The sequence below is a fragment of the Mesoplodon densirostris genome, chromosome 15 (assembly GCF_025265405.1).
Source record: "Mesoplodon densirostris isolate mMesDen1 chromosome 15, mMesDen1 primary haplotype, whole genome shotgun sequence".
Classification (NCBI taxonomy): Eukaryota; Metazoa; Chordata; class Mammalia; order Artiodactyla; family Ziphiidae; genus Mesoplodon; species Mesoplodon densirostris.
The window spans coordinates 15063651-15127256 of NC_082675.1; the positions used below are offsets into that span (position 1 = coordinate 15063651).

General features: G+C 53.3%; 3 protein-coding genes and 1 non-coding gene across 5 annotated transcripts; 3 read left to right on the forward strand and 1 right to left on the reverse strand.

Annotated features, from left to right (window-relative positions):
- Positions 1–4321: 4321 nt before the first annotated feature.
- Positions 4322–12703, forward strand: LHX5 (LIM homeobox 5). Its single transcript, XM_060119346.1, has 5 exons — positions 4322–4494; positions 6473–6696; positions 7396–7673; positions 8367–8532; positions 12336–12703. Exons 1-5 carry the CDS (start codon positions 4322–4324, stop codon positions 12701–12703), a joined length of 1209 nt encoding a protein of 402 aa, XP_059975329.1.
- Positions 12704–27358: 14655 nt separating this feature from the next.
- SDSL (serine dehydratase like) lies at positions 27359–39174 on the reverse strand. Of its 2 annotated transcripts, XM_060119046.1 has the most exons (9): positions 39092–39174; positions 35757–35840; positions 35211–35405; positions 35001–35040; positions 33782–33921; positions 32510–32598; positions 31548–31775; positions 29276–29400; positions 27359–28251 (listed from the first exon to the last, which is right to left on the reverse strand). In XM_060119046.1, the coding sequence occupies exons 3-9, from the start codon at positions 35382–35384 to the stop codon at positions 28058–28060; spliced, it is 990 nt and encodes a 329-aa protein (XP_059975029.1). In that variant the 5' UTR covers positions 35385–35405; positions 35757–35840; positions 39092–39174; the 3' UTR covers positions 27359–28057. The 2 variants fall into 2 exon arrangements, with proteins under 2 accessions (XP_059975029.1, XP_059975030.1); XM_060119047.1 differs by lacking the exon at positions 35757–35840 and having other exon boundaries at positions 39092–39150.
- Positions 39175–40990: 1816 nt separating this feature from the next.
- Positions 40991–41122, forward strand: LOC132503368 (small nucleolar RNA SNORA70). The gene has a single exon (XR_009534608.1). It is a non-coding gene; the product is annotated as a small nucleolar RNA SNORA70 (small nucleolar RNA).
- Positions 41123–57047: 15925 nt separating this feature from the next.
- SDS (serine dehydratase) lies at positions 57048–60924 on the forward strand. The gene is made up of 7 exons (XM_060119404.1): positions 57048–57200; positions 57497–57536; positions 57754–57893; positions 57996–58087; positions 58837–59064; positions 59865–59989; positions 60716–60924. Exons 1-7 carry the CDS (start codon positions 57048–57050, stop codon positions 60922–60924), a joined length of 987 nt encoding a protein of 328 aa, XP_059975387.1.
- The last annotated feature ends 2682 nt before the right edge of the window (positions 60925–63606 follow it).

Sequence of the window (63606 nt, forward strand, 5' to 3'; positions counted from 1 at the left end):
GTGTGTGTTGGGTGGGGGACGGTAATGATGGAAGTCTCGGGAGAGGACGGGCTGAGTCGCCCAAGAGACCACGGGGAGACGTGGACGAGGGGCGCGCTTCCCGGGTCCCCCCAACGCGCGCGCTCCCCGAGAAAGCAGGCCACTCCAGCCCATTCAAAGGGAGGGGCTGTCTTCAGATGGGGCGAAGGGAGATACTCTGGCCGCCAGAAAAGCCCTCGTTTCTGCTCGGCTGCAGAATCTCCCCAGGCTGGAGAGTTTCCGTGAGAAGCAGGGAGGTGTTCTACGACCTGCGGAAAGGTCGGCTCCAAACGCGCAGAAGAGTCCCCATTCCGGCCGCTGCCCCGTGTCCCAGGCTGCAGAAGTCGGGAAAGGCGCACCCCGCCCCAATCCCCAGCTCAGCGCGCCTCGAAACTCCCACCCCGAGCGGCTGTGTGCCTCCGCGCCGGTAATTAATTACCGAACTCAAGGGGGAATATGCAAACCGCATATTACTAACTCTACAGGGCTTAAGTGATTGGAAACAGATTATTATCTTGTTTGTCTTTTGTCTGTTTTACTTATCCCGCTGCCGTCTGTCGAGTTGTAATGTTGATACTCTTTACTCTAGGAGGAAGGTTTTTATATAGTAAATTCCATCAACATCTTGTATAAGTGACATTGCGTCTCCATGCATTACCCTGTTAAGACACAAGCGGTTTATTAGTTACATATAGGAGGGGATTTCGCTGCCTGGTTGCCATCTGTTAGCGCTGTCAGGGCGGGATAATTCGTTTAATAGTTGGTCTGCTGGCGTTTTTCGGAGGCTGTGCGCCCTGGAAGGTGGAGGGCTGACAAGGGCCAAGCAGGATCCCCTGCGACTGGGCTGGAGCGAGGGGGTTCTGGACTGAGGGTGGGCTGTGCTGAGGCTCCCAGGGTGATTCCAAGGGGCTGTGAGCTGGACAGGATGGGTAAGCTCAGCCACTGGAGGGAGAAGGCCAGGCAGGGGCTTCTGGAAGCAGAGCCCTCATCTCCTGCCACCGGGCATCCAGCCCCGGGTGACTCGCCCGCATCCAGGGGGTGGAGGGGCCAGAGCTGCTCTCTGAGGCTGCCCACATTCCTCCTACCTCCCCGGCCTGGCACTGCAGCTAATGGGGCCAGGCTGTGCACTGGCATTTAAGCACATCCAGGAGGTGAGGGTGGGTGGATTTGTCCTAGATGGAGCCTGGCACACAGGCGCCCAGCAGCCAGCGTGGTGTGCAGAGATGGGGCTAGAAAGACACAGCAGACCCGGCTCTTCAGGTACCTACTTGGGGGTGGAGGTGGCGGCTAGGCTCAGCGCACCTAGTCCAGGGCAAGGGAGAAGGCTCCCATCTAGATGGCGGCTTTTAATGACTGTAGAGTAGTTCCCCACACACACCCCAAAATCCACATGGAACACAATGAGAATCCTTCATCGCAGCCTTTGAGCCAGATGCTGGATTTGGTTGCCCAGCAGAGAGGCAGAGGCAGAGAAATAAAAACAGAGAAACCGAAAAAAAAAGTGATGGGGCAACAGAGGGAAAGGGAAACAGAAAAACAGAGGCTGAACATAAGAAAGAGAGACAGAAAGGAAATGAAGTGAAGAGAACTCAGGAGAGAGGGAGAAACCCCAGTGAGACAAAGACCAAGTAGGCAGCGGGATTCGCCTCCACTTGGAGCCCGGGTGCCTCTCTCAGGTTCTGGCTTCTCTGTCCCTGCCCTGTCTGAGCTCAAGGACCCTTCATACCCCAGGAGGGCAGGGCCAGGCACTGCCAGAAACTGCAATTTCATTTGGGGCTCCCGGAGCTCTCCCAGCCAGGCCTGGGAGACCAGGCAAGATCCGGCCTGCTTGTTCCTGGCTGAGCCGAGCTCCGTCCAGCCACACCTGTCCCTTGCTCGGCAAGCTGGAGGATGGAGTAACAGCAGAAGCTGTCCAGTCTGGGGACTCTTTTTCAGAAGCCCAGCTTCTGGGTCAATGCCCCACCCAGTGACCAGCACCTGTCAATTCCTTGTCGGAAGCCAGATCACTTCACACAGAAACTGTGCACTGTGGGGCGAAGCTGGAGGTCTGGACAGGAACCAGGGGGGAAAGTGAACATCTCTGTGCCTCCACCAACTGCCCCAATACAGGCATTCACAAATCCTGCTCCCATTCAAATCCACAAAGGCACGCACACTAGAAGTGCCCACACGAACATACACCTTCCCCCCAAAATAAACACTACAGGAGTCACATAATCAAAAATACGCTATCTGCAGAAATACATACACGCAGACACACACACGTAATGACTGGCCCACAGACACAGATCCAAAAAATTCTGAACTCACAAACACAGCCAGCCCAGCTCAGTCAGTCACATACATGCACACCCACCTGCACGCGATTCAGATGTTTCAAAGTCCACTTTCACATCAGTGTTACCACACATCTATACAAACAATCTTACACAGATGCACACTCACACAGGCAAACACCATCACATTCATGTGACTGCAGATACGTATGCACATATATATATATATACACACACTGACCAACAAAAACAGGGGCACACAGACTAATACACACAAATATTAGCAGAACTATGCACAGATATAAACACACAAAAATACACGTGCCAAAATGTATTCACATGATTGATTCATGAGTAACTCTAAAGAGAGGCAAAAACAAGATTCTCAAACAGCAAATGTTTACTAACAAACTCAGCCAATGCACCCAAACACACATCCACAGGCAAGCCTTAGCGCACACACATGCTCCTCTGGCCCCCAGCCTGTGGGCCCAGGACCTACAGACCCTATTAGCCCTCTTTCCTAGAACGGGAAGGGAAAATCCCCACTTTGCCTGCCTGCCCTCCCTAACTTAGAGCACCCCGGTCAGTCGCTGGGTTGGCACCTTGGGAAAGGAGGCATGGCCCTCTCCCTCCCCCCACCAGAGTCACATTCCCCCTCCACACACCTGCGAACGCCCCCCACACCCTCCGAGCCCCGTGGAATGGCATTTCCTGCCTCCTATGATGGATCGAACTTGCACACTCCGCCCGGACGCCCAGCGTGTGCAAACAGCGCCCCGCGCACTCTCCAGCGTACCCTCCTCGGCCGCGCTACCCACACCGCGGCGCCCCGACTGGCTGACCCGGGATCCGGAAGGTGCAGCGCGGAAAGCGGAGACGCGGTGAACGTCACTTCGGAGCTGGCTTCGGGGAGACCGGTGCGTCCTGGATCTCCCCCTCCCCACATCTCCCCCGAGCCCCGTGGCCAGCGCGCTCTGGCTGGAAACAACTCCGCGGTCTGAGACCGGGCCAGAGGACATCCCCCGCCAACCTGGGTCTGGGCTTGCTCGGCCTTTCTCTCTCTCTCTCTCTCTCTCTCTCTCTCTCTCTCTCTCTCTCTCCCCCCCACCCGAGAAAGGCCGGGCTGGACCCCAGCCCCCGCATATGACAAAGGAAGCCGGTGCCGCCTCCGGGAGTCCCGAGAACCTCGCCGCCGCAGCTCCAGGGCGCTGACCCCGGGGGTGCGCGGATGGGGGAGTCCAAAACGACGGGCTGGACTGGGGAAAAGGAGGCAGGCGTAGAGCGCGATCCCGGCCTCGGGCAACTTCTGCAAGTTCCGTGGATTGTGAAGGGGGCAGAGGTCCCCCTCCCACTAGGCCTTCGACCCCCAGCCCCCCAAATATGTGCGAAGAGAGAGAAGAGAGACGCAGTTTTCAGATCGCGCGGCCCCCAGCCCCAAGCCCCAAACTGGAAGGTAAATACTTACTTAGCCTCCGAACCAGGTACAAGCTAATACTCAACAATACTGATGCCTTGTTTTTTTTGCTCTGTCCGGACCGCAACGCTGTAGCCAATTTAGATATGCTATAAATTTAAGAGGTTGCCATGGCCACCGCGTACCCATTGGCCGCCGGGCCCCCTACGTGCCTCGCCACGTCACCAAATCTGAATAAGGATGCGCGAATTAGGCGGCGGCCAGACAAAGATGAGGATCGGGACCGCTTGAAAGTGGGGGAAAGTGCCGGCGCCTCCGCCACCGGGGAAAGCCGCTCGGCAGAGGCGAAGCCAGCGGCCACCCAAGATACACTGGGGCGCGCGGCCCGGGGCATGAGGCTGTGAACGCCACCACTCCCCACCCCGCCCAGGGCAGCCCAGCGCCAGGCCAGGAATCACCCAAGGACTTGACCGGCTGAGTCTTGGTTCGGACCGGACTCGCCCGGCAGCGGCCAAGAGAAGAGGCGGAGAGCAGCGGCGGGGCCAGGGGGCCCGAGGGCCGGGGGCCCAAAGGGAGGGCGAGGCGGCCCGAGCCGCCGGGGCGCGGGGCTATGATGGTGCACTGTGCTGGCTGCGAGCGGCCCATCCTCGACCGCTTTCTGCTGAACGTGCTGGACCGCGCGTGGCACATCAAATGCGTTCAGTGCTGCGAGTGTAAGACCAACCTCTCGGAGAAGTGCTTCTCGCGCGAGGGCAAGCTCTACTGCAAAAATGACTTCTTCAGGTAAGAGGCCGCGCCGCCCTGCTGCCCGAGCGCCCGCCCTGCAGGTGCTCCGCTGGGGCGCCGGGGAAGGGGACACCACGAAACCCATCCCAGCCTCCCAGGCCCCCCAGATTCAATGGGGAGCCGGGGAGCCCAGCACTCTCCTCCTGTCCTCGGTCCAACAAGGGCCTGAACCCAGGCAGAGTGAGAAGCACGCTGCTTGGCTGCTTGTAGCTGGCTTTTCCAGGCCGGCTTGGATCGGTGGTGGGCCAGGGGGAGGAAGCCTGACCAACTTGCTGCCCATCCGGCTCTGCCATTTCTAGCTGAGGCCACCCCAAGGCTGGAAGCTTCCAGCCAGGCTCGGAGAGACTAAGGATTTTTGCGAAGTTAGGGGCAGGCAGAGTGCGGAGTCCTGAAGCTGGTCTCCAGGCAGGTGGGACCCCCAGAGTGCTTCTGGACAAACAGAAACTTCCCAGCTCCTGAGGGGACTCACTCAGAAAGGCCTCCCCTGGTGATGGGGCAGGGAATCTTCTCCTCACTCCCCGCCATCAACTCCTTAAACATTTTCTCCTCTGTAGAAAGTACAAATGAAATGGAAGCTGGAATCAGGACCTCCAGAGTCCAGCCTTGCTGCCCACAGGCGCCCTCAGGCAGGTCACAGCAGATCACTTCTCTGAGCCTCACTTTCCCAGCTGAGAAACGCCGAAGGTTGGCCTGGAAGGCTGTGGGGTTTTTGGCAGCTCAGCCCTGCCTGCTTCCCCCAGCTTTGTGAGTGCCAACTGCGTGGAGGGAAGGGGGGGCGTGATTAACGCCCTGGAGAAAGGCTGCTCGCCGGCCCCAGTACCTGGCACTAGGGAACTTGAATAGGAGAAAAGGTCAGACGCGCCTTTACACGTGTAAACTCCTCGGCCCCAGAGGCCCAAGGCCCCTAATGTGGTGGTGCTTGCAAAGCACCTAATGATTTTTGATAAGGTGCATATGGCCAATTATGCTGCTGGATAAGGCCAAAAGTGACTTATGGCTTCTAATGCCCTCACTACATCAACGTCACCCAAATTCGCCCTGTTTAGAGACGTGGGTACGAGAAGACGTGGGGCCCCAGAGTCCTGGGCCCTCACCCTCCCCCTCCCCCTCCACCGGCACCTCACCCCTCCCAGTGCTGGTCTGCACCATCCATTTCGGGGGAGGCCAGCCTTCTCCCAGCACTCGAGGAAGAAAGAGAAGGATTTAGACCAGGAACACAGAAAAGGTGGCATTGGCGAGAGCCCTGTGTTCTGGCCGTGCAGGTTTTGGATTGCCTTCTGGTCACATTTTCCCACTGCCTGCCAGGGCCTGAGATTTGGGGACCTGGAGATTCAGTCCCTGTCCTTCAGAGTCCACAGGCCCCTGACTTGCTCAAGCGGGGCCCAGAGCAGTGACTGAAAAGTGTCCAGTGCTGGTGGTGCTGAGGACCAGCAAAAGGCTCCCTCCTTCCTGCTAAGGTTCAGCTCAGAAGAGGGGCTCCCCACCAGCTCCATCGCTAGGACCCGACAACCAGGCTCATTGGCCCTACCTGGACCCCAGCAGACTGTTCAGGATCCAGGAGGCAAAGCCGAGAAATGATCCAGACCCGGCCTGCCTGGCTTAAAATGCTTCACGACCTCCAGAGCAGAATTTGCCAGGAGCAGCCCAGGCCCATCTGGTAGGGATGTGGGTGGGGGAGGGGCGCGACTTGAGGTGCTCTGGGCTTTCTGCTGGGCTGAAGGCTGCGCCCATTGCTGGAAACCCAGCAGAGTCCAAATAAACCTGACCGAGGCATGACAGTCCCAGTCCCAAGAACAGACCTGGATATTTGTCTCATGACTTGCATTCTGGCCAGAGAGGGCAGGATTGGGATCTCATTTGACAGATGTGGAAACGGAGGCTTTTCAGAAGCTGGGGCAGGGTGGCAAGAGGTCAGGGCTTCAGGAGGATGGGACACTGGGCTGGCCCTGGGTGACAGGCCGTGTTGTGTCTGCAGGCGCTTCGGCACTAAGTGTGCAGGCTGCGCGCAAGGCATCTCGCCCAGTGACCTGGTGCGCAAGGCCCGCAGCAAAGTCTTCCACCTCAGCTGCTTCACCTGCATGGTCTGCAATAAGCAGCTGTCCACGGGCGAGGAGCTCTACGTCATCGACGAGAACAAGTTCGTGTGCAAGGACGACTACCTGAGCTCGTCCAGCCTCAAGGAGGGTAGCCTCAACTCAGGTAGGAGGCCCCCTGCCCCTCCCCAGGCCAGGCCCCAGCGCCCTCCAGCCAAGGCCTGCCTGCGCTCCCTCCTTTGCCCCCTGCGTTCCTGCGGTGCACGGCTCACAGCTCTCCACTCGCGCCGGGCAGGTCAGGGTGCGAGTGAGGTGCGGGGGCTGGGAAAGAGAGTCAGCGTTTGCAGCCAGCCTTCCACGATGTCTACACTGCCAGCTCTTCCCCGCCCTCCTCCAGTTCAGGAGGCTTTTCCAAGCTGCCCTCCTCCCCCAGTTTGGAACCGCACAATTTCCCCTTTCCGAGTCTTTTCAGCTCCTGGTAATTTCTAGCCGCACTGGGAGGACACTCATTGGGGTCTCGAGGAAGGAGAGAAGGGAGAGGAAGATCCCAGGCCCGGAGGGCATCTGTACCCTCCTCCCGTCCCCTGTCCTAGAAGGCCGGGCTCTCCAGAGAGCGCGACTCCCCCTTTCCCAAGCACTAGCTGAAAAGTGCTGAGAGGGCTTGAGAAGGGCGCTTCCAAAGGCCCAGCCCCGCCTGGAGGGAGTGGGCGGGCGCCGGGCCCCTGGGGGAGGGGCTGTCGCCGGCTTTGGGAGGGAACCCGCCGGGGTTGGTGGTGGCCTGAGCCTGCAGGAACCGGCTACCCGACTGGAGAGGTCTCGGGCCGCCTCTGACGCCCTGTCCCCTTCCCGCTCCGTCCTCTCGCAGTGTCGTCCTGTACGGACCGCAGCTTGTCCCCGGACCTCCAGGACCCACTCCAGGACGATCCCAAGGAGACGGACAACTCGACGTCGTCGGACAAGGAGACGGCCAACAACGAGAACGAGGAGCAGAACTCGGGCACGAAGCGGCGCGGCCCGCGCACCACCATCAAAGCCAAGCAGCTGGAGACGCTCAAGGCCGCCTTCGCCGCCACGCCCAAGCCCACGCGCCACATCCGCGAGCAGTTGGCCCAGGAGACCGGCCTCAACATGCGCGTCATCCAGGTGCGGCCCAGGTCGGCTCTGGCCGGGTCACCCCTCCGCAGCCCCGCTGCGCCCTCGAGCTGCGAAGCTCGGAGGAGCCCCCTTGGCTAGGAGCACTCCGAGCCCGCTCTAGGGGCAGACGGTGCGCCGGAGATCGGGGCCGGCTGGTCAAACTCCGAGCCAAAAGATTCAGCCTAGCCCTGCTGGCTTCCGGCGGCGTCATCTTGGGCGGGTCACTTCACATCTCAGAATCCCACCCCCGCCCCTTTCAGGGAAGGTTCTAAGCTTCGCTTAAAGGACAGGACCTTTCCTGTCCTCCCATCCTCTGAGCAGAGAAAGAGGCGATGCTCTTCACGTGCTCCTTCCCAGCGCCCGACGCGCGGGCAGACAGACAAACGGCCAGAGCCCGGCTGGGGAGTCGCAGGGCCGAGACCAGAGCCGTGCCGGGCGGCAGGCCTTTATAAAGCCGTCAGGCCGCGGATGGGCCGAGGACCAGGAAGCCCAAGTCTTTATGAGTCGCCCCACGGGTGCGCGAAATCCTTCATCCTTGGCTGGTTCGCAGAGGCCCCTCTCCACCCCTTTGGTCTAATCCGGCCCGGCCCCCGGCTCAGGGCATTCTTGGTGCGGAGGAGGCGCTAGGACCCAGCGGGGGTGGCCCGGGCAGGGAGAGAAGGGGACCCGGAACAGAGTTCACATCCCCTTCCTCTGTCCCAGGTGTGGTTCCAGAACCGACGGTCCAAAGAACGCCGGATGAAACAGCTGAGCGCCCTCGGCGCCCGGAGACACGCCTTCTTCCGGAGTCCGAGGCGCATGCGCCCGTTGGGCGGCCGCTTGGACGAGTCTGAGATGTTGGGGTCCACTCCGTACACCTACTACGGAGGTAAGCAACCTCCTTGGACGCGGTGCCCCACACCTAGGTCAATGCTGCTTGAGGGTGCAGGGCCGGATAGCCGTGATCTCAGGCTGCGCCGGGACCCCTCCCTCCCTTCTACCCATGCAAGACGTACACGATCATGAGCACACCTTAAGAGACTCGCATCAACACAGGTACACTCACCCGCAGATACTTCCTGGACAGAAAATCAGACACATGGCTTCACTCAACCATGCAGTGGTACCAACAGATAATAAACACAAGAGAAAAGCAGTGACACACTCACCCATGCAGGACCATACGAGTTCAGAGACCTCGGGGACACGCATCTGGACACATGATCACCCGCAACCAACACAGGTACAGGTATACCCCACCCCCTAGATATACTGGCACTCTCACGCATCATACCAAGTCAGGCACTTCTGCATGCACCGCATCCCAACCTGACACACAGCCTTTGCCGCCCTGGCCCACGACCTGGTGTATTTGACACCAGCAGGAAAGCAGGCACTGGAGGACAGCACGGGCAGTAGGGATGGAGGGGTCAGGATTCATCTGCCGCCTTGCTATCTTCCAAGTCTGCATCTCCTGTTGAGCTACGGGGACTGTGTACACAGCATCTGGCCCGGTTAGCCCAGATGCTGGCAGTTGCTCTGGACTAGGACCCCCGCCCACCCTCCAGCTTCAAGCGCACCAGGGTTCATCAGGGATGGGGTGGGCAAGGAATGAGCCAACCCAGCTATGCACTCTCTGTTTTTGGGGCTGCAGAGGGCCAGGAGCCCGCTTTGCACAGAGGAATTTCATGGTTAGTGTTAGGAGGCTCAGGCCTGGTGAACTCTCCTCTTAGGTCACCCCTTCCCTTCCTCCTTCCCTCCTCTCTCGTCCCTTCACCCCACTGTGTTACCTTACTTCACTCTCCTTCCTGGATGACCTCTTCTGACTCCCTCACCTCCGTTTTTCATTTTTTGTTTTTGTTGTTGGTAGTGGTGGTTTTTTGGTTTTTGGTTTTTTTGAGACCCAGTTGTTTTGGGGCACTACTGCACATTTCAGACTTGTGGACTCCAGGAAGGCACCTTCCCCTTCTATTCCTGAGCCTCTGGATTTGGGGAGCCCCCAGGAATGTCTCTGCCTGAGGGGAATCTGTGCTCAGTGCCACCCAGCCTGGGAGAGGAGGGGCAGAGGCTAGTAGCCCAGTTTGGGGAGAGGTGGCAATGTGGAGGGCCAGGAGCCAGGTGCCCAGGAAGACGCAGAAGGGAAAATAAGAGAACCCTATAACTAGCCTTGGTACATCCGCAGGCCTGGGAAGTTAGATCTTCTGGCCTGGCCAGGGGCCCCAGAAACTGTGGATGAAATGTGGTGGTGTGCTTTTTCGGGAGAGACTGAGATGGCAGGGCCCAGGTTGGGGGGACTACAGACACCAGAGGCAGCCGGGTTGGTGGACTTGTCCTGGGGCCTCTACTCACCAACTCTCTTCACCTATCTTTGGTTCCTTGAGCGCAAAATCTCCGCATGGCGCAGGGAGGCTGGCGGGGCGGTACCAGTCCGGAATTTTTCCCCGCCTGGGTAATTAACCAAGGTTTCCCCCAGGACCAGTGTGCCTCTCACCAATCCCACCGCCTCCTCTACCCGCGTGGCTGCTGGATGGGGTGGCGGCCTGGACTCGCGGGCCCCTCTTTCCCCGGAATGGGGGGGCGGACCCCCCAATCCCAGGGAGGCAGCCCCGCCTAATCCGTGCTGGGAGATCCCGGCGTCGGCGGCCGGCAGCGGGCGAGAAAGGGGCCGGGCGGCGGGGCCGGCGGCTCCCCGTGGGAGCGCGGACAAAGCCCCAGCTGCGGCTTTTGTGCCCTTTTCAGACGGCGTTTGTTCCAATTACCTCCGGCCCGGCCGCCATATGGGCGGAGGCGGCGCGCTCCGCGCGGGGGCCGAGGCCCTCCCTGGCTAGCCGGCTCGCTACGCGCCTTGGCCGTCCCCCGTCCCCGTCCCTTAGGGGCCCCAAATTCGCCGCTTCCAACCTTTCTCTTCACTTACGGGGAGAATGGAATGAGTGGCTTTAAAAAAGTAATTGGCGACCGTTTTAGCTGTTGCCTAAACCGTCTCCAAGCCCGCCTCCAGACACTCCCCATTTGGACTGATGTCAGGGGTGGGTTGGAGAGGGAAGGGGACGGCAGGGGGCGTCCAGAACTCGCCCCGGTGACAGACCCCCAACACTAAGCAGGAGGCGTGGGTTTGCACAGGAGACCCCGGCTTCCAGGCGCGCCGGTTTTCCCGCCGTACAAAGCGGGTTATTGTCACGAGTGCCGGCTACACGGTGCTCCTTTCCTGGCTTCCCACACCCCACTCCTTCGGGGCCGACCCGGGGGAGGGGAAGAGGCTGTGCGGAAGGACTTTAGGAAAGGGGGCTCTAGGAGGAGGTCACACGGTCGATGCAGAAACACTTTGTTGAGAATGGGCGAGCGTGTCATCTGGAGCCCCTGCGCTCCCTGAATTTGTGGGCAAAATTCGCGTTTGTGCATTTTTCCGGAGAGAGAGCCCATAGCTCTCATCAGTTTATCAAAAGAGCTCAATGTCCCCAAATACTCCAAAACCTTGCGGTCCTGGCAAACCCGCCCGGGGTCCGCCTGGAGGACCCCAGGCGCACGGAACTCTAGACGTGGCCCGGCGAGTGTTCTCATCCTCCTCCCCCTCTCCCGAGTCTCTGGGCCTCAACTTTCTCCGTTCCAGGCCAGGTTAGGCCGGGGCAAATGGTCGGAGTCACACGTTCACCGGGACGGACGCGGGGCACGGGGCCGCGCCGGGTCGGCGGGGCGCAGGGGGCGAAGGAGAGGGTGCTGAGGGCGCCTTGCGCGCTCCGAGTCCAGGGTTCCGCGGCCGGGGCCCGACTCGCCAGCCCCTCGGCGCTCCGGCCGCGCTTCTCCCCGGCGGGGTCTCGGGCCGATCTCAGTCCCTTCGTGTTCCGGTATCCGTCCGCCGCCCCTGCATCCCCGCCCTACTCCTCTCGCCGGCCTCTCAGCCCCAGCGTCTCTGGCCGTCTGTCTGACTCATCTCGCGCGTCTCTGGGCGCCTCTGTCTCTCCCGACCTTCCGTCTCGTTCCTGGGTCTCTTGCCGGGTTTTTCCCGTGTCTCTAACCACACGGCCGTCTCATCTTTCTCTTTGCGTCCCCTAGACTGTCTCTGCCTTACTCGAATAAAGCCGGGTCTCCGTCTCAGCCGTGGGTTCGGTGACTGAGGCTCTTTTCTTGCCTTGACACCGACTCTGAGTCTGGGGGCTCCCTGCTGCATCCCCTCTCCGCCCCCCTTTCACCCTGTCCTCTGCCGATCTCTCCCGGTCTCCTTATCTGGCAGTCGCCGTGACTCTCCCTCTCTGTGTATCTCTCACCAACTCTAAGACACTGTCAGGAATCGTCACTGTGTTGCGCCTCCCGCCACCGCTGTCTCCCCTCCGTCTCTCTTTGTCAAGGAACCTTTCTGTGTTCCTCAGCGTCTCTGAGCCTCTCCCGGCCCCTCAGTGTAGCCTTTCCGTACTTCTGGTCGTCTCTCTGCCCAGCACGAGCTCCGGGGCTGGTCCTCCGCCCCTCCGGCCTCCCTTGGTCTCCGCAGGCCTCTCCACGGGTCTTTCTCTAACCTCGAGTCAGTGTCGCGCGGTCCCCCGTTAACGTCCTGTCCCGGTGGCCCCCACCACGTCCCACGTCTCTGGCCTTCGTCTCCCCGGGTTCGCTCCCCCGGGTCTCTTCCGCCGGGTCCCTCGAGTCCCTCGGCGACCTCGCATCTCTCACACTCTCGCCTCTCCCGCCCCGTCCCCTCCGCAGACTACCAGGGCGACTACTACGCTCCGGGAGGCAGCTACGACTTCTTCGCGCACGGCCCGCCGTCGCAGGCGCAGTCCCCGGCCGACTCGAGCTTCCTGGCCGCCTCGGGGCCCGGCTCGACGCCGCTGGGCGCGCTGGAGCCGCCGCTCGCCGGCCCGCACGCCGCCGACAACCCCAGGTTCACCGACATGATCTCGCACCCGGACACGCCGAGCCCCGAGCCGGGCCTGCCGGGCGCGCTGCACCCCATGCCCGGCGAGGTGTTCAGCGGCGGCCCCAGCCCACCCTTCCCCATGAGCGGCACCAGCGGCTACAGCGGACCCCTGTCGCACCCCAACCCCGAGCTCAACGAGGCCGCCGTGTGGTAAGGCCGTCGGGCCGGGCCGCCCCCCGCCCCCCGCGCTCGGCCCTGGGGCCCCGCCCGGCCGTCCCCACCTCCCCCCACCCCTCCCCCCACCCCTCCCCCCACCCCCGCGCCCGGGACGCAGCCTCCCGAAACCAAAGCGCCCGACGCGGCCGCGGCGCGGGGCGCCCTCGGGGGCTCTCTCTTGAGTCCGAACTCAACCGGCAGCTGCTTCTCGGCTGGGCGCGGAGGGGTACCGACCCCCGCATCTGCATCCACCCCTGGGACTCTCCGGGAACCCCCTGCCCTCCGCCAGCGCTCCCCGGCAGCCGCGAGCAATTTCTTGGGACCAAAGTGAATACTCCGGAGGGTCAAGAGATTTCAAGCACGCTCTAGACGTCTCCCGACCCGCCACCACCACCCCGCACCTCTTTGGACCAAGAGAGGGCTGAAGCCAAGGGACAGAGACAATTTTTTTTCCCCTCCTTGCAATCCGAGTGGCATTTTGTAATCTTATTTCTCACTCTGCTTAACCGTCTTTAAAAAAAAAAGATAAGAAAAAGAGAGATCGAAGAGAAGAAAGGGAGCAAAATGAGTTAGAGAGAAGATGGAGAGAGCGCCAGCCAGAGAGAGAAAAGATGGAGAGAGAGTGAGAAACAACGCTTGGATGGGGGTGTCACTGGGAGGAAGACAGATCCACCTGCGCGTTGGCGCCCCCTGGTGGCCAATCTTGAGGATCACGGTCAGCTTCTCTAGGAAGGGGCGGGGGGCGGTCCGGACATCGGCGGCCCAGGGCCAGACCCCCACCTCTTCCTTCCTTTGACATTTATTCTGACCCTGGGGGTCCAGGCCAGACTCAAACACTCGCCCACCCTGCGCTCCCCCTGGGCAAGGCGCCAAGATTTCTTGGGCTCTGACCCACAGACCACCACCCTCTGTGCCCGAGTCCTGGAGGCTGGGTGGTCAGGATGTACAGTATTATACTTTTTTGGAAGTTGAACGCTTCTAGTTTCCTTATTTTGTATAAAGAAGAAACAAATAAAGTATGTTTTTGTGTTTACTGTTTATTTATTGTACACTAGTTACCTGGGGTTGGACATTTTATATTTTTAAGAGGAGGGTGTGCAGAGTGAGGGAGGGGAGGCAGAAAGAGGTTTACCTAAAAAAAAAAACACAAAAAACCACAAAAAACACACAAAAAATCAACTTTTTTAAAAAGAAAGATTAATAAAAAAATTCTTTTTCCCTCCGTGCTGTGTGGTTTTCTTTCTTTCTTGCCTTGTTTCGTTTGTTTGTTTGTTTGTTGTGCCCCTGTCCTCAGTCACTCAGAGTGAATGGAACTGTTCTGGTTCTTGTTTCTGACATAACACAGACTTGATGGGTGCAAAGACCTCTCCTCATCTAGAGAGGTGGCAGGGGGGTCTTTTGGCAAACCAGGTAAGGAAGGTGCCTGTCATGTTTTTTCTTTTCTTTTTTTTTGGACTGCTACTATGCACCAATAGTATCTCCCCCTGCTTTACGTAATACCCTGGTCTAACACAAGCCAGCCTGGCACATAGTAGGCCTTCAAAATATTTGATGACTGAATGGATGTGTGATTTGTTTGTCTCCAGAAGAATTCTAGCTTCACTCCTAATTATGCCCCCATGTAATTCCAGGTGGCAGAAACAAAAAAAAAAAAAAACAGGCTGGTAGGCCCAGTGCTAGTTATCTGCAAGGCTGTATTAGGACAGAAAGTGCCCCCAGGGAGAGCAAGGCTGTTTGCCCTGCAGTTCTTATGCAGTGTCGGCTTGTGCCCTTCTATAAACCAGCATGATGGAAGGGAGTCCTCCAGGAGACTTAATGGGCCTGAGGCCACTCCCTAAAGACAAGTCCCTCCCTCTCTCTGCCTCAGTTTCCCTACTTTCAAAAGTGGAGACTGGAGGGAGGGCTTCCTATGCCTCATCTCCTTTCTGCTCAAACACTGTAAGATGAGAAAAGCAGATGAGGAGAGAAAAATATATGGAAGAGGGTCCCGCGTTTGGATGCCTTTTCCCCCAAGCTTAGGGTGGGGGGAGCTTGCCCATTTTAGCAGTGGCAGGAAAAGTAGGGGGACAAGGAGCCGGTGGGTAGTGAACCACCAATGGGCACATGCTAAGAGTTCTCCTCATCTGTCCTTTTGTGTGGACATCACAAGAATTAATTCGAGGTGACCTAGCTTTTTCTTTTCTTTCCTTTTAGCACATCTACCTTTATCAGACAAACGCTACTTGCTCATTGTGGAAAATCTACAAATTTCAGATAAACAAGAGGAAGAAAAGGCAGTCACCCAGAATCTCAAGTAAAGTAGTGGATGCATTTCCTTCCAGTCTTTTTTTTCTTTTTCTTTTTGAGACTAGAGATTGTGCACACATAGACACAGAGCATAGACTTGCCCTTGGCATGCTCACAACTCTGGGAGCACCAGGCGTGGGAGAGGCCCACTCTTGTGTCAGGGGTTCCTTGAATAACCCTGGGGTGGCCCCATCAAGATCTCAGAGGGTGGCTTCGGAAACCAGAGTCCAGGAGGGATGTGATCTCTGGCGTCACGATCTGGGCTTGAGACTAATTCCCCGGGGGCTCTTCCTCTGAGTGTTTGTTACTTAGGAGGGTTGGGAGCAGAGGTCACCTAGGAGTGGGATGAGGGAAGAACAGAACAAGGGCCCTGGGGTCTGGGAGACTATCTGGCTGGTCACTGCATCACCTTTTTGAGCCTCAGTTTGCTCCACCGTGAAATGGGCTCACAATGGCATTTCATCCACATTGGGGAGATGCAATTTAACCCGTGGCCAAGGTTTAGGAAATATAGGTCTTGGATTCAATCGTCATCCCCATCCTCTGCCAAACACACACACACACACACACACACACACACACGCCAGCTTCCTTGGACGATGACAAGGGGAGAGAGAAGGGGACGCTTGTCAAAATCAGCTCAAATCCACCCCCACTCCTGTGAGCTCATTTCAGCTCCCCTAGTGCCTGCTGGGCCCAGGGGCTCTGGGAGGAGAAATCCCACCCCCACTCCACCCTGCAGCATTGACCCTGCAGGTGTCACTGTCATGGTCTTTGGTGCACTTAATTAGGGAGGCAGTTCCTAAGGAAGGCTGAGTGGAGAAGGAAGAGAGTTGGAAAGGGACATTTGTCCCTACACACCCACAACCATTTTCTCAAAGTGTGGTCAGAAGACGAAGCTTGCTAAAAATACATATCCCTGGGCCCCCTGGCTCATGGCTGGAATTGCTCTCTGGCATGGTGCCCAAGATGCTTCACATTTGTCAAGCTCCCCCGTTGCTTCTGAAGTCTCCCAAACTTGCAGGACCTCTGCCTAAAATAGTCTTGTCCAGAGTCTAATATGATCCTCATAACGCCCCTTCAGGATGAGCATTGTTATCCCCATTTTACAGATGAGGAGACTGAGACTCATGAGCTGCCTGGGGTCACACAGACATGGAGTAGTTTTGAATCAAGAGCTTCTGCTTCCAGAGGCCACATTGTCCCTGGACCCAGGACGTTGCCCGGCACAGGTAGGTAAGACCTCATTCTGTGTCTAACAACTACATCAATGAATGAATGAATGAATGAACGAATGAATGAAATGAATGTGCTCCAGCTGCCGTAAAAAGAGCTTCAAGAAAGACTCTAATGAACGCTAATTCTTACTGGTAGCAACCTCACTGGATTTTGTTTAAAAGCCCTTCCGGGGTTAATCAAAGCCAGCCAGAAGGGAAAAGGGCTCAGTGAAAATTGCCAAGGTCAAAAGACAGAGGACTTCCAGCTTCTCCACGTTTGTCCTTGTTTCTTTCTCTCTCCCCAGTCCTCGTCCCTTTCCTCCTACATTAATGTATCTGTTCATCTCCTCTATCTCCTCATCGCCTGTATTTATTATCATTTAAAAATAAAAGATCTCCAAGAGGACAAAAAATACTGTGAGCTGTGCAGGTAAGGAGGTTAGCCAGCCCCTGGCTGCGCCTCCCAGCTCTGGGAAAAGGGGGACATCGCCTCTCCCTTGCTGCCCCAAGGCTGTAATGCTGGCCAGCACTGGACAGTGAAGCCACGTGTATTCCGGCCCCCGGCATGCATGCTCTGCCCCGCCCCCACCTCTGTCCTCCTGCCCTGAAATGAACACCCCACGGAGCCCGAGCCTGAGATCTGACCCACTGTGCTTAGGACTAATATTTAAAATGCAGAATGGCTGTGGAGGGTTCCTGCTCCCAAGCCTTGTCATGCAGTAAAAAGATATAAACAGAATAAATTACCTCTCTAGCTCGGATTATGAGAATACCCATCTCCTGACCGGAATTTTAAGTCCTGTCTCCCTCATAGCGCTGCATCCGGCTGATTTATGGAAACCCGAGCACTTCTCTGCATATTTCTTCTGTTCAGCCAAGTGACCGAGTTTACCCTTCCTATGCCATTAGCGTTATTAACACCTGGGCAACCGATCATTGCAAATGGGCCATTTCTGTGATGAACGGAAACCTCTCCCACTGCTTCTCTGGGGCCTTGCCGCCTCTGGCCTCCTCTTTCTGCACTTTGTGCCGGGGCTCAGGACCACCCCCAGCACCTGCTGATGGGCTCCAGGGGGTCTGGGAGGAAACCTCTCACCCCAGCAGGTGTCCATGCTTTCAGGCAAGCACGCAGAAAGTGATAATACCACTCATTTTTTTATGCCTCAGAGAATGTTCCAGATGGAGGGCAATGCCCCCATTGACCAGGGAAAGAAACTGAGGCTCAGAGATGGCAAAAGACTAGCCTAAGTTCCCAGAGAAAGTTTACAGCAAAAGTTGGGATCTGAATTCAAATCTTCCAGCCCCTTCATACTCAAAGTATGGTCCGTGGATCAATAGCAGCGAAATGCAGAATCTCAGGCCCCACCCCAGAACTTCAGAGCCAAAGAGTGCACAAGCCCCAGGAGATGAGGGTGCACATTCGGTTTTTCGAAGCATTAGCTTAGAAACACACGCAGGTTCTCAATAAACCCTTTTTCACTGGAGGAAAACATTATGGTGTAAATTCTCCTTGCTCAGAAGCAGCGGGGACCCCGCTTCCACGGTCATACCAAGTGAAGGTGAAGCAGCTGGCCAAACCAGTGTCACCCACCTAGGCACCTGTAGCACTGTGTCCACTACTTCTTCCATTATAACACCTCAAACCCACACTGTGTCTGTGTCCTGATCCCCAGGCTGTGAGCTACTTGAGACCAGGAAATGTATGTGACTTGATTTTGGGCACTCAACGTCTCTGAGCCTCAGCTTTGCCATCTATAAAAAGGGCACAATAAGATCTAACTTCAAGAGTCATCACAAGGGTTGGAACTTCCCTGGTGGTCCAGTGGCTAAAGCTCCGTGCTCCGAATGCAGGGGGGCCTGGGTTCGATCCCTGGTCAGGGAACTAGATCCCACATGCCACAACTAAGAGTTCACATGCTGCAACTAAGATCTCACATGCCGCAACTAAGACCCAGCACGGCCATATAAACAAATATTTTTAAAAAGAAACAAAAAAGAGTCATCACAAGGGTTAAATAAGTCTTCATATGTTATGGTCTAAACACAGTGCTTGGCACGGAGCATACCACTGACAAATAAACACTGAATGAAATAATCATAATACAGGGATAATAACAATGGCTGTGTATCAGATGCTGTAGCTACTGTTATCATTATCCCATTTTCTTCTTTGAAGAAATGCTTAAAACGTATTCTAAAACCAGGACTAACTTCACAGCCTATTTGGACAGAGGTGCAATTTATTACTTTCCACAACATACTTCAAGATATCAATGTTATCTAATGGAAAATGATAGGGCTTGTAAAGATAAGAATAGTAAGAGATCAAGGTCTAATGAAGAATAATCTGGCAATCTGTTTCTTTTTATTTTTTGGCCACACTGCGTGGCTTGTGGGATATGGGATCTTAGTTCCCCGACCAAAGATTGAACCTGGGCCCTCGTCAGTGAGAGCGTGGAGTCCTAACCACTGGACCACCAGGGAATTCCCTGGCAATCTCTTTAAAAAGAAATGCACCACCAATGGATGAAAAGAGAAAAGGTGGCATGTCCCTACATGGAATATTATTCAGCCATAAAAAGGAAGGAAGTACTGGTACAGGTTAAGACGTGGGTGAACCTTGAAAACATGATGCTAAGTGAAAGAAGCCAGTTGCAAAAGGACCATATATTATATGATTCCATTTATATGAAATGTCCAGAACAGATAAATCCATAGAGACAGAAAGCAGATTGGTGGTTGCCAGGGGTTGGGGGGAAGGGAGGCATGGTGATGGCTTAATGCGTGCAGGGTGTCCTTCTGGGTGACGAAGATATCTTGGAACTGGATAGAGGAGGTGGTTTCACAACACTGTGAATGTAACAAATGTCTCCGTATTGTTCACTTTTAAAGGATTAGTTTTATGTTATGGTTCAGCTCATTTTAAAAATATGGGGGGAAAAGGAATACAATTTTACTATATTCAGGGACCTACAGGACATCCAAACCTGGCTTAAAAAGAAATCCTGGTACCTAACGGAGAGCGTGGGAACCTCTGCTCGTACCTGCTGCAGGCTCTCGGGCTGTTGCTGCTTCTCAATGGCAGAAATTGCTGGAGGAAGAGTTTGCCTCACATGACTTTGCGGGTCCCTGAGATCAAAATCAGTATCACTGTGCAATGCTGCCACACTATTATTTAACCAACAGTGTGGGACACGGACCCACGGGAGGAACCAGGCATTTTCACAGGCGCCCGATGCCTCATGAACAAGTCACTGTCTTTTCAGTTCTTTGTCAGCTTTTCTGATCGTTTTAGGGAGAGTCTCTTGTGCTAGCTTGCTAACCCTGGCTTACGCCGGCAGGCTTGGAGTCTCCGCAGGACAGAAGCTAGCTACATGCAACAGCATCGTTTTGTTTATCCTTTTATATATTGCTACATGTATTGTTTATCCTTTTCTATATTGCTACATGTATCTAATTCTGGGAAGTGATACTGTTTCTCCATTTAGAGTGGTGATAACTGTTCCCTTTCTAAACAGCATTTAAGGTTTCAAGAAATGTGTGAATTAGGTAATAGTAAAGATGATGCATGGATCTGGCACAACCCTAGGCGGCAAGGTGGGTCTGGGGACGATATTTCAGGAATGTGTGCACTCAGAGAGAGCTGGCCCCTAAAGGCCCACTCCAGGTCACTGGAGACTTCTCCCTAATGACCTCACAGTCCCATGGAATTTTCAGTTTAGGACCAGCTTTGATGTGGCTGTGCTGTGTGACTATGATTAGGTTACTCACCCTCTCTGGACCTCAGCCTCCTCGTCTGAAAAATGGGAGGTGGAATGAAGACCCTGCAATCAAGTTGTCCAGACCTCTACCTGCCTTCCTGAATCTGCTCTTCATTCATTCATTCATTCACTTGGTCATTCAGCAAATATTTGTTGAAATAATATGCACTGGGCGCTCTTCTTGGCTCTGGGGTACAGATGTGAATAGGACAGACTTGATCCCAGCCCTCACTGAGCTGATATTTTAGTGGGGGAGACAGACAGTAACCAAGGGAGAAAATAATTGGTCATTCCAAATAGTGGTAAGAAAAGAAGGTGGTGAGATTGGGAATAACTGGGTGTTAAAACAGGCAGTCAGGGGCTTCCCTGGTGGCGCAGCGGTTGAGAGTCCACCTGCCGATGCAGGGGACACAGGTTCGTGTCCCGGTCCGGGAAGATCCCATATGCCGCAGAGCGGCTGGGCCCATGAGCCATGGCCGCTGGGCCTGCGCGTCCGGAGCCTGTGCTCCGCAACGGGAGAGGCCACAACAGTGAGAGGCCCGCGTACCGCAAAAAAAAAAAAAAAAAAACAGGCAGTCAGCCAGGCTGGGCTAGGGTGAGGCAACTGGAGTACTCATGTTGGGTGCAAAATTTAAAGGGGGTGCACACCAAAAACTTTAGGAGTCAGGATAAATAGTACTTTTATATAATATTTTAAAAACTCAAAATTAACGCAAAATAATCCGTAATCAACAAAACGGCAACATTTTAACTAAAGACAGAGTGGGGAGGGAGGGAATCAAAAAATAAATAAATCCATAAAGACAGGATCTGACAGATCTACCATTCAGGGGAGATGAGATATCCAAGTGTAAGGTGAGATCCTATCTTTATGTAAAATGTCCCTGTTTTTCACCATGAGTTTCTGGTGCATTCATTTTCATTGTAAAGTTGTTTTATTACAATCTTTTTCTTGATTTCTGAGGTTTTTTTCTTTCTTTTTTTAAATCGATTTCGAGTTTTGTGGCACCCCTTACATTTTCCTCCCAAAGTGAGTACCTCGCTCGCTTCACCCTAGTCCTGGCCCTGAGTGGCAGGCAGTGCGTCAGGAGGGCCTCTCTGAGGAGGTGATACTTGAGCCGAGTCCTGAATGAGAAGTTGCCGACTTTGCTGAGCTCTGGAAGGGTGTGGCAGGCAAAGGGAACAGCACTGACAATGGCCCTGAGACAGGATCAAGCTTGGTGAGTTCTAGGAAGAGAAAAACGCTGGTGTGGCTGCAATTCAGGGATTCTGGGGCTGGGGGAAAGAAGGAGGGGCTGAGACCCCAAAGGTCCTCAAAAGCCAGATGACACGGGGCCCTGTGGGCCTAGGTGAGGGGTCAGACCTTTATCTGAAATGCAGCCAGGGGCACGGGAGGGTTTCAGCAGAAGGGGTGACGCTCTGCCTTGGGCTTGTTTAAGACTATTCTGGTGGTCCAGTGGTTAGGACTCTGAGCTTCCACTGCAGAGGGCATGTGTTCGATCCCTGGTCGGGGAACGAAGATCCCACATGCTGCACGGTGTGGCTGAAAAAAACCCGAAAAAACAAACCAAAAAATCTATTCTGGCTGCTGAGTGCGACATAGATTGGGGATGGGAGTGAGGACAGCCTCAAAACTGGTGACAGGAAGGCCAGGGGGGAGGTTGCTAGTCACCCGGGCAAGGGACATGCACAGCTTCTGCCCTCTGTGTTTGCTGTCGCATGTCTTCTCCCTGGAAGCCTTCCCGGGGTGCTTTTATTCCTCATTTTGCAGGAGAAGAATTTTGAGGCTGAGAGAGGTTAATTCATCTGCTCAGGGTCCTAGCTAGTAAGAAGCGGAGGTAGGCTTTGAACCCAGGTCTTCAAATACCCAGCCTGGCCCATTCTCTGCCCACCTTACCACCTCAGAAGAAAGGGTTAGCATGTAACTTCAGGCAAGCCTCAGTTTCCCTCATCTGTAACATGGGTTGAATTACAGCACCCACTTCCTGGGGTGGAGGAGTCCAGAAAATTGAATGTGTCCTGCACAGGCTGAGTGCTCAATAACTTTTACCTTAAAAGGAAGAAAAAGGACCCTTTCCCACCACTTTCTCTCTCTCTCTCTCTCTCTGTCTCTCTGCTGGTTCTCCCCTAAAAGGAGAAACTTTGGTATTTATTCTTCAAACATTTATTTTATTCTTTAGGGTTTTTTTGGAAGGGGAAGGATTGGTGAAGGCCATCAGTTTTCGGACTTAAGATAAAAAATCACAGCAAAGGGTCGACTTGACTCTTTATAATTAATGGGGCGGCTTGTAATAGGATTCTCCTGCCCGTGGCACTCCCAGGAAACACCTTTTTACATAAGATATTGCCCACGCCGGAATGGCAGCAGGGTGATTTATGGGGTTCCTTGCTCCAGAAAACCTCTCCTGGGGTTGCCCAGCCAGTGGAATTTATCAGGGAGTTTGGAAACCAGGCAAGAAATCTGCCCGTGACATTTTTGGTGGAGTTTAAAAAGCACAAACACTGGGGAAGGGAGAAGCCAGTGGGATGGGGACGGGGGAGAGGGTCCATTTAGGTTGGGTTTTCCACCAGCAGAGCCTGAGATGGGGGTTCTTGGCATGTGATTTATCAAGAGTAGAAGGGGATGGCAGGTGAACAGGAGGAGGGGAGGGCTCAGGCGGAATCGGGTCTCAGCCTCATCCCATGGGGAGCTCCGCTCTGTGAATGGGACCACAGAGCTGCCCCCACCTTGAGGTTGCAGGAGAGGCTGCATCTCTAAACACAGTGGCTCCCACTGGCTGTCCTCTGGAGAAGCGGGCAGCTGTGGGCCGTCAGCAGCCAACACTCTCAGCAGCTGGGGGGCATGGCTGCACCCACCTGATCCAGGAGATTTGAGTCGGTGGTGGGGTGAGCACCAATCGTACGCAAAGGTTTCTCAGGACAGGAGATGAAGATCGGGGCTGGGGACAGAGCGGAGGGAGACGGGAGGCAGGGATATGGTCTCATGCTCCACTCTCCTAGGGCTCTTCATCGTCCTCAGAGTACAAACCAAAGCACTGACCACAGCCTGCAAGGCTCTTCGTGACCTGGTGCCCCTTCCCTCCACCCATGCACACTCCTTACCTCTCTGTCCATCTTCCACCATCATCTACTTTCTCTCCCTTGCCCTTCCCTCTGCAGTCACAGTGGCCTCCTCACAGGTTCCCACCTCAGGACCTTTGCACATGCTGTTCCCTCTGTTCTTCCCCCATACACCCCCACATACTCCTTCATTTCCTTCAGTCCTCAGCTCAAATGTCACCTTTTCAAAGAAGCTTTCTTAACCATCCTATCTCAACTAACCAAAAGATTAAGACACTTGGGAAACAGATCAACCCGCTGTGTGACTGGAGGCTCCTGGTGCTGTTTCTCTAAGCCTGTTTCTTCTGCTATAAACTAGGATCAATAACCCCAACTTCATATAAAGGGCTTCTGTAAATGGATTCCGTAAATTTAGCCACTATCCTGGTGAGGTGTTGGTGAGATCATTTAAATTTTCCAGAAGTTTCTTCCTCAAAGCAGTCCAGGGCTTCCCTGCTGGCGCAGTGGTTGAGAGTCTGCCTGCCGATGCAGGGAACACGGGTTCGTGCCCCGGTCTGGGAAGATCCCACATGCCGCGGAGCGGCTAGGCCCGTGAGCCATGGCCGCTGAGCCTGCGCGTCCAGATCCTGTGCTCCACAGCAGGAGAGGCCACAATAGTGAGAGGCCGGTGTACCGCAAAAAAAAAAAAAAAAAAAAAAGACTCCACGCTCCCAGTGCAGGGGGCCCGGGTTCAATCCCTGGTCAGGGAAGTAGATCCCACTTGCCGCAACTAAGCGTTCGCATGCCACAGTTAAGGAGCCCGCCTGCCACAACTAAGGAGCTGGCAAGCCGCAGCTAAGACCCGGCTTGCCAAATAAATAAATAAACAAATAAATTTTTTTTTTTTAAAGCAGTCCAGTGGGTTTAGGGACTTGGTGAGATGCGTTGCCTCATTGGGTTCACTACCTGCCCGTCATCACAGCTCAGCGAACCAGGTCCTACAGGGGGCGGACCGTGGGTCCACCTGCCTCCTTTCCTCCACTGTGGAGCCCCTGGCTACTCTGGCTGTTATGGTAATTAGGGTCCTTGACTCTGGAGTGGGCCTGGGCTCTACCTCTCTCCCAGCATCCCTTTCTTCATGTGTAAGACAGGGAATCCTCCCAGGCACTGAGTAGTTGCTTGATAAAGTGATAACAATTGAAACAGCATGCGATCTCCCAGGAGTACACAAATAGAGATAATCCAGAGACACCTCCCCCCTCCCAAGAAAAAGACCCAGAAGAGATGAGATTTGTCTGACTCAGGGTTTCCCAACCTCAGCTCTACTACTCTAAGGTCCAGTTACTCCTTGCCGTGGGGGCCATCCTGTGCATTGTAGGGCGTCGGGCAGCTTCCCTGGACCTCATCCACTAAGTGCCAGGGGCACGCTCCCCCAACCCAGTTGTGGCCGTCAAACATGTCTCCAGAATTTGCCAAACAATTCCCAGCTCACATCCTGAGAGCTGCTCTGATTGGACAGTTTGGCTCCTGGGCCTGCCCTTGAACCAGTCACCATGGCCAGACAGAATACAGTGCTTGAATTGGCTGAGGTTGGGGTCACATGTTCCTCCTCCTTTCCTGCAGGACCTGTCCAGAGCCTTTTTATAAATAGGCAGGCAAACAGACCACATGGCTTTTCCTAAATTGCTTTGAATTGGAGCTATAACACTAAGAAATCGGGAGATCTGTTATGCTGGACCTGCTACGGGATAAACTTGAGCAGTGGCCACCTCCTTTAGGCAGAATATGAGCTTTCCAGTTTGCTCCAATCCCCACCACTCCCTAATGTCTAGCCCCCAACCTGCTTCATCGTATACATCTAAGTTTGTTGCCTGGCTGGTGACTGGATTATAAGTCCCAAGTGCAAAAATGTGAAGCTCTACACAGTTTGAGGGAAATCCTTCAATGAATTGCAAGTGTCGTCTCATAAATACACGAGTGCATGCACTCTCCCACACACGGACACAAACATACATGCCTGCCTACAAGTACAAGAGCACACAGCCGTGCACAAATGACTTGAGATATAAAGCCAGTCTGAGCCATCGTGTCCACAACTGAGGGTCAGACACTTCTCTGAAGGTACAGGAGCACGTACCTGCTTTGTACTGGGCTCTTGCCCAGGCTGGAGAAAGGGGAGCAGCAGCAGCATGACCCTGGTCCGCCTTCCCATGCCCCTGCCATGCCTGGGGCCAGCTCTGGGGTAAAAACACCCCCTGTGCCAACCAAAGGCTGGATTTCAACCATCACCTTGGCTTAAGGCTGGAGAGAAGGACTAGATGGAGGCAGCCTTTGGAGGCAGGGGTTTTCGAGTCCACCTGGTGAGAAGACAGAGGGAACCTCGGCTGATAGGACCCACAGGGAACCAAAGGGCCCCCCTCCCAGGAGAGGGGCCCCAGCTGGGCTGGGGAAGCTGGGTGTATCTCAGGCAGGTACACACACCTGGTGACCCAGTGTTCAGTGCTCTCCACAGAGCCCTGGACCAATACAGAAAATCTCCTGCTCCCAGGACCCTCCTCGTAGGCTCCCCATTTCCCCCACTGAGTGGTCCAGGAGGGCAAAGGCAGAATGGCAATGGTTTCTCAGCTCCAGTGCCCGTCCCGCTACATCAGGCCGTAACCGCCATCACCTCAGCTTCAACCATCCACGTCCTGCTCTCTCCCTGTGCCTCCGCCCTGCCCTTGGCATTCCTCGGGTGTCAACCAGGAAGGGCGACTCCAAGGTAATTGACATGTGTTATCTGGACAGGGTCAACAGGCCCCTCGGGTTCTTATCTCAAGCTTGCCGAGACCAGGAGAGGAGCCAACGGCAGCTGACAAGTCTCCCAAGAGGGCAGCCAAGGACAGGAGCCTGAGTGGAAGACAGAGCATCTGGAGTGAAGATGGGCTCTGCCACTCACCTGGAGGAGTGCGGGGCTGGGGAGACGGTGTCTGGCTGAAGCAATCCCAGGGGCTTCAGGGAGGAGGCTGCCTTTACACGGGGCTTCAAAGAATGTGTAGGATTTAGAAGCGTAGAGGGCATGGCATGCAGGGGGCATGGCTTAAGCAAAGGAAAGGAGGTAGGAGGGCAGTCGTGGTTAGAGGCACAAGCCCAGGTGTTCACACAGCAGCGTTCCAGTTCAGCTGTGTGACTTGGAGTAAGTGCTTGACTGCTCTGTGCCTCGGTTTCCTCATTTGCAAAAATGAAGATTATAATAGTATCTACCACATAGGTTACTGCAGGATTAAATGAAATGACTGCTGAGACCCGAAGCACACAGTAGGTGCTCAACACGAGAATAACTACTAGTTCCTCCACACCCCTCATTGTTGCAGGAGGAACACTCAGGAGGTGGTAAGAACTAGCAATTATTGAAAGACGATACCTATGCCGGGTCCTAGTAGTAATCTGCAAACAACCCATTTTACTGGTTAGAACACTGAGGTACTGAACCAGAGCATCATTTACTCAAGGTCACTGGGGTAGTGAGTAGGAACAAAGTTCAGGTTCAAGCCTGGCTGTGTCCCGCTCTGGAGCGCTCAGTGTCTATTCCAGGAACCCACAAGGACATAGGGCTGGGTCCTGGGGCCTTCTGGAGGGACAACCTTGGCAACCGAGGTCGATGTCTACGGTCAAAGGGAGGATGAAACCGAAGCAGCGGGCGAAGTACAGGGAGGCCACTGCTGCTCTCAAATCCTCAGCCTGAGAAAAGGAGGAGACACCTGGTGGAGGGAACAGTTTGGCCACAGGAAAGGAGGTGGGAAGCAGCAAGTGGGTCTCCTCCAGCACAGAGGGGCAGCCTGAGGCCCAGAGAGGGGAAGGCACTTGCCCAAGGTCACACAGCCCTCATGAGGCAGCCCCTCAGCGGGAGCTGGGAGCTGGGTTCTGCCAAGGGCTGTGACACAGGGTGGCCCCCACCCTCTCTGAGCCTTGTTTCCTGCAGCGCTGGGAGGGGTTGGATAGGGCTCCCCCCATGCCCAGACTGTGTGGGCCCATTCGCATCTGGGACCTCAGCACCCACCCACCCCCACCCCCACCCCCACCCCCAGCTGGGTAGAGTCAAGGAAGACCCTGGGGCAGGTCTCACCTGCCTGGAGCCAGGCTTCCCCATTGGAGACAATTTGCTGCCCCCTGGTGGCCACAAAGGATTCTAATTTTTCTCTCGGTTTCTGAAGAGATCCTTCCCAGGGGCTGCAGGTGCCCAGTTTCAGGACCAGTGTCCACCCTCCTTTTGACCCACAGGTGTGTCCAGACCGACCTGGAGGCCCTACCTCCTTCTCCAATGTCCCACCACACAAAGAAGGCGGAGGTCCAAGAAATACAGAGTCATGTCAAAAATCACAGGGTTTGAAACTGGCTGGGCTACATTCCAGCCTGTGTGACCTCAAGCGAGTTGTCACCTTTCCATGCCTCAGTGTCCCCATCTGTAGAACACGGAGGATAATAATGGTTTCTACTTCATAGTGCCTTTGTGAACTTTAAAGAGGACAATGAATAGAAAGTTCTTAAAAGCATTTCTGGCACATGACAAGCACTTGATAAAGATTGGCAATATTGTCCTACCAGCCCAGGCCTGAGAAGTGACAGAATGTCCCCCTCCCCTTCCTGAGCAGGTCCGCCAGGTAAGGGAAGCCCGGCTAGGAGCTCAGCATGGCCGGATTCCCTTAGGAACTGGAGTTCTGAATTCTTGGCTTTGATGCACAAGCTGTGTGATATGAAGAGAGTCGCTTCATCAGAGTGCTGGCATCAGGTTGCTGGGTGCCTTCTCTGAGTTCATGGAGGCGGAAAAAAATGGACCTGCTGGAGTTACAGGCACAACTCAGAAAGAGTTTACTGGCCAGAGCTGCAGGGAAGCCAAAGGGGGCAGTTCAGGAGGGCTTCCTGCAGGAGGCAGCCAGCGTAGCAGCACAGGGCAGCTGCCACTGCCATCCATGAGCACAGAGGCCCCTCAGCCAGCAACCCCCTCCAGGGGTGTCCAGGAGCTTCTTGGGGGTCACTGGGGCCCAGCCAGCCCTCCTAAACCAGGAGCCCTCAGTCCTGGCCCAGCTGGGCTTTCAGAGCCTGTAGCTCCCCACTGTCAATGTTGTTGCCTCCACACACGATGACCACGACTGAGGCCGGGGAAGGGTGCAGGCGGCCCTCAGCCTGAAGCCTCCCCAGGAGGCCTGAGTAAATGGCAGCTAAGGCTGCCCCGCAGGCAGGCTCCACCAACATCCGCTCATCATCTGCCCAGAGTAGGGGAACGGGGGTGGAGGGGAGGAAAGGGAGGAAGAACCAGTTAGTGCTCAGCAGGCTCTGGGCACTGCAATTCCACGAAGCCAGCCATCCAGGCATCCATCTCACAATCCTTCATCTGTCTGACTCTCTCTCCATCCATCAATCTGACCATCTATCCCTCCATCCATCCACCTTTCATCTATCCATCCATCCATCCCACCCTCTATCCATCATTAGACTGTCTGTCTTTCCATCCATCAGTGTATCTATCAATCATTGTTTTATCCATCCATCCATTCATCCATCCATCCATGCATCCCCTATCCATCATTTGACTGTCTGTCTGTCCATCCATCAATGTGTCCATTAATCAATGTGTCCACCCATCCTTCCATCCATTTCATCCATGTCATTTGTCAATCCACTGCCCATCAATCTAACCGTCTACCCACCCACCCATCCACCTATTCATTATCCACCTTTCCACTCATACATTCATCCATTCACTCAACAAATATTTATTGAGCGCCCCCTCCCTGCCAGGCCCAGTGCTAGGAAGGCCCTGGGGACACAACAATGAAAAAGACACACCAGCCCCCGCCCTCATAGAGTTCACAGTCTAGTGATGTAGTTGGATAAGAATCTGGCAGTTATGAGACTGTTGGGATTGGTGCATAGGAAGTCTTCAACCCAGGTGGGGTGGGGGTGAGAGATCAGAGGAGGCTTCCTGGAGGAGGTGCCATGATAGCTGAGTAGCCCTTAGTTACATGAAAGCAATAGGGAGCAGGACCAGGATGGGCAGCCAGAGGGGAGAAGAGTGGGTGCAGAAGTCCGGAGGCTGGAGACAGCAGGACACACCCCTTCCTCACCCCCACCCTTTCCATCCGCTCAATGTGCACTTACTACATGATTACTGTATACCCAGCCCTGCGATAGGCACTGAGGCTACACACGAGAGAGAGCACACTCTCTCCAGGGGATCCAGGGACTTGGCCGGTTTCTGAGCCCGGGTAGGGGGCAGTGCTCACTCACCCAGGAACCGCTGCACAGCGCTCACGGCCTCAACATCCTCCACAACCTCAGAGAAGACCTTGAACTCCTTCGTACACGCCAGGGCCTGTGCAGCCACCGTCTTGGCACCCAGACACTTGGCTACACTGCAGGAGCGGGCAGGTGGGGCAGGGAGGGCAGGGGTGCGGAGAAAAGCTGGCGAGTCAAGTCTCCTCCTCGCACAGCCCCAGCCCTCCCCAGCCCCGGGCCCCCCTCCCATCCTGCAATGGGCCAGGGGCCCGGCATTTCAAGAGTCTCGAGCAGCGCCTGGCTCAGAGGACGCACTCAAAAAGTGTGTGTCCCGGGCTTCCCTGGTGGCGCAGTGGTTGAGAGTCTGCCTGCCGATGCAGGGGACACGGGTTCGTGCCCCGGTCCGGGAAGATCCCACATGCCGCGGAGCGGCTGGGCCCGTGAGCCATGGCCGCTGAGCCTGCGCGTCCAGAGCCTGTGCTCTGCAACGGGAGAGGCCACAACGGTGAGAGGCCCGTGAACCCCCCCCAAAAAAATCGTGTGTCCCATGAATAGCTGATGAATGCACATCACCCCCTCTGACTCTACAGCCATGATTGTGTTGTTCTTGCACAGACCCCAGAAAGCCAAGCCTAGAAAATGATCTTTTCTTCATTTTATTCATTAATAACCATTTACCATGTCTATAGTATAGCTAATATTCATTGAATGTTGACAAGGTGCTGGATGCTTGGATTTTCTGACAGGGGTTTTGTTTATTTGTTTGTTTGGCTGCGCCATGCAGCATGTGGGATCTTAGTTCCCCAACCAGGGATCGAACCTGAGCCCCATGCAGTGGAAGCACGGAGTTGTAACCACTGGACCTCCAGGGAAGTCCCTGGATTTTCTGTTTTCATCCTTAAGCTCTCCCTTGGAGTTAGAAATTTATGAGTTCCATTTTATATGTCAGGAAACTGAAGTTCACAGAGGTTGAGGAACTTGCCCAAGAACACACAGCTAGTCAAGAGCAGAATGTGGGCTCAAATTCAGGTAGTCTGGCTCCAGAGTCCATGCCCTGAACCTCCGTGCTTGGGATCACCTACCTGCTGGTATTTTCCTGAGCTAGGCAGTGTTTCAGGCCTGGGAGAGGCTTTGCTGAGCTCATAAGAACTGGCTCTGTGCCCTCAGTGGCCTAGAGTACAGACTCTGGTACCAGGCTGCCTGGTTTCAAACCTTGGCTCTAAACTAGCTGTGTGACCTTGGAAAAGTCACTTCACCTCCCTGAGCCTCAGTTTCCTCATCTGAAAAACTGGGCTAATAACAATAGCTGGCTCACGATGTTGTCGTAGAGAATGAGTTAAAACATTTCAAGTGCTTAGAACAGAGCCTGACAGATAGTGAGTTCTACAGAAGTGTTGGTTGCGATAATTGTTATTGCTGCTATCAAGAAGCAAGTCTGGGAGGGGAGACAGCAGTGAGTAAAGAAACACAAGGACGGGCTTCCCTGGTGGCGCAGTGGTTGAGAGTCCACCTGCCGATGCAGGGGAAACGGGTTCGTGCCCTGGTCTGGGAGGATCCCACATGCCGCGGAGCGGCTGGGCCCGTGAGCCGTGGCCGCTGGGCCTGTGCGTCCGGAGCCTGTGCTCCGCGACAGGAGAGGCCACAACGGAGAGGCCCACGTACCGCAAAAAAAAAAAAGAAAAGAAAGAAAAAAGAAACACAAGGACAAGTAAAGAAATACCCACGGTAGGTAGACGCTCTGAGGGAGAACTTGGGTGGGGGAACTCCGATGACAGAGTTGTGGGGAGAATCTCTCTGAGGGGAGGGAAAACAGCCAAAAGAAGAAGAGGGAACCCTAGGACTTCTGGGCAGAGGACACAGCCCGTGCAGAGGCATGGAGGGAGGAAAGAGCATGACCCCTTCAAGGGACAGGAAGACAGGCCAGTGGCTGAAGTGGAATGGGGAGGAGTCTGATTTGGGCCTGAGAGCTTGGGGAACACACTGATGGGTTTAAGCGGGGAATGAAAAGTCCTATAGATCAGCCATGCAGGATTAAGGAGGCCCCCTTGAGGGGACTTCCCTGGTGGTCCAGTGGTTAGGGCTCCGTGCTTCCACTGCAGGGGACATGGGTTCGATCCCTGGTCGGGGAGCTAAGATCCCGCATGTCATGGTGTGGCCAAAAAAAAAATCTCTTTTTAATTAAAAAAAAAAAGGTGACCCCCTTGAGCGCCCCACTTCCACTAAGTGGGACTGGGAGGTCCTAGGGCAGCCTAGCGCCCCACAAATGCCCCCAGCCTATGCCTACCTGGTGATGTCCGGCAGTGTCACCAGCCTGCCTGCCTTGATGGCCGCATTGAAAGAGTGTGCCCCTTGGGTCTCCATGGCAATTATGGGCACATGCTGCCAGCCCACCTCCGCCAGACCAGCCGACACCCCGGCCAGGAGGCCTCCGCCCCCCACTGCCAGCACCAGGGCACCCGGTGGGGTCCCCAGCACTGCCTTCAGCTCCCGCACCAGGCTCCCGTGGCCTTCCCTGCAAGATGAGGGAGCAGGAGAGAGGAGCAGGGGTGAGGGAGGCCCCAGTCCCACGGGCTCACGTCCACACAAACTCCCCGCGTCGCCATCCGCCTCCCCACCCATGGCACGTGGAGGGGAGACCCTGCCACCCTTAGTTCACTCAGCTTTCATCCACTCAGGTTATTCATCCACTCATTCTTTCCCCCTTTCATCAACCTCCCAGGCACATCCTTAATCCATTTAATCCATTCCACAACGCTGGAAAGAGGCAGCGTTCTTGTGTCTGGTTAAGAGGAGACCAGAGTAACACGTGGAACCAGCCCAACTCAAGTTCTGGGCCTGGGCCCCAAGGTCTCCGCCACTTACTAGCTGTGTGATCTTCAGCAAGGAGCTTGACCCCTCTGTGCCTCAGTTTCCTCACCTGTAAAATGGGCATTAAAAAAACCATCTCTAGGGCTCTGGGGAAGACGAAACGGATGAAATGTGTCCCAAAGTACACACTCAGTCAAGGGGCTTTATTATTAGCATTTCCATTTTACACACGTGGAAACTGAGGCATGGGTGGTGAGATGCTTTGCAGAGTCACACAAATCACAAGTGGCAGAGGTGGGGTCTGGACCTCCATGTGCCTGGCTTCCAAGCCTCTTCTCCTCTTTGGGCCTCAGTTTCCCCCCTGTCCAGTGGGAGGACCCTGACTCATCGAGGGTCTCTCAGTGCTGAGTTCCATGGGGAGAGGGGCACCAGCCTTACCATATCAGGGGGTGGTCAAACGGGTGGATGTTCACCCAGCCGTCCTTCTTGGCCAACTCTTGTGCCCTTAGATTGGCCTCGTCCCAGACCTGTAGAGAAACCGAGGCCCTCAGAAGACGGCAGTCAGACGGCTATGGAGGTTGGAGCGGAGCCTGCGGTCTCCTGGATGGCTCCAGGGGCCAGTGGGCTGAGGAGACCCCCGAGGGTGAGACCAGAGCTGGTGTGGACCCAGCAGCCTCCTGGGTCAAAGGCAGAGGCTTCCCAGTGGACAAATGGATGCCACGTGCTTTCTACAATCCAGGCAGGACCCATCGTGTTCTATTCTCATCGTCTGGTTACCTGCGAGTCTCCCCAACAATACTTGGAGCTTTGTAAGAGTAGAGACCACATCTTATTACCTCTGTATTCTTAGCACTGCCTAACACAGTGCAGGCGCATAGTCTGTGCTCAATGAATATCTTTTGGATGGATGATGGATGGATGGAGGGGTGGAAAAGAAGGCAGAGGGAGGGAGAAAGGGTGATGGACGGAAGGATGTTGAATGAATGAGTGAGTGAATGAATGAATGGATGAATGTATGAAGGAAGGAAGGAGAAAGGAAGACAGAAAAGCAGGCAGGAAGGAAACTGTATACACTAAGTATTTGGAGACCAGCTTTTGGGTACCATGATATGGCTTTTAGTTTTAACTTTGATGGTTTTTAAAAGCCTGTTTTCCAGGGACGATGGATGGATGGATGGATGGATGGATGGATGGATGGATGGATGGATGGATTTCGTTTTCTTCTTCTTCCCAGGAGGGGAGAAGGATGACATGTTTGGGTCTCTGTTTCTTGGGTAACAAAGTGAACCAATGATATCCTTATCAGATGAATATCCTTTCATTTCGGGGTGGCCTCAGAATGGGGGATGTCCTCGTCTTTCTTTGTACTTTTTGTCTTATTGAGTGGCAACAATTTAAAGTGGATAGCACCAAGTGTTAGTGAGGGTGCAGGGAGACAGATACACTCCTGGTAACCACCAGCCTCCTGCTTCTCTTGGGTTCACACAGGAAAAGTCTTCTCAAAGTGGGGAGAGGCAAGATGACAGAGCGTAGCCCTTAATATATAACACATCTCACTCACCCCTCAGCTCAGCCATCCTCAGGGATGACTGGGTCCCAGGCATAGTTCACAAAAAGGAAAAGGAAACAGGATCTCTTGGGGGGCGGGTGAGGTGGGAGTAAAGGGGGAACAGCCCCCTTCAGCTGGTTTCCCCTTCTTGAGGTCCTTACCTTTCCAGTCAGCTCAACTTCGGCCCCCTCCCCCTGCAGCCTGCTCACCACCTGCAGAGAGGTGCCCTCCGGGAGCACAATGGTGGCTGGGATGCCCAGCTTCCGAGCAGCGTAAGCGGCAGCGATGCCTGCGTTACCCCCTGTGGAGGCAGTAGAAGGGGGTGTTGTGGGCATTTGCATTAGCCTGTTGACACACTACTCTCCCACCCCCTCCATTTCCCTTTGGGAGTCACTCCTTCCTGACACTTATATGCCCCACCATTGGCCCCAGAGGTGGGCACGTGATCTATGTGGAGCCAATCAGAGAACGCACTCACCTAAACCATGATTGGTTCAGGGATGAGTACATGGGACAAGCTGGGCCAAAAAGACTAATTCATGGACTGATGAGGCCATTGGGAAGGGGAACTCCCTTTTCACCAGGGTTGGTAGGATGGTAGGAGGCAAGCCTAAAACTCCTGATGGTCATCTTGTTACCATATGGTCTATATGAGAGTAAAGTTAGTACAGAGGAAAGACAAGCCAAGAAAAGGAGAGGTACAGAGGAGAGCTCCTGGGTCCAGCTGTGCCTGAAAGCCAATTATCCCAAGAATTCTTCAATTCTTGGAGCCTGTAACTTAAACCCGTATGATTGGGGTTTTATCACTTACTACCAGGAGGCTTGAATGATGGGAAGGGGGCTGGGAGAGGACATACAAAGCAGCCATCTGACCATGACCTTGATGAGACTGGACATTTAAGAAGAGGCCAAGGACTTCCCTGGTGGTGCAGTGGTTAAGAATCTGCCTGCCAATGCAGGCGACATGGGCTCGATCCCTGGTCCGGGAAGATCCCACATGCCGTGGAGCAGCTAAGCCCGTGTACCACAACTACTGAGACTGTGCTCTAGAGCCTGCGAGCCACAACTACTGAGCCCACATGCTGCAACTACTGAGGCCCATGTGCCACAACTACAGAAGCCTGGGCGCCTAGAGCCCGTGCTCTGCGACAAGAGAAGCCACCGCAGTGAGAAGCCCGCACACCACAACAAAGAGTAGACCCTGCTCGCCGCAACTAGAGAAAGCCCACGTGCAGCCAAAATAAACAAATAAATAAATAAATTTATTTTTAAAAAAAGAAAAAGAGGCCAAGCCCTGGACATCTACTGCTGCTCCAGCCAGGTCCTCCTCCCCCAACCCAGCCCTGAGGACCCTCATGAAGTAGAAAGGGGTGGGCTCACCTGAGGAGCACACCAGGTGTCTGCATCCCTTCTTGGCCACCTGGGAAGACAAGGTATGTGGGTAGGGGCTGACCCAAGCAGGTGTCATGGAGGCCTGTGTGGGATGGAGTTGGACCCTCCCACTCCACCTCTCCCCACCCCTCGTCCTGCCACAGCTCTCCCCTTCCATCTGTACAACCTCACTCTCCCCTCCTGCCCACACACCCTCACCTCCTGGCAGAAACGTCCAATGCCACGGATCTTGAAGGAGCCAGTCGGCTGCACATTCTCATACTTGAGGAAGACAGGCATGCCCACCACCTGGGACAGCGCCCAGCTCTCCAGCAGAGGTGTGACGATGTGGAAGTGCTCACCCTTGGCACACTCCGCCAGAGGGCCCTCCATACCAGCAGCCACCTAGAGGGCCTGCAGGAGGGCACAAACATCATAGCACAGGCAGCTCCAGCCAAGAGTCCCTGTAACCAGAACAGGGAACGGGGAGAGGGAGAAGCTCCTCCACTTGGCTCCCTTAGTGCCATATGGCTGCCAAGCTGTGAGGCTCCAGGGAAGTATCCGTGCCTTTCTGGGCCTCAGTTTCACCATCTGGACAAGGAGGTTTTGACTAGGGGCCCTTTTCTTCTGTAACTGTGGCTGCTCACAGCGCTGGGGATGGAGAACGTGGCCAATAGTGGTGATGAATGAATGAGAGTGGGAGAATTCATTCATTCATCATTCATTATTCATTCATTTATTCAAAAGACATTACTGAGCACCTACTATGTGCCAGGCAGTTCCAGGTTTTGGGACGCAGGAGGGGACACGTCAGAGGCAGCCCCTGCTTTGCCGGAGCTCACGGTCTAGCTGGGGAGACAGAATCACAGAATTTCAAACAGGAGTGACCTAGAGGGGGGGGGTATTGTTTTAGCCAGGGTGGTCAGCAAAGACGTCTCCCAGGAAAGAAACTTTTTTTTAAACTTGTATTATAGAAAATTTAAACACAGCAAAAGTGTCCAGAACTGTCTGACGAAGCTCCCGTGTAGCCATCACTTAGTTTCAACAATCGTCAACACGTGGCCTGCCTTGTTTTCTCCATATCTGTGCCTAATCCTCCTTCTTGTATTATATTATTATTATAAATTTCCTCCCGTATTATTTCTTCTGTAAATAGTTTAGCATGTAGCTCTAAAAGCAAAGAACTCTTTTTAAACATTGTAGCCACAGTTTCAGAACAGTATACATTTGTCCAAACTCTTCAAATTCTAACCTTGAGTAAGCTAATTTTATTTTATGGAAATTATACGTCACTGATGTTTATTTTTTTAAATGTAATCACAATGCCATTATCACGTCTAAAAATATTCAAATGATTTCTTAATATCATCAAATATCTGCTAAGTGTTCCAATTTCCAATCGTCTCATTAAATGTAATAAACCGCCCGTCTTGCTGTTGGTGATGGTTTAGGGGTTTTAACAGTTTGAATTGGGAGGCAGATCGGAGCTGTGCATTTTTGGTTGGCTGAGAGGTAATTTACTTTTCTTTTGACCTGCAAGTTCTCAAAGGGGGAACTTTGAGATGAATGACAAGAAGAGAAGCAAGGGAAAAGCGTTCTGCAGAGGGAACAGCACGTAGAACCGCCGCCTTGAGGGAAAAGAACTTAGAGCGTTCCTGGTGCTGAGAGAAGGGACTGGTGGAGGTGAGAGTAGGAGGCGAGCAAGGAGAGGTGGTCAGGGATGTTGGGGAGGGCGTTCCAGCCCACGGTGAAGAGTTGGGCTATTATTCTAATTCTACTTGCTATGGGAAGCCGCTGGGAAATTTTAAGCCGAAGTGCAGATGAGTGAGTGAGTGAATGAACCAGTGTGTAAGGGCGAGAAGCAGAGAGGGAGGAAATTAGAAGGGAGAAAAATAGAAGGATTTTTTTTTAACGAGCAAATGCTTTGCCCTCCCACCCCACCCCCCTTTTTTTTTTCTGGAGCAGGAAAGCATTGGGCCGCCCAATAGTGGGACTGCAGCTCCATGATTTGCCACTAGGGGGAGCGCTGCAACCTCCCCCGCCCACCACAAGCCCAAGCTTCTTGTCCACCCTTGCTTAGTCAAGAGCTGGGCTCCCCGCTTCAGAGGTTTCCAGGTCTCCTGTCCCTGGATTTGACTCTGGGCCTTTGTTGGGATGGTACTGGGGTTCCCCAGGCATGGCAAAGCCCGAACCACCTCCACCCAGTTCCATCCAGGACAACTCTTAAGCAGGGCATGGCATTAGGGGAGGGTAGCCCACAGGTCACCCAAATCCCACATACCCAGCCCTGGGCCTCACCTCAGCCCCAGAGCCCAAGAATGTGAGCTTTGGGGTCAATCAGAAACCAAAGTTAGAAACTAGCTATGACTTCTTGGCTGTGTGACCCAGACAAGTGTCTCAACCTGTGTGTGCCTATTTCCCCTTCTGTAAAATGGGAATAATAACATCCCAACTCACAGGGTTTGGTGCAGATTAATAATAATAGTAATAATAATAATAGCTATCCTTTGTGGAATCCAATTACCAGAAATTGACTGTCTTTTTTTTTTTTTTTTTGCTGTACGCGGCCCTCTCACTGTTGTGGCCTCTCCCGTTGCAGAGCACAGGCTCCGGACACGCAGGCTCAGTGGCCATGGCTCACGGGCCCAGCCGCTCTGCGGCATGTGGGATCCTCCCAGACCGGGGCACAAACCCGCGTCCCCCGCATCGGCAGGCGGACTCTCATCCACTGCGCCACCAGGGAAGCCCTGACTGAGTCTTTTGGAGGCGTCGTTATCTCATTGGGGTCTCCTAACAGTGCTGGTAGGCTCACTGTTGCTCTAGAATGCTTACAAGGTGTAGGCCCTGACCTAGGAACTAGGGATACCATGGTGAATCAGACAGACATCTACTCCTGGAGGTGACTTATAATCTCAGAAAGAGATCGACATTCAACAAATAACTGTATAGACAAACAAAATAATCAGAAATGGTGAGAACTGCTAAAAGGGAAACAGGCATATACGGAGTCTTGAAGAGAAGAACAGGGGACCTACTTTGGGTCAGGAGGTCAGGAAAGGCCTTTTGGAGGAGGTGACCATTAAAACTGAGACCTGAAAAAGGAAAAGGAACTAACCACACAACAAACTGGGAGAAGAGCCTGTGCATCACAGGATCATTGTGAGGATTAAGTGAGACCATAAAGTAAAGGCATCAACTCTGCTTCACATATAATAATAGCTAATAATTATATGGGACTTCCTTTGAGCCAGGCACTATACCAACCACCTTATATTTTATCTCATATAATCATTACAATGACCCTGAGATAGGTTCAATTATTAACTCCACTTTATAGACAATGAAACTGAGGCCCAGAGAGGTTAAGTAACTTGTCCAAGGTCACACAGCTAGAAATGGCATGGCCAGGATTCAAACTCAGGCAGTGCACTTTGGCATCTGTGTTCTTACCCACCATGCTTTACTTCCTCTTTTATATTAGCATTATTATCATTAAAGGTGTGAGCATTTAGCACTTAACTGCCAGTTGTCCTTAGGAGCTAAATGCTCCTGCCTCAGTCCCCAGGCTCCCCCAGCCCTCTTGGTTATACCGACTGCCCAGAAGAGGACAGCAGGCATCAGTCAAATGAATGAACTCCAAGTTGCCAACAGCCTTATCAAGCCCAGACGCCCAGGAGGGCACCTGCTACTTCTATGAATTGGGATAAAAGACCAACTGACTACCTTTTCCACCTCCCTTGTCCCCCATGCTTTTCCCCAGAGGTCACCTGGGTGACGCCCAACAGTCAAATCTCTGGTGCCAGGGCTGGGAAACCTCAGCCACTCCTTGGCTGGCAGAATGTCAGCCCCACCCCCCTGGGATCAGGATGTGCTCCCCGATCCTCAGGGTCCCAGACCCCTAGCCTTCTACTCCAAGGCAGACGGGCCACAAGCACCCTGAGCTGAACCCATGTTCCTGGGAGGACTTCGGACAGTCTCACCCTCCCACTTTCTGTCCACTCATCTGGGACTTGGCCCCAGAACTTTCCAACTAGCCTCTACTCACATTCACAAATGTACACAGAGCCCCAGGGCCCTATTTGGGCCCCAGACGCCCTTACCTTCCTTCTCAACAGTCCCCAGACCAGCTCAGCCCCAGCCTGCTGCCCACCAGCCTGCCTGGGCACTGGCTCTGCCAGCTTCCTGCAGCTTCCTGTGGCCTTGGCCCCTCCTTCTGTGTTAAAGGGACAGCTCCCCACTGGAGGAGAAAGGGGACAAGATCAGCCTTCACTGCCTCCCGGTTTGCTGTCCGAGACATGTGATTACCTGGTCCCATTTCACAGATGAAGAAACTGAGGCCCAGAGAGGGGGACTCACTCGGCCAAGGCCACCCAGCCAGCGAGGGGCACCCTTTAACTCTCACCCTGGACCACCTTTGCTGTGACACAGACACCTCCAAGTCCAGTGCCTGTGCTGAATGCCAAGTCACGTCCCCTGGACCACTGTCAAGGTCAACTTAGGTCTGAGACAAGAAAACAAGGATAAAGAAACAATTATTATCTGTCACATTAGAAAGGCATGTTTTCTTCTGAAGCTCCTCCTCACCTCTGATATTTTATACCCAACATTGGGACTCAAACAATTATTTACTGTTCAAATGAGTGACTCTGACAACCGATTCATTCATTGAAAGAATATTTATTGGACACCAACTACATGTCAAGTCCTGGGATCTTTAGCCTCAAATAAAACAGCATGTCCCCTGCCCTCAAGAAGCCCCAAGATACCACTGAAGAGCAGCTATGATCAATGCTGTCAGACGTTGGCAGGAAGATGTGGGGTAGGGCTGTGGGCGCCCAGAGCAGGTACCTCACCTGGCCCTTGAGGGCTGGGAAGGTTTCCTGGAGGAGGAGACCGAGAGGAGCCAGGAATCAGGAACAGGGAAAGCAAAGGTCTGAAACTGAAAAACATGGGGTGTTCCAGGAATGGAGACATGTGCAGGAGGACTCGAATAGAAAGGGCAAGGATGGGACAGCAGGTGGGTTTGTGGCTGAGGAGGTGGGCAAGGACCAGAGTCCACAGGATGCCTGTGCCAATCCGGAGTCTGGACCTCACCCAGGGGCACTAGGGAGCCATGGAAGGCTTTAGGCAGGGGAATGACGTGATCACATTCATGTCTTTTCTCTATCAGCATCTCACTGGGTGAATCTGAGCTGGTCACATTAATTTGGGGGGGCCTCAGTTTCCCTATATATCAAATGGGAGGTGAGGTCTAGGAAGCACCTGGCAGCCCAGATGGTCTGTGCCCTTCTTGACCTGTGTGTGACCTCCCCGGGTTTGATGATTAACTCCTGGCCACTTGGGGTCAAGTGGAACTGCTTGGTCATGATCCTTGATGAGGACTTCAGCAGTTTCATCCCCATCCTCACATTAAACAAACGCCATCCTTGTCAGGTGTCCTGTCCTGGTCTGGGCACTGGGGACACAGAGGTGATAAAACCCAGTTCATGCCCTGAGGTGGCCCCCAGCCTGGAGGGGAGAGGAAGTCACTAATTCAGTGACAACCCTGACACCCCCTAGGAGAACAGAGAGCAGAAGGTCCCCATAGGGCAGCTGAGGGTGGGGTGTGATCAGGGAGGGCTTCCTGGAGGAGTGGGGCCTTAGCATATAGTTCAGGTTTGGACAAGAAGCATGATGGCTGCATTTATTGCATCCTACTGTATGCCAGCCCTTTTGTGTTGATGAGAGGTTCCCAAAGGTTTTTTACTAGTTGGGTATTTATATCCTCTGTGTGTGTGTGTGTGTGTGTGTGCATATAAAATAATGCACATAACTTTGTGGATGTTATTGCTTAGGAAGAAGCTAAGGCAGATATTAAAGTTTAAAAATGGAGTTGTTTTTCTTTTTTTACTATTAAATAGTAGCAGTAAGTTTCTGGCATGAAGAGGCAGTAACAATGAGAGCACAGACCCTGAAGCCAGCCTCTAGTACAAATACCAGCTTTGCACTTACTGGCTGTGGCTTGGGTAAGTTACTTAACCTCTCTGTGTGTTGGTTCCTCAAGTGTAAGATGGGGATAAAATACTACTTCCCCAGTAGTGTATGCAGCCTGTTGCCTGTATGGGTTGCCCTAAGGGACCTTGGAGACAGCCCTTTCCAGTGGACATTCATGTCCGGCATGCAGTCCCCAATCTAGGCTCCAGACAGGTATGTGCAGTGCCTTTGGAAAGCCCCAGGGCATAGTGGCCAGAGTCCACATTAGCCAAGTCGTAATGTTCATCCGCACCGAGCTGCAGAGCAAGGAGCATGTGATTGAGGCCCTATGCAGGCTGAATTCCAGCTCCTTGGCCTCCGGAAGATTCACACCTCCAAGAAGTGGGGATTTACGAAGTTTAAGCAGATGAATTTGAAAATATGGTGGCAGAAAAGTGGCTCATCCCGGATGGCTGTGGGATCGAATACACCCCTAATCGTGGCCCCTTGGACAAATGTCATGTCCTGCATTCATGAGAGCTTCGGCTAACTGAATCACTTTGCTGTACAACAGAAATTAACACAATATTGTAAATCAACTGTACTTCAATAAAAATCTTACTTTAATGTAAATAACCCTTCCTGTCCAAAAATTAAATTAAATGAAAAGCTATTTTTCCTTACATTAAAGCAGTATGAGAGGAAGACTTTGAAGTTTTGATTATAATACTGAATTTCCATTTGGTGGGTAGAAAAAAAAATACTGCTTCCCTAGTGGAGTTGATGTGAGGATCAAAAGAGTTAACAGATGGGGACTTCCCTGGCAGTCCAGTGGTTAAGACTCTGCGCTCCCCACACATGGGGCACGGGTTCGATCTCTGGTCAGAGAACTATCCCCCATGTTGCACAGTGCGGCCCCCCAAAAAAGTTAACAGATGTAAACTATTTAGAACAGTAGGAAGTATTCTGTGTTTGCTGCTGTTGCTGCTAGTGTTGCTTTACCAGTATTATAAAAGATGTGACACAGGAGTGTGGCAAAAATTGCAAAGGCAGCACATGAATGTCCGAAGTTTGGGAACATGACATCGTTCTATCACAGGACGCTTACAACACCCTGGGGGAGGTAGGTATTGTAATGAACTCCACATTGTGGAATCAGATTTGGCTCAGAAAGGCTAGGTCATTTTCCTGAGGTCACACAGCAGAGGCAGAGCCAGGGCTTAGACCCAGAGCTCCTGACCTGGAAGAGGATGGAGTGAGGGAGCCAGAGTGGCTGCATCAGAGAGCAGATGAGGCTGGAGAGGGGTCCAAGTCCCTGACCCATCCCCTCCCAGATCCACATTTGTTAGCCAGCCCCTGTCCCTGATACCTCAGGCTGACAAACACCCTGGCCAGTCTCCCGGATTATTCATTAAGCTTCATTTCACCATCTTCACCCCCAGCTGGCCTTCTTGTTCCCAGGGCAAGGGAACTGCGTAAAGGGGAGGGATGGAGCCTTGGACACAGTTAATGGGCCCTCTGAATTTGCAGGTTTAACTCTGGACTCTGCGTCATACACTTTCCAAGCCACAGAGGTTCAGTTCCATCAACAGGGAAAAGAACTGGAGTTCATGCAGTCAAGCAGCCAGTCTAGCTAGTGAGTAGCCCAGCTGGGATTTGCCCTGGATCTTCTAACACCCAGTACATCTTAGCTAATGTCTCAGACCCTTGCCAAGATGATAAATCATTCTAGAGCAGAAAGGGTCTCAAACTAGGGGGCCACGTTTTTGCCGGCTGGAGCTGATTCACTCTGACCTCTGTAGAACTATCCCATGGGGGATAGTTCTATTTGCCACTGTCCCCATCTTTCTCTGTTGCATCCCTAACACCCAGAAGGCTTCTGCCTGGTTCCTGGAGTTCTTTGAGTTTGAAACCCTGTGCAGAGGAACTCTCCCTCTCTCCTCTTGCCCTGAAGAGGAAAGGAGTCAGTTATTAAGGGAGAAGCTGAGGCACAGAAAGGTTAGGTCACTTGCCCAGCAAATAGGCCACGGGACCAATCATTGAGGGATCCCACATCCAACATAGGTGTTCTTGTCCCAAGAGTCTTACAGATTCACAGCCATGATATCTGAGCTGAAAGAATCTGTCAGGGCCATCTAAGCCATCCTTATTGTGGATGGGGAAAAATGGGGCCCAGACAAAAAAGGGGAACAGTTCTGGCCCTATGTTCAGATTTTTGAAATAAAGATAAATGGATAGACAGCTTTAAGGGTGCAGTATATTAAATATTGCACAATATAGGAGGTGGTACAACTCGATATACTTTTATACATTTAGTAGCACAAGTATAGGGACAAGCCATGCGATTGGAGGAAAAACCCAGGACTGAACTGAATGGTCCTCGGTTACTGATAGAAGCTCCCTGTGACTTCAGGCCTGAGACCAAGGAGTTGGTCAGTATATAAAACGCACTGAATTCAAGACAGACAGTAGCAGCAGGGTAGATATTAAGGAATTGGCTCTTGCCAATTAGGATTGGCAGTGGGGGCCAGTCTAAAGTGAGCAGGGTGGCTGGAGACTGGAAATCTAGATGCTGCAGCTCAAGTCCAGGATCTGTAGGTTAGAGCAGCAGTCTAGAGGTAGAATGATTAGTGCATTCTTCAAAAATCCCAGATTTTCCAAACAACTTCTTAGGATGCTTTCCTCAAACAGGGGTGTAATGACTTTTTTTTTAAACAAACAACAATGTTGCTTTTAAAAAGACAACAATAACCAAAAGTTCCTGATACACCAGTCTATGATTGCATCAATACCTGTAGGTTCATGGAAACAATACTGATAACACCATGTGTCCTGGGGAAATGGGAGAGGTAGGGATGAGGGCGGAGTGGGGCAAGGAGGCGGGGGCCATCATGGAAACATGACGATGAAAATGGTCCATAATGTTCGCTGTGCAATATGGTAGCCACTCACCACCCATGCCTACCGAGCTCTTGAATTGTGATTGTGCAACTGAGGAACTGAATTGTAACTTTTGTTTAATTTTGTTAATCTAAATGTAAATAATCTTAGGATGGATAAACAATAAGGTCCTACTGTATAGCACAGGGAACTATATTCAATATCCTGTGATAAACCATAATGGAAAAGAATATGAAAAAGAATGTATATATATGTGTAACTGAATCACTTTGCTGTACAACAGAAATTAACACAATATTGTAAATCAACTATACTTCAATAAAAATTTTACTTTAATGTAAATAACCAGAGGTGGCCAGGGGCTACCATACTGGACAGCATGAGCTAGAGAATCTGCCTAGGAGGCAGTGTGGACCCAACATGAGAGACGTTATTGTCACCAGGGGAGGGGGAAGCGTGTTAGCCAGTCTTTGGGCTTTGTGTGATGATTCCCCCACTGAGACAGACAGATCCAAGTGACATGCACACAGAAGGGCAATCACAAAACAGGGACAGGAAGTCCCCCAAGTGAATATGGGATCTGTGCGCCATACAGATGGATGCAACTCAAAAAAACTCCACAGCTGGAAGAAAGAGGAACGTTACAGTGGGGACACCTGACAACCAGCACCTGGGCCAGGTGATCAAGGTCAGCATCCACAGTGATGTGTCATGTTGGTAGTTGGCATGGTCTTAATAGGATGGGATGAGACATCGCCTCCATGGTCTTCCTCCCCAAATCCTATAACCCCCGTCCTTCCACTCATGAGAAAAAACATAAAATCCACGATAGTTCTGTTCAAATCTGTCAAGGTTATCAAAAACAAGGGAAGTCTGAGAAACTGTCACAGCCAAGAAGAACCTAAGGAGACAGGATGGCTCAATGTAACGTGCCGTCCTGGAACCGAAAAATGACGTCAGAGAGAAACTAAGGAACTCTGAGTAAAATATGGACTTCAGTGAATAATAATGTATCGACAGTGGTTCAATAATTGTGACAAATGTACCATGTTCATGTAAATTAATAATAGGGGAAACTGGATGTGGGGTATATAGGAACACTCTGTACTGTCTACACAGTTTCAGATTTCCATTTCTGTAAATCTAAAACTATTCTAAAATAAAAAGATTTTTTTTTAAGTCCCTAGACCCAAACCTGCAAAAGTAGCGGAAAATAACAATATTTCTTACAAGAGGATTCTTTGCTTTGCAGAAAGATTCTCCTCAGAGGGTGCTTAAATAACGAGGTGTTTTTTATTTTTTCATTCTCATTCAAAGCAAGCTTAACTGACTAAAGTCCTATGTTTTAAAATGGAGGGAGAAACAGGCCCACTGCTTGGATGCAGATGTTGAGAAGCTAGCCGATGACAGAGAAAAAGCTGGAAAAGAAATTGACTACAACCATTAAATAAAGAGGGGGCAATGAACAGGAGCCAGTCCGGGATTGGCAGTAACCATTTCTTCCCTTTTGCCGTAGTTATTTTTCTGTATAATCAGGGCAAATGCATAGCAGAGGCATGTATCACGGAGGAATGATATTTTGAGAATATTAACTTATCACTCCCTCCCCCTCACTTCCCTCCCCTGGGGAGGAGACAGACATTGAGAGACAGAGAGTAACAGAGACAAACACAGAGAGACAGAGACAAAGAGAGACATTGAGAGACAAAGAGACAGATCAGAGAGAGACAGAGAAAGAGAGAGAAAAAGAAAGAGAAAGGAAAAGAAAGAAGAAAGGAAGGAAATAAGGAAGGAGTCCTCATTTGTAACATTTGTTGATTTTCATGGTATCAATAGCCCCCAGCGGATAGTTTCAAGCTACCAAAGTTTAACGACTTACTCAAACTTTCTTGCAGATTTACAGTTGATAGGCATCTACTCCACACTCCACTGCTGGAAGAGGGGCCGTGCACTTTGCCTCAGGGAATGGAGATAAGAGAAAGTTTAAGGCAGTGGCCAACACAGGGAGGGGAGTGAAGATACCTTGAGTCTCCAACCTTTCTCTGGAATGGTTGCCCATGGCCCCCAGACTATGGGGCAAGGATTCACGTGGCTGGGAATGAGAAAGGGCCCCCCAGCAAGCTGGGGCGGGGGTCAGACAAGTGAAGACCAGGCAGCATCCCCACCCCATCTTGTGTTGACTCAGCCCTGGAATGTCACTCCACCCCTAGTGGGGAGGGGGGAGGGAAAACCCCTCATTGCCTCCAATTATTTATCTGCTTGAAATAAAAATTAAGCAGAGTTAGAGGAAAATAAAAAAGTCTTCATTTGTTGCACATGGGGTTTGTGTTCTGAGACTGAAACCCGCTGCGAATATCTTGGTTTTCTGGTCAACTTTGGATAAAATCCCTCATTAGGCCATTTGGACCCAGTCAACTCCTCACACGTTGATTGATGGGTGATGAGAACCCCAAGGGGGAAGCCCCGCTGTGGACAGTTTTAGCCATAGGGCCCACCAGGAGGCTGTTTGCCATGTTTGGGGATGATGCAAAGCCGGGCAGCATCACCACAGACAGCACCGTCAAATGGCCCAAGGAGGGTTCCAAAAGGTCTTGGCAAAATTGAATGATGGACTGAAGCCAGGTGAAGGAAAATAAAGAGGGCTAGCTGTCCAGTAGCACAGCCAGGGTCACAGAGGTTAAATGTATTAAATCCAAAACAAGGGAGGCATGATTGAATTGTATTAATCTCACCAAGAAAAAAAAAATCTTTTAACTTCTCTGGAGGTTGATTGAGTAGCCTTTGGACATAGAACCACAGTTTTGTTCCCTGACCAGGGATCAAACCTGGGCCCCCGGCCATGGAAGCACAGAGTTCTAACCACTGGACTGCCAGGGAATTCCCAGAATAACAGTTTTTTAGATAAAGCACATTTCACCCACATGAGTTTAATTAATTCCCTTGGTCATATTAATAGCAGTAGAGAAGATAGAACAAGGGAGGATATAGTCTCATTCCAAATTACTCTTACACAGAATTTTTCAACCTCAGCAATACTGACATTTGGGGCCAGAAGATTCTTTGTTGGGGGGTGGAGGGTGCGGTCCCGTGCAGTATAGGATGTTGAGTGAATGGAGGGGAGAGTGGGAAATCCAACGGGGAACAAGTTAGTACAGACCTGCCCTCAGGCTGCTCAAGGGCCCCTGGGGTGAGTCTCCAGGGGCTGCCAGGCTGCAGAACCTCAAAGAGGCTCCAACCCAGACTTGATGGGGAATAAACATGAATGAGGAGCCAGGCTTGGAGGGAGGACTCAGGAGAAGGGGACCAGAGGGGTGGGAAAGTCCTGGACAATAATAACCTACCAAAGATAATCATAATAGCAGTTACTATTCTTTCAGCTGTTACCCCATGCCTGACACTGGGCTGCCACTATCTCTGTCTTGCAATACCCAGGAGGTATCATCATTCCCATTTCTTGGGGCAGGAAACTGTGGCTTAGGGAAGTTAGATGACCACCCCAAGGTCACACAGATGGATGTCAGTTTCAGCTCAGGTCTGATGGACTCAGGAGCCAGAGACCTTAACTAATCAGGAGATTCTGGGGCTTGGCTGCACCTACCAAGGAGGGCAAACAGAAGTGAGAGCTGTCTCTTCCTCCTCGGGGTTGTGAAGACAGTCATCATCATCCCCACGTCCCACAACCAAGGAAACACTGATCTGGGTGTGATGCAACAGAGCCAGCAGGCAGAGGTGAGAGAGGCAACTTGCCCAAGATTCCACAGCGAGACTCCCACCCTCCTCCTGGGATTATCGGCTCTGCCCTCACCTCCCTACATTGGATAGATCCAGGCCTCAGTTTTCCCATCTGTGAAATGGGGGAAGGGGACTTTCAGTTTCCTCCCCTGTTTCTCAAGACCTTTCAAGGGAGGATTAGATGGGAAAGGAAAGCCCTGGTTCCCTATTACATAGAGCTAGGGATGAAAATGCCCTCTTGAGTACCAGAAAAAGAAAATAGCCATCACCTATTAAGAGCTCGCTATATGCTGGGCACGGTCCTTACCACTTTACATCAATTAAGTCATTAAATCCTCACAACAAATCTAAGGGGTGGATACTACTATCAGTTAAAGCAAGTTCATGGCAAAAGTTGGATTTGAACTTGGTGCTGTCAGGAAACTGACTCACTTGCTCTCTGGAAACGGACACGCCTTGGATGCTAGAGTCATGGGCATGAAGTGATCTCTCTGAGGTTTGTACAATGACAGCGGCCCTCTAAGACCCTCCAGCAGCTGACTGGTCACAGTGTCCCCAGCACACGGCCACTCTACCTGGTTCTGCTCCATTTGCTCTCCAGGGTGACCATGGGTGAGCCCCCTGCCCTGTTAGGGTCTCGGGTTTCCATCCATGTGATGGGACACAGAACCACACACATACCCACACATGTACATTTTTTTAACATTTTTAAAAAATGAAGATATGCCCAGACTGCAAATGTCCATCAACTGCTGAATGGATAACAAAAAATGTGGTCTATCCATACAATGGAATATTATAAAGACATAAAAAGGAACGAAGCTTTCCGGGAGGTGGGGCCGGAACCCAGGTCCCCGCCCACCCCAGCGCCCGCCTCCGGCCAAGCCCCGCACCGCGCGCCTCCGTCTTGGGTCACGGTGGTCGGAGGTGGGCCCGGGTCCGCGGGACAGGCGGGCGCAGAGGTCGCTTGTGTTGGTTGGTGTTGGGGTTGGGGGGGTGCGGCGAGGATCCGGCGCCTCCGCGGAGCATCGCGGGTCCGGGGCGGGGCCGGGGGCTCCGCGCCTTGCTCTCCTCTCCGCACTCTCCCGGCTCTGAAGCCTCGAGAACACGGCTAGGCAGCAGTAGTTTAATGGGGCGTTTGCCTGCTGGGAACTGGGGGCCTGCTGGGGTCTCAGTTCTTGGCTGGCCCTCGAACACGAGGTTGCCAGGCGTGTGACGGCAGCAGGTAGGAGCGAGCCGCTGATGCAGCGATGAGCAGGGATGCCAGGCGTGTGACGGCAGCAGGTAGGAGCGAGCCGCTGATGCAGCGATGAGCAGGGAAGGAAGGACACTGGCTGTTGGCCTGTGAACCTAGGCAAGAAGGACCAGCCAACACAATCCAGACCAAGGTCCGTGGGCCCAGCTCGGTCCTGTGCGGCTAGTCAGTGGAACAGACCTGCAGGTGTGGCTCTTGTCCCTCTAGGGCTGGCTTCAGGATAGAGCCTGCTGATGAGCCCAGGGCACCGCCCTCAGTTCCCCAGGAGAGTGCGCCGGAGTGGAGCCAGGGGGGCGTGCCCACTCAGCACCACGGCCACGCCCCTCCAGTCGGCTGGCAAGGGCAGTGGAGAGCTGGGGAAAGTCATGGCCTTGCGAATGTCCTCTGATGAAAAAGAACCTGCAGGCTTAACTTTTGTGTGGAACGTTGGTGTGTTGGAAAGCAGTTCTGTGTGCTTTTCCCCCTCGGTGTGCATCAGCAGTGCTGAGGCAGCGGGCGTGATACAGAAGTGTGAGCGGAGACCGTCTGGAATCCCCGAGCTCCAGGGAAACTAGAGGGGACAGCCAGCCTAGTGAAGAGCACAGGAGGTGGGGGCCGGTGGCGGTGGCAGCAGCCCAACAGGTGCCCCTCGTCTCAGGCCCCTAATCCTGGCTCCAGCCGGGTGGTCAGGGAAGCTGCACGGTCTTCCGGGCGAGCAGAGCCCACAGTCCTGAGCTGTTCTTCGCTGTGTTTGGGTCATCTCCCCCCATCCAAGGGGAGAAATCTCGATGAGGTTTAAGAATTAGTGCTTTAGGGCTTCCCTGGTGGCACAGTGGTTGACAGTCCGCCTGCCGATGCAGGGGACACGGGTTCGTGTCCCGGTCCGGGAAGATCCCACATGCCGCGGAGCGGCTGGGCCCGTGAGCCATGGCCGCTGAGCCTGCGCGTCCAGAGCCTGTGCTCCGCAATGGGAGAGGCCACAACAGTGAGAGGCCCGCGTACCGCAAAAAAAAAAAAAAAAAAAGAATTAGTTCTTTAAGAATGTGGATCTCGGGGCTTCCCTGGTGGCGCAGTGGTTGAGAGTCCGCCTGCCGATGCAGGGGACGCGGGTTCATGCCCCGGTCTGGGAAGATCCCACATGCCGCGGAGCGGCTGGACCCGTGAGCCATGGCCGCTGAGCCTGCGCATCCGGAGCCTGTGCTCCACAACGGGAGAGGCCACAGAAGTGAGAGGCCCGCATACCGCAAAAAAAAAAAAAGAATGTGGATCTCATCGTTGAAACCTTGGAACACGTGTTTTCAGCACAAGGTGTTAAAGTGAACGGAAGGATTCAAAGCCCTTTCAAGGAGGGTGTCTCTACGTGGGCAGAACTAGAGAATAAATGGGTCTTGAATTTTTTTTTTAAATTAAAATAAATAAATAAATAAGTAATAAATAACAATAAAAAGGAATGAAGCACTGACACATGCTACATTGTGGTTGAACCTTGAAGACAGAATACTCAGTGAAAGGAGCCAGACACAAAAGACTACATAGTATATGATCCCATTTATATGAAATGTCCAGAATGGAAGAATCCATAAAGACAGAAAGCAGATTGGTGGTTGCCAGGGACTGGAGGGAGGGGGGAAAAGGAGCAGTGATTGTTATTGGGTAGGGGGTTTCTTTGTGGGATGATGAAAATGTTTTAAGCTGATACTCTAAACGGGTGAATTGTATGCCTTGTGAATTATATCTCAATAAAGTTACTTTTTTTTTCTTTTTTTTTTTGGCTGCACCGTGCAGTATGTAGGCGAATCTTAGTTCCCCGACCAGGGATGGAACACATGCCCCCTGCATTGGAAGCACGGGAAGTCCCAGTAAAGTTACTTTTTTTAAAAATGCCCAGACAGGATATCAAAAATGATATATATTTTGTCTTTTTCTCTCTTTTTGGTTCTTATATGATTGATTTTCTTAATTTGGTGTTTTTCAAATCACAGCCGTGATCCATTCTTGTTGAAATAAATGGAACAATACATAGAGGTCAAAAGAAAGAATTAATCATCTTGTTTCCACCACTTGCAGCTTCCCACCACCCGGTCAGGGTGCTGCTCTACTGGAATGGAGCTTAATCCAGCACTTAAAATAGCTGCCTTCCTCATGTGGAGGTGGCATCAAAAGCCTAAATCTGGGACTTGTGACTGTGACCAGGCTGGGCCAGATGCCCTCCCTGACCCCCACCTCCAACCCTTCCATCAGCCTTGTATCCACGAAGGACTCAGAATTCCTGAATTTGCATCTAACAACTAAAAAATGTCACTCCTCACCTGGTTCTACAAGAATGAAGTCGCTAGCCACTGCAATCTCACCTTCAACACACCCTGCCCAAAAGGAGTTCAGGGCTGCGATCAGGAATGAGGCACTCTGTGCTCTGGGAAAACTGGCAGAACAGGACTTCAGACAGTTAGATAATTTCAGGAAAATTTATTTATTTATTTATTTATTTATTTATTTTGCAGTACGCGGGCCTCTCACTGTTGTGGCCTCTCCCGTTGCGGAGCACAGGCTCCGGACGTGCAGGCTCAGCGGCCATGGCTCACAGGCCTAGCCGCCCCACGGCATGTGGGATCTTCCCAGACCGGGGCATGAACCCGTGTCCCCTGCACCGGCAGGCGGACTCTCAACCACTGCGCCACCAGGGAAGCCCCCAGGAAAAATTTTTAGGAACCCAATTTCTTGTATCTTCTCATACCTAGAAAAGCACTAAAGTCATTAACGGAGATGCCTGCTCCTGATGACTGGCAGCAACGCTGTACCGAGATGTTTGCTGGATTGCACGCACCCTCTTCACCAAATCTTATATGTACTGACCTCCCCCCGCCCACCTCTTTGGAGCAGCTCCTTAGAGCGATCTGGGAGGATGTCTCCCGTCCGGGCTACTGTCCTCAGTAAGTTCCCAAATAAAACTGAAACTCACAGCTCTCACCTTGTGCGGTTTTATTTCAGTCGACTCATTTCATCCCTGCCCCCTGGGTGACCTTGGGCAGTTTTACTTCATCTCTGAGCCTGTTTCCTTACCTGTGACGTGGGATTCAAAATGCCCACTCAGGGCTTCCCTGGTGGCGCAGTTGTTGAGAGTCCGCCTGCCGATGCAGGGGAGACGGGTTCGTGCCCTGGTCTGGGAAGATCCCACATGCCGCGGAGCGGCTGGGCCCGTGAGCCACGGCCGCTGAGCCTGCACGTCCGGAGCCTGTGCTCCACAACGGGAGAGGCCACAACAGTGAGAGGCCCGCATACCGGAAAAAAAAAAAAAAAAATGCCCACTCACCTAGTTGTCTGAGGGTTAAGTGAAAACCCACACAGGAAACACTTGACATGGAATCAGGCACAAGCAGATACTCGGACAAAGTGAGCGCCAGCTGTATACACTCAGATGCACGCCAGGAGGCCGTGGCTACGTGTGAGCTTCCTGATGCCCACATCCCTTCAGCTCCGCCACCCTGGATTGCCAACACACACCTGTGGATGTCCCACTAGGAAGGGGGGCTCGGGATGGCCTGTGGAAAGTCAGAGGGGGCCAGCAAGAGGGGACAGCTTGTCGCATGGAGGGGGATGGCTGTGTGGTCTGTTTGTGCCCTCTCTGCCCTCTGTCTCATCGATATTCTCGTCCTGGCCAGTTGGACAAGAAAGCTTTGTTGAAGGGGCCAGGGAGAAAGCCGACTGTGTGTGTGTGTGTGTGTGTGTGTGTGTGTGCACATGCGCACCACCCCTGTGGGGATACAGACCCCTGCAGACAGCCAGCGACAGATCCGAGGCTTGGCACGGGGCAGGGAGGCAAGACCTTCCACTTCTGTGATGATGAAGATGATGGTGAGGATGATGGTGATGGCTGCCAGCACTTACTGAACACTCACACTCAATTCCATACATACATACGTTATCATGTCATCTAATCCTAGGAGGGAGGTACCATTATCATCCCCATTTTACAAATGAGCAAACAGAGCCCCCAGGAGGCAAAATGACTTGCCTAGGGCCGTGCAGCTAGTAAAGGGCAGAGCCAGGATTTGAACCCTGACCCTCCTGGGTCTTACCCATAAGGCTGTCTGCCCCTTTAGGACAAAGGGGTCATAAAGGATGACAGGGGACGGCAATTTTAAAAACTGTGTTTAGATTTTGCAGTTTTGGGAGTCAGACTGCTGCGTTCAGGTGCCAGCTCATCCCTCTTACTGTGTGCCTCAGTTTCCCTTTCTGCAAGACGGGGATAATAATAGTATCCACTTTCTCCACTGTTTGTTTCTTGGGTGCCTACTAAATGCCAAGCACGCGCTAGTGACTTTAAGTGCATTCTCGCACACCCTCCTCCAGCAGCCTCCTAAAAGCCCTAGGGAAGTAGGTATTTGTCCTCATTTGCAAGTGAGGTTGTGGGTGGGGAAGGGGAGGTGGCTAGCAGGACTGGGAAAAAGACAGAAGCAGCTGCCAGAGAGGCGCAGCTAGCTGCCGCCGGTTCCCCTCCTGGAAGCCCCCGGCCTGGGGCCAGGGGGCGGGGCCTGGAGGGGGTATGGCCTGTCCTGGGGCCCCATTGGCTGCCCGGAGGCGCCTGGGGGGATAAAGCCCGGACCCGTTAGCCCCGGGACAATTCTGAAGACACTCTCTACCTGTTCTGCACTTCATCTGTCCGTGGGCCGTCTACCCATCTAGACCATCTCCAATCTATCCCTCCCTTGCTCGCACGCTCTGTGCAGCCGCCAGCTCATCGCCTTTGCCCGGTAAGCGGCCCCATGCATCCTCAGCTCCATCCCTGCGACTGGAGTGCCTGCGGCCAGCCTGGGTTTTCCCGGGGGAAGAGGGGGAGGTAGAGTCCGCTGAGCATAAAAACCCATGCTTTGAAGCCAGACTGTCTGGGGGCACCGCCAGCTGTGCCTCAGTTTCCTCATCTGTAAAGTGGGGGTAATAATAACAGAACCTTCCTCTTAAGGTTGTCGTGAGGGTGAAATGAGATAGGGCACTTAAAGTGTTCAGTCCATGTATAATAATAGTTCATTTTTACTGAGCTCTTACTGTGAGTCACGTGAGAGTGTAACTTCTGACTGCCGGGTGGCAGGTAGGCAGACTGCAGCTTCCCGCGCCCTCTCCCTCCTCCGCGCCTGGCTCAGCCTCCTTTTTTGAAGTCTTACCTTCCTTAGCAGGTGGGAATGGCTGCCCAGTGCAGTTTACAGATGCCCCCTTTCCACAGGGCACTGTGCTGGAGGGACCCTGCCCCCTCACCTGAGGGCATCCGATAGCACAACGGGAAACGGGTTGGGGGCGGGTGTTCCAAATCCACCTGATAGGGGTGGGTGCCTCCCCCCAACCCCGCAACCAGGAGGGCTCCCTGAGGCCAGGACTTGCTACCTGCATAAGACCTGCATAAGACCTTAAGGTCCAGTCAGCCAGAACAAGAGTGCCATTGTTTGAGGAATAACCTCCAGGAACCAGAAGTTAATTCAAACAGATGTGGGGATGCCCCTGTTTTGGAGTGCCTCCTGTCTCTGACTTTTATTCAGCAGATCTAGGGGAGAGGTGGTGTGTGTTTGGGCCCCCCCTCCCAGGCCCTGAATGTCAGTTAAGTCAGACAGACATGGGAGGCCCATATTTGGGGGGTGCTAAGGCTGCTGGGGTGGTCAGAACGCCATCCCCCACTTTTCTTCCAAGCCAGGCATATCTGGACCATTCCGGGAGAGGGGATGCCTGGGCCAGGAGTACCCAGGTCCAGGGGCTGGACCAGTGGAGTCACTGGAAATGTAGTGGGGGGATGGGAGGGGGTAGCCACCCTTGCCTGGCCTTCTGGGGTGTGGGGAAGGGGAGAAGCAGATAGGCTGTTCAACCACCCGCTGATCAATTCTGGCTCCCATCAAGTTGGGGAGAATCAGTTTCCCCGGTGACTCAGCAGGAGAGGCAGGATGGAAAGCCTGCATGTGTATGTGGGGGCGTGGTCAGAATCTGGGCCTTAGTTTCTCAGTCACCCAGAATCTGTGCAGACAGGGGAGCCTGAGCCACCCCCATGTGTCCTGGAGAGAGCCTGGCTCCGGGCCTAGACTGCCTGGTTCACATCCTATCTCCCCAACTTGGGAATTCTCTGGCAGTCCAGTGGTTAGGATTCCACTCTTTCACAGCCAAAGGCACAGGTTCATTCCCTGGTTGGGGAACTAAGATCCCACAAGCCACGCGGCATGGCCAAAAATAGAAAATAAAATTCCTGCCTCCCCTACTCCCTAGTTGTGTGACCTTGGGCAAGTCAACACTCCAGCCTCTATTGCTGTGTGACAAACTGCCCCAAGGTGAGTGACTGAAAACAACAGGAGACATTCTTTACCTGTCATGACTCTGGGGCTTGATCGGACTCAGCCAGGCAGTTCCCACTTGGGTCTCACTTGGGGGCTGCAGTGTGATGACGGTAGCTGGGCTAGAGTCATCCCTAAGTCAGACCCCATGTCTGGCCATCAGCTGGAATCTCAGCTGGAACTGTCGGGCAAGACACCTACCTGTGGCCTCCGCGTGCGGCCTGGGCCTGCGCCCATCATGGCGTCTGGATTAGGACAGGGAGCTTACCAGCCAGGTGGAAGCTGGGTCACCTTACATGGACCAGCCTTGAGAGCCACACTGGGCTAGAGCCACACTCTAGAAATCAGGACTTTCTTTTCCTTTGGAGAGGCCATAGTTAAATATTCACCAGCATCTCACTGCTTGGAGGTCACATAGTGTCACTTCCACTGCACCCACAGCGCCCCTCCCACCCCCGACCCAGTTCAAGAGGAGGAAGCATAGACCCTACCCCACCTCCCATCTAGAAAAGTGTCAATGTCGCATCATAAGAGGTACATGTGGTCAACCTGAAAAGCAGAGTCAGAGTCCATTTCCTCACCAGAAGAACTGGAGAATAATGACACCTCCAAGGACTGTTAAAACGATTAAGCGAGTTAATATCTGTAAAACTTAAGACAGTGCCTGGCACATGGTAATCACTTTAGAAGTGCTTATTAAATAATATAATAATTATTATAAAAAATAACAATAATAAAAAGCTTCCCCTAACATGGGTACAGGGCTTTCTGAAGGTTAGTTTTTTAAAAATGCATACTTTGGACTTCCCTGGTGGAGCAGTGGTTAAGAATCCACCTGCCAATGCAGGGGACACGGGTTCGATCCCTGGTCCGGGAAAATCCCACATGCCGCGGAGCAGCTAAGCCCTTGCACCACAACTACTGAGCCTGCGCTCTAGAGCCCGCGAGCCACAACTACTGAAGCCCACGTGCCCTAGAGCCCGTGCTCTGCAACAAGAGAAGCCACTGCAATGAGAAGCCCCGCGCACCACAACGAAGAGTATCCCTGGCTCACCGCAACTAGAGAAAGCCTGCATGCAGCAACGAAGACCCAACGCAGCCATAAATAAATAAATAAATAAATAAATTTAAAAATAAAATAAAATAAAAATGCATATTTAAATAAGTAATATATATGCATGTGGCAAAACATTCAAATTGTACATAAGGGGATGCTGAGTGCCAGTTCTCCTCAGAGGTCCCCACCCTGACTGGTTTCTTGTGTGTTTCCTGAGGTGTTCTGTGCACACGGGAGAACGTGGATTGCGTGTGTGTGCGTGTGTCCCCGCACAGACTAGATCTGATATCCCGCCCCTGTTTCAGCCACTTAGCCACCTTGTGGCTCATTCTGAATCAGCACCTGCAAATCTATTTCCACCACCTCATGCTCTTTAAAAGTTACAAAGTCTGGATGTTATTTCTTTCTTTCTTTTTTTTTTTTTTTTTTTCTTTTTCGCCGCGCCATGCAGCTTGTGGGATCTTAGTTCCCCGACCAGGGATCGAACCCACGCCCTCGACAGTGAGAGCGAGGAGTCCTAACCCCTGGACTGCCAGGGAATTCCCTTGATGTTATTTCTGATGTTCGTAGCTTCCCAGCATAGCGTATGTGTGTCTTGGGGTGGGCAAGGTGGGGGGGGGGGCAGATGACCCTTATGCCCATTTTACAGATGAGGCAGCTGAGGCCGAAGGGAGATTCCTTGTCCCATGTCAAGTAGGTGGCCGAGTTGAGATTTGAACTCGGGTCTCCAGGTTGTTATAATCTGGACCTTGTCCTTGGCCTCCTGGGAAGTTAGGGACACAGGGTCCCCCCCAGCTACACTGCCTACTGAATGGCAGCAGCCGCTACCAGGGCCAGCTCCCCGACCCTCTGGGTTTCCTTCCTTTCTCCCAGCAATGATGTCAGGCGAAACCCTGCACGTGAAGACCCCCGTCCGTGACAGCATGACCCTGTCCAAAGTGGCTGGCACCACCGTCTATCTCAAGATAGACAGTGCCCAGCCCTCCGGCTCCTTCAAGATCCGGGGCATCGGACACCTCTGCAAGACGGTACAGCACGGGCTCTGCATCATCCGGGAGAGTGCAGCAGGTCCTCTTTCTGGACAGGCCAGGGCCAGTGCCGTGTGAAATCCTAGGAGCTACAGGCTAGGCCCTGCAACTTCCCCGCAATGCCTGAGCACCCACCATTAATGCCTCCTCTGGTTAAGGGGTGCCAGTCCAGAAGGTCCCCTTGTGGACTGATCCCAGAGCCATCAGTGGCCTGCCTCTCCCTCTCCCTTCCCTGAGCCAGTCCCTTTGGGGAGGGAAGACGTATGGCCTGATCCCCTCCCTCTTTGTCTCTGCAGTGGGCTGAGCGAGGCTGTGAACACTTTGTCTGTTCCTCAGGTAAGTGGCCTGCATGCCTCCTCCTGTCCTCTGCTGTGTGTCCTGGGGCCAGGGGCTCCACCTCTCTGGGCCCTGGTTTCCCCAGCAATGAGCCGTTGCAAACATCTGCAGAAGTCCCAATTTAGAATTCCAGCTGGAGGCCAGCGGTCACCCAGGGAGGGTTCAGAGCCTGGAGGTCAGGGAGTCCCACTAACACTATCCCCCCCACCCCTGGCAGCAGGCAACGCAGGCATGGCAGCTGCCTATGCGGCCAGGAAGCTGGGCATTCCCGCCACGATCGTCGTGCCCAGCACCACGCCTGCCCTCACCATCCAGCGGCTCAAGAATGAGGGCGCCATGGTCAAGGTGGTGGGTGAGGTGAGTGCCAACCTGGGGCAGGGGCCACGGAGGGCACCTGGCAGCAGGGCCAGGTCCCCCCCCCAGCCCCTCCCCCCTCCTGCCTCCTCTGTGATCTTGCAGACATTGGATGAGGCTGTCAAGGTGGCCAAGGCCCTGGCGAAAAACAACTCAGGCTGGATCTACATCCCTCCTTTCGATGACCCCCTCATCTGGTACGTGGAGCCCAGGGTCACCCGGGGTGGGTAGTGACCACCCCGCTACACCACTGAGTAGACACCTGCCATGATGTACACCATCACACACAGCAGTGTACACGTGTGTGCACATCATCATGTAGAAGCACACACACAGGCATGGCAGCTGGTGCCCACACACCAATGCCCATTCTCCTTGACCGTGAGCGAACACATGGGCTCAGATACACAGGTGTGTGCGATTGGGTCCCCCGGAATCAGACCCCGAGACAAAGATGTCAGGGAAAGCAGTTGACTTGGGAGGTGACTCATTAGAGGAGTGAGGAGGGAAGCCAATAAAGAGCACTGATGGGCCAGTGACCACTGTGGGCAGCTGGCGCTCAATCCCTCGGGGGTCCCTGGAAGCCAGTGTGGAACATGAACCAGAGTTACCACACCTGCAGAAGATGATGCTGGGGCGTCTGTGCATCAACTCCCGTAATTCTTAATTCCCATAGTTGGTTGAGGGCTGCTCTCAGGGGGTTTCTTCTCCTGGCACCGCCAGCTGCCCAGTCATAGTGCTCCAGTGGCTAGAGAAAGCCTTCAGGTAGAGATGCAGATTCTGGCAGCTGGAAATCAGGGCGGAGTCGGGGACGAGGTGACCAGCCCCGAGGCCCATCAGCCGCCTGGGATGAGGGCAAATACAGAGGGTAAGTGGCATCTTCAGGGCTGCCTGGTGTCTCCAGGAAGCCCCGCCCTGACCTGCCCCGCCCCCCCCCCCCCTCCAGGGAAGGCCACTCTTCTATCGTGAAGGAGCTGAAGGAGACTATGAGCACAAAGCCGGGGGCCATCGTGCTGGCGGTGGGGGGTGGAGGGCTGTTGTGCGGAGTGGCCCAGGGGCTGGTGGAGGTGGGCTGGGGGGACGTGCCCATCATCACCATGGAGACCATCGGAGCCAACAGCTTCCACGCTTCCACCAAGGCCGGCAAGCTTGTCACCCTGCCCCAGATTACCAGGTAAGTAGGCGGGGGTGGCCACTATGTTCCGCGAGCGTTGGGGAGCTCCCCCCTCGGTGCTGGCTGTGAGGCAGATCGCGATGCCAGTCCCATTTTATAGGTGAAGAAACTGAGGCTTTGGTCACTTGCCCAGAGTCACACAGCCAGTGAGTGATACGGCTGGGACCAAACCCAAGTCTGTGTGACTCTGTAGCATGAGCATCACACTTCCTTGCATGAAAAGTCCAATATTAATCATATATTGGGTTCCTCTGTGGCAGGGTTTTACACACCTCACTAATATACCAACCATTTACTGAGCCCCTAATATGTGCAAGACACTGGCTGATCCTGGGGAGACAGTGGTGAATAGACACAGCTCCTGCTCCCAAGGAGTTCTTATCCCAGCCCCAAACCTTTGACAGATGGTGTCTGATTAGGATTAGGTTTGGCCACATTATACGGGAGCCCAAAATAACAATGCCTTAAACAAAATTGAACTTTATTTCCTCTCATATATAAAAAAAGATCTGGAGGTAGTCAGTCCAGGGGCAACTCCACGAAGCCAGGGGCCCAGGATCCTTGAGTTTGTTCTCCATAATCCTGATCATGTAGACTTATGGCCCAAAATAGTTGCTTAAGTGCCAGCTATCACACTCCTACTCCATCTAGCAGGAAGAAGTCAGGGCCGAAGCTATGCCCCCTCCCTTTACCGACACGATACTTCCAGTTACCTCTCATGGGCCAGAAGGTAGTCACGTGGCCTGCCTCCCTCCTCTCTCCTCTCTCTCCCACCCCTTCTCCGTCCTTGCCTCTCCCAGTGTTGCCAAAGCCCTGGGCGTGACCGCTGTGACAGCACAGGCTTTGAAGGTGTTTCAGGAAAACCCCGTTTTCTCTGAAGTTGTCTCGGACCGGGAGGCTGTGGCCGCTGTTGAGAAGTTTGTGGGTATGTGCCAAGGCCTTTCGAGACCCAACCTGCTGATTCAGGACCTGAGTGGCTGTCCACTTGGCATGCCAAGGGATCCCATTCACAGTCTGTCTCCCGTCCCTCCCTGGAATTTCCCATGAATGGAAGTTAAGGCAATGCGGTGGTAAAAATAGAAAGACCAAAGGGACAAACGAAGAAGTCAGTCTGATAACGTAACAGCAAGGAAAGATAACGGAGTATTTAAAATGTTGGCTCTGAGTTTCCTGGTAGCCAGGGTAACAAAGGAAACTATGGGCCTCAGTGTTGGATGCAGAGGTGGGTCTGTCACTGAGTTGGACTCTTACTGCGTTCATCCTGGGACAGATGACAAACATAGACACACACAGACACATACGCACACATGGACACACACTTAAGCTGCCACTTAATTCTCCTATACTCACAGTTAGTTTGGCTAATCAACCCTGGCGCTCTTGCTCAGATGATTCCTCAGAATCCTCAACATGGTGCTCAGGAAATGACAATCATTTTATCAGTGTTAGCACTGGTGATGAAACTCAGCCCTGGCTCAGACCTTGGAAGTTCAATGTAGGGTAATGATGGCGGGGTGGGGTTGGTCCTGGACCAGAGTCTGTGCCCAGGGCTGAGAGCTGATTGGCTCATGCTTTACCAGTGGCCCAACTGTTCCCTCGCACCCTGCGGCGGAACTCTGGCTCTACCCTCCCCATCCCCCTCCTCTGGCAGATGACGAGAAGATCCTGGTGGAGCCCGCCTGTGGGGCAGCCCTGGCCGCCATCTACAGCAACGTGGTCCAGAAGCTGCAGGCAGAAGGGAAGCTCTGTACCCCGCTGTCCTCCCTCGTGGTCATCGTTTGTGGGGGCAGCAACATCAGCCTGGCCCAGCTGCTGGCGCTCAAGACACAGCTGGGCATGAAGAGCGGGCTGCCCCAGTGAGGACGCCTCCTCTACGCAGGAGACCCCTGGAAGGGCTGGAGTTTTATCCAGTGACTTGTTCAATATTATTCTTGTGTCTCTTGGGAGCCTGTGGCCCGGGCCAGCCGGTAACCTCATTCTCACGAGAACACTGTGCGGAGGGCCGGGACGGGAAGCAGCCAGCAAGGCTGTGAACTGAACTCTTTGGTGTCTGTGTGACTGCTCTGTGGTTCCTCCCCACCCCCCCCACCCCCGCTCTTATCCACCCCTGCTAGGGTGACAACCGCCCACATGGAATAGACCAGGTACCCTGAGCAGGGTGGGCAGGAGGGACAGGAACCACAGCAGCGGGGCCTCCTCAAGATGAGATGTCCCCGACCCAGGCTTTCTCCCTGGGAAGGTGGACAGGGCCACAGTCCAAGGTGGAAGAACCATCTTGTCTCTCTTCCCAGAAAGCCCAAAGTCTATCCTTACTCACTTTTCTAATGTGCAAACTTTCATTGAAGAAGAAAAGCATTATTTATTGGAATGAAGCTCCTTTGAGTTTTTCCATCATGGCTGCCTCCCTCCCTCCCTCCCTCCCTTCCACCCCACCGTGCCTGCCGTCACCCCCAGCTCTCAACACTGAGTACCGTTCCATCCTCCACCCCACCCCCACCCCTGGGAACCCCAGGCTCCCACTTGGAGGCCAGGATCCCAACTCCTGCTGGGCTTGTGTGCCGGGAGGGGGCATCCCTGCATGCAGGGAGCAGGTGAGGGGGAGGTGTGCTGGACACGAGGGGTTTGGGATGGGATGTGGGCCGCCAGTGGAGGCAGAAGAGTCCAACCTCATTCTGATCGGAAGTCCTTCCTGATGACAGAACGATTTTATCACAGAACCACTGGGAGCAGAGTAGTGAGCCCCCCATTCGTGGGGGGGTGTAAACTGACACTGGACCCCCATCTCTGGTCAACGTCAAGCAAACCCTCTCAAACACAAACCCTCTCTTCCAAGGACAGCACATGACTGAAGCCAGCCTATAAACCAGACAGAAGAGGAACTGCCGGGGCTGCCTGGAGGTCCTGAAGGGAGCCCCCCATGGCCACTCAAGAACACCCCTGTACTACCTATAGCAGCCCCTGGGACACTAGTGGGTCCCCAAGTTCAAAGTGAAGTTTGAGAACCAACCTAACCCTTCGAGATACCACACAGATCCGCATGGGCTTGCAGTCCCCCACCCACCTCGACAAAGAGCAGGTGCTGTGAAATTTCAGGGAAAACCCATCCCAGCAACAGGCCTACATGCCGATTTCCAGCCAGGAGGGACAGCACATGTACCTTAAAAACCCAGGAGAGAGGACAGCAGGAAAGGGCAGGCAGGGATGGGAAATCATCAGCCCCTTGGCCCCAGAATTGTTCCCAGGGGGACAGGGCCTAAAACAGCATTCAGTTCAGGGAAACCTGCCCAGAACAGGAGTCTCCAGCTTCCACTGTCCCGCCTGAATCAGGCACAAAACCCCCAAAGAAGGGAGGCAGACATCTCTGCCCACTAAAGGAGGAGCCGCTGTGGGCCAGGGCCGACCAGCTGGCCAGACCCTTGTCCTGCAGGGGAGGGCAGAAGTCACAGATGAGCCTGCGGCTGCCATCTTGAAGCTGAGGATTGTGGGAAACTCCCAGGGCAAAGGTGCTGAGGGAAACTGCCTTTCAGGCTGCCCCTGCAAAGGTGGGTCCTGCCTTTACTGGATCAGCTGAAGCTCCAGTGGGGGACCATCTGCATGACCCCCCACTCTCTGTTCAGTCACCTTAGCTTCACACCTACCCTTAACTCCTGAAAAGCTGAAAGAGGGACCAGAATCATTCTAGGGAAGAGACAAGAGTTGCCCCTTCCTACAGAGTGGCCCTGTTTGAGTTCCACCAGCCTGAGCCTCTGATTGCTCATCTGCCAAATGGGTCTCATAAAAGCCTCAGCCTCAAGAGTGGTTGGGAAGATCCAGTGGCTGGCGCACAGTGGTGGGGGGTGGTGACCTTTGTTCTGCTGGGGCCTGCGCCATCACAAGGAGATGGGGAGGGAGAGCTGTGTCCCATGGGAGAGTCTGCAGACCTGGGCCCCCCTCCTAGTTCTGAAGGGCCCAAGACTTGAGATTTCAGGCACATCACTTCCCTTCTCCAAGTCTGCACCCTCACCTTTTAACCACATGTGAATATCTCGGCCTACCCCACCTAACAGGGCTGTTCTGAGCTCAAGAGACCTGGGAAAGACAACACTCTTAAGGGAGCTGGGAAATGTACCGGCAGAAAAGTTAAATTTTTAGAACCACAAGTTGTCAATTCCCAGATAACAAGAATTGTAAAGCTATGGTGAGAAACAGCAAACTTCCCTGGCGGTCCAGTGGTTAGGGCTCCGTGGTTCCACTGCAGGGGGCACAGGTTAGATCCCTGGTCAGGGAACTAAGATCCCACAAGCCACACAGCGAGGCCAAAAAAAAAAAAAAAAAGGAAAAGAAATAGCAAATCCATCCCCAGCCCTCAACTGTGCTTTAGTTTCTCCAGAGCATTTACCAGCATCTTACACACTGTATGTCTATTTTCACTATCTACCTCCCCAATGTAAATGTCACAAGAGCAGGGATTTTTTTGGGGGGGGGATACCTGTTGTTCTGAGGTATCCCCAGGACCTTATAACAGTGGCTGGAATGTTCTAAGCATTCTATAAATTCTCGCTA

What these genes read in the sequence shown, in the direction of transcription:
- SDS (XM_060119404.1), top strand. Translation starts at nt 57,048, where the DNA reads ATGATGTCAGGCGAAACCCTGCACGTGAAGACCCCCGTCCGTGACAGC. An exon ending in ACACTTTGTCTGTTCCTCAG is followed by an intron (nt 57,537 to 57,753) that starts GTAAGTGGCCTG and finishes CACCCCTGGCAG; the next exon opens with CAGGCAACGCAGGCATGGCA. An exon ending in ACCCTGCCCCAGATTACCAG is followed by an intron (nt 59,065 to 59,864) that starts GTAAGTAGGCGG and finishes TGCCTCTCCCAG; the next exon opens with TGTTGCCAAAGCCCTGGGCG.
- LHX5 (XM_060119346.1), top strand. Translation starts at nt 4,322, where the DNA reads ATGATGGTGCACTGTGCTGGCTGCGAGCGGCCCATCCTCGACCGCTTT. An exon ending in GGAGGGTAGCCTCAACTCAG is followed by an intron (nt 6,697 to 7,395) that starts GTAGGAGGCCCC and finishes GTCCTCTCGCAG; the next exon opens with TGTCGTCCTGTACGGACCGC. An exon ending in TCCGTACACCTACTACGGAG is followed by an intron (nt 8,533 to 12,335) that starts GTAAGCAACCTC and finishes TCCCCTCCGCAG; the next exon opens with ACTACCAGGGCGACTACTAC.
- SDSL (XM_060119046.1), bottom strand. Translation starts at nt 35,384, where the DNA reads ATGGAGGGCCCTCTGGCGGAGTGTGCCAAGGGTGAGCACTTCCACATC. An exon ending in AAGTTGAGCTGACTGGAAAG is followed by an intron (nt 32,599 to 33,781) that starts GTAAGGACCTCA and finishes GTTTCTCTACAG; the next exon opens with GTCTGGGACGAGGCCAATCT. An exon ending in CGCTGTGCAGCGGTTCCTGG is followed by an intron (nt 28,252 to 29,275) that starts GTGAGTGAGCAC and finishes TACTCTGGGCAG; the next exon opens with ATGATGAGCGGATGTTGGTG.